The sequence below is a fragment of the Labrus mixtus genome, chromosome 12 (genome assembly GCF_963584025.1).
Source record: "Labrus mixtus chromosome 12, fLabMix1.1, whole genome shotgun sequence".
In the NCBI taxonomy this organism is placed as follows: Eukaryota; Metazoa; Chordata; class Actinopteri; order Labriformes; family Labridae; genus Labrus; species Labrus mixtus.
In genome coordinates this window covers 29,075,168-29,147,256 of record NC_083623.1, presented here as the reverse complement: position 1 = coordinate 29,147,256, position 72,089 = coordinate 29,075,168, and the positions used below count along the sequence as shown (strand labels likewise).

The 72,089-nt window shown below is 36.2% G+C and overlaps 1 pseudogene; it reads left to right on the top strand.

The window, feature by feature from the left end:
- The first annotated feature begins 34,215 nt into the window (after positions 1–34,215).
- On the top strand, positions 34,216–70,940 carry LOC132985416 (NLR family CARD domain-containing protein 3-like; annotated as a pseudogene).
- Positions 70,941–72,089: the final 1,149 nt, after the last annotated feature.

Below are 72,089 nucleotides of genomic sequence, written 5' to 3'. Positions count from 1 at the left end.
TTAAAAAAGTCGAACATTTTCATGAAGTATTTCGGATTCAAAAAATTTGAAAATTTTCATGAAGTATTTCGGATTCAAAAAAGTTGAACATTTTCACGACAGGATTTCTGCGTTAAAAAAGTCGAACATTTTCATGAAGTATTTCAGCTTCAAAAAAGTTGAAAATTTTCATGAAAAGATTTCGGCTTCAAAAAAGTTGAAAATTTTCATGAAAAGATTTCGGCTTCAAAAAAGTTGAAAATTTTCACGACAGGATTTCGGCTTTAAAAAAAGTCGAACATTTTCATGAAGTATTTCGGCTTCAAAAAATTTGAAAATTTTCATGAAGTATTTCGGATTCAAAAAAGTTGAACATTTTCACGACAGGATTTCTGCGTTAAAAAAGTCGAACATTTTCATGAAGTATTTCAGCTTCAAACAAGTTGAAAATTTTCATGAAAAGATTTCGACTTCAAAAAAGTTGAAAATTTTCATGAAAAGATTTCGGCTTCAAAAAAGTTGAAAATTTTCACGACAGGATTTCGGCTTTAAAAAAGTCGAACATTTTCATGGAGTATTTGGGCTTCAAAAAAGTTGAAAATTTTCACGACAGGATTTTGGCTTTAAAAAAGTCGAACATTTTCATGAAGTATTTCGGCTTCAAAAAGGTTGAAAATTTTCACGACAGGATTTCGGCATTAAAAAAGTCGAACATTTTCATGAAGTATTTCGGATTTAAAAAAGTCGAACATTTTCATGAAGTATTTCGGATTCAAAAAATTTGAAAATTTTCATGAAGTATTTCGGATTCAAAAAAGTTGAACATTTTCACGACAGGATTTCTGCGTTAAAAAAGTCGAACATTTTCATGAAGTATTTCAGCTTCAAAAAATTTGAAAATTTTCATGAAAAGATTTCGGCTTCAAAAAAGTTGAAAATTTTCATGAAAAGATTTCGGCTTCAAAAAAGTTGAAAATTTTCATGAAGGATTTCGGCTTCAAAAAAGTTAAATATTTTCATGAAGTATTTGGGCTTCAAAAAAGTTGAACATTTTCATGAAGTATTTCGCCTTCAATAAAGTTGAAAATTTTCATGAAATATTTGGGCTTCAAAAAAGTTGAAAATATTCATGAAGTATTTGGGATTCATAAAAGTTGAATATTTTCATGAAGTATTTGGGCTTCAAAAAAGTTGAAAATTTTCATGAAGAAATTGGGCTTCAAAAAAGTTGAACATTTTCATGAAGGATTTGGACTTCAAAAAAGTTGAAAATTTTCACGACAGGATTTCGGATTTAAAAAAGTCGAACATTTTCATGAAGTATTTCAGCTTCAAAAAAGTTGAAAATTTTCATGAAAAGATTTCGGCTTCAAAAAAGTTAAAAATTTTCATGAAAAGATTTCGGCTTCAAAAAAGTTGAAAATTTTCATGAAAAGATTTCGGCTTCAAAAAAGTTGAAAATTTTCATGAAAAGATTTCGGCTTCAAAAAAGTTGAAAATTTTCACGACAGGATTTCTGCTTTAAAAAAGTCGAACATTTTCATGAAGTATTTCGGCTTCAAAAAAGTTGAAAATTTTCATGAAAAGATTTCGGATTCAAAAAAGTTGAATATTTTCATGAAGTATGTCGGCTTCCAAAAAGTTGAATATTTTCATGAAGTATTTGGTCTTCAAAAAAGTTGAAAATTTTCATGAAGAAATTCGGCTTCAAAAAATTTGAATATATTCATGAAGTATTTCGCCTTCAATAAAGTTGAAAATTTTCATGAAGAAATTCGGCTTCAAAAAAGTTGAAAATTTTCATGAAGTATTTGGGCTTCAAAAAAGTTGAAAATTTTCATGAAGTATTTGGGCTTCAAAAAAGTTGAAAATTTTCACGACAGGATTTCGGCTTTAAAAAAGTCGAACATTTTCATGAAGTATTTCGGCTTCAAAAAGGTTGAAAATTTTCACGACAGGATTTCGGCTTTAAAAAAGTCGAACATTTTCATGAAGTATTTCGGCTTCAAAAAAGTTGAACATTTTCATGAAGTATTTGGGCTTCAAAAAAGTTGAAAATTTTCACTACAGGATTTCGGCTTTAAAAAAGTCGAACATTTTCATGAAGTATTTCAGCTTCAAAAAAGTTGAAAATTTTCATGAAAAGATTTCGGCTTCAAAAAAGTTGAAAATTTTCATGAAAAGATTTCGGCTTCAAAAAAGTTGAAAATTTTCACGACAGGATTTCGGCTTTAAAAAAGTCGAACATTTTCATGAAGTATTTCAGCTTCTAAAAAGTTGAAAATTTTCATGAAAAGATTTCGGCTTCAAAAAAGTTGAAAATTTTCGTGAAAAGATTTCGGCTTCAAAAAAGTTGAAAATTTTCACGACAGGATTTCGGATTTAAAAAAGTCGAACATTTTCATGAAGTATTTCGGATTCAAAAAATTTGAAAATTTTCATGAAGTATTTCGGATTCAAAAAAGTTGAACATTTTCACGACAGGATTTCTGCGTTAAAAAAGTCGAACATTTTCATGAAGTATTTCAGCTTCAAAAAAGTTGAAAATTTTCATGAAAAGATTTCGGCTTCAAAAAAGTTGAAAATTTTCATGAAAAGATTTCGGCTTCAAAAAAGTTGAAAATTTTCACGACAGGATTTCGGCGTTAAAAAAGTCGAACATTTTCATGAAGTATTTCAGCTTCTAAAAAGTTGAAAAATTTCATGAAAAGATTTCGGCTTCAAAAAAGTTGAAAATTTTCACGACAGGATTTCGGCTTTAAAAAAAGTCGAACATTTTCATGAAGTATTTCGGCTTCAAAAAATTTGAAAATTTTCATGAAGTATTTCGGATTCAAAAAAGTTGAACATTTTCACGACAGGATTTCTGCGTTAAAAAAGTCGAACATTTTCATGAAGTATTTCAGCTTCAAACAAGTTGAAAATTTTCATGAAAAGATTTCGACTTCAAAAAAGTTGAAAATTTTCATGAAAAGATTTCGGCTTCAAAAAAGTTGAAAATTTTCACGACAGGATTTCGGCTTTAAAAAAGTCGAACATTTTCATGGAGTATTTGGGCTTCAAAAAAGTTGAAAATTTTCACGACAGGATTTTGGCTTTAAAAAAGTCGAACATTTTCATGAAGTATTTCGGCTTCAAAAAGGTTGAAAATTTTCACGACAGGATTTCGGCATTAAAAAAGTCGAACATTTTCATGAAGTATTTCGGTTTTAAAAAAGTCGAACATTTTCATGAAGTATTTCGGATTCAAAAAATTTGAAAATTTTCATGAAGTATTTCGGATTCAAAAAAGTTGAACATTTTCACGACAGGATTTCTGCGTTAAAAAAGTCGAACATTTTCATGAAGTATTTCAGCTTCAAAAAATTTGAAAATTTTCATGAAAAGATTTCGGCTTCAAAAAAGTTGAAAATTTTCATGAAAAGATTTCGGCTTCAAAAAAGTTGAAAATTTTCATGAAAAGATTTCGGCTTCAAAAAAGTTGAAAATTTTCACGACAGGATTTCGGCTTTAAAAAAGTCGAACATTTTCATAAAGTATTTCAGCTTCAAACAAGTTGAAAATTTTCATGAAAAGATTTCGACTTCAAAAAAGTTGAAAATTTTCATGAAAAGATTTCGGCTTCAAAAAAGTTGAAAATTTTCACGACAGCATTTCGGCTTTAAAAAAGTCGAACATTTTCATGAAGTATTTCGGCTTCAAAAAAGTTGAACATTTTCATGAAGTATTTGGGCTTCAAAAAAGTTGAAAATTTTCACTACAGGATTTCGGCTTTAAAAAAGTCGAACATTTTCATGAAGTATTTCAGCTTCAAAAAAGTTGAAAATTTTCATGAAAAGATTTCGGCTTCAAAAAAGTTGAACATTTTCACGACAGGATTTCTGCGTTAAAAAAGTCGAACATTTTCATGAAGTATTTCAGCTTCAAAAAAGTTGAAAATTTTCATGAAAAGATTTCGGCTTCAAAAAAGTTGAAAATTTTCATGAAAAGATTTCGGCTTCAAAAAAGTTGAAAATTTTCACGACAGGATTTCGGCGTTAAAAAAGTCGAACATTTTCATGAAGTATTTCAGCTTCTAAAAAGTTGAAAATTTTCATGAAAAGATTTCGGCTTCAAAAAAGTTGAAAATTTTCACGACAGGATTTCGGCTTTAAAAAAGTCGAACATTTTCATGAAGTATTTCGGCTTCAAAAAATTTGAAAATTTTCATGAAGTATTTCGGATTCAAAAAAGTTGAACATTTTCACGACAGGATTTCTGCGTTAAAAAAGTCGAACATTTTCATGAAGTATTTCAGCTTCAAACAAGTTGAAAATTTTCATGAAAAGATTTCGACTTCAAAAAAGTTGAAAATTTTCATGAAAGGATTTCGGCTTCAAAAAAGTTGAAAATTTTCACGACAGGATTTCGGCTTTAAAAAAGTCGAACATTTTCATGGAGTATTTGGGCTTCAAGAAAGTTGAAAATTTTCACGACAGGATTTCGGCTTTAAAAAAGTCGAACATTTTCATGAAGTATTTCGGCTTCAAAAAGGTTGAAAATTTTCACGACAGGATTTCGGCATTAAAAAAGTCGAACATTTTCATGAAGTATTTCGAATTTAAAAAAGTCGAACATTTTCATGAAGTATTTCGGATTCAAAAAATTTGAAAATTTTCATGAAGTATTTCGGTTTCAAAAAAGTTGAACATTGTCACGACAGGATTTCTGCGTTAAAAAAGTCGAACATTTTCATGAAGTATTTCAGCTTCAAAAAAGTTGAAAATTTTCATGAAAAGATTTCGGCTTCAAAAAAGTTGAAAATTTTCATGAAAAGATTTCGGCTTCAAAAAAGTTGAAAATTTTCACGACAGGATTTCGGCGTTAAAAAAGTCGAACATTTTCATGAAGTATTTCAGCTTCAAAAAAGTTGAAAATTTTCATGAAAAGATTTCGGCTTCAAAAAAGTTGAAAATTTTCATGAAAAGATTTCGGCTTCAAAAAAGTTGAAAATTTTCACGACAGGATTTCGGCTTTAAAAAAGTCGAACATTTTCATGAAGTATTTCAGCTTCTAAAAAGTTGAAAATTTTCATGAAAAGATTTCGGCTTCAAAAAAGTTGAAAATTTTCACGACAGGATTTCGGCTTTAAAAAAGTCGAACATTTTCATGAAGTATTTCGGCTTCAAAAAAGTTGAAAATTTTCATGAAGTATTTCGGATTCAAAAAAGTTGAACATTTTCACGACAGGATTTCTGCGTTAAAAAAGTCGAACATTTTCATGAAGTATTTCAGCTTCAAAAAATTTGAAAATTTTCATGAAAAGATTTCGGCTTCAAAAAAGTTGAAAATTTTCACGACAGGATTTCGGCTTTAAAAAAGTCGAACATTTTCATGAAGTATTTCAGCTTCAAACAAGTTGAAAATTTTCATGAAAAGATTTCGACTTCAAAAAAGTTGAAAATTTTCATGAAAAGATTTCGGCTTCAAAAAAGTTGAAAATTTTCATGAAAAGATTTCGGCTTCAAAAAAGTTGAAAATTTTCACGACAGGATTTCTGCTTTAAAAAAGTCGAACATTTTCATGGAGTATTTGGGCTTCAAAAAAGTTGAAAATTTTCACGACAGGATTTCGGCTTTAAAAAAGTCGAACATTTTCGTGAAGTATTTCGGCTTCAAAAAGGTTGAAAATTTTCACTACAGGATTTCGGATTTAAAAAAGTCGAACATTTTCATGAAGTATTTCGGCTTCAAAAAAGTTGAACATTTTCATGAAGTATTTGGGATTCAAAAAAGTTGAAAATTTTCATGAAAAGATTTCGGCTTCAAAAAAGTTGAAAATTTTCATGAAAAGATTTCGGCTTCAAAAAAGTTGAAAATTTTCACGACAGGATTTCAGCGTTAAAAAAGTAGAACATTTTCATGAAGTATTTGGGCTTCAAAAAAGTTGAAAATTTTCATGAAAAGATTTCGGCTTCAAAAAAGTTGAAAATTTTCACGACAGGATTTCTGCGTTAAAAAAGTCGAACATTTTCATGAAGTATTTCAGCTTCAAAAAATTTGAAAATTTTCATGAAAAGATTTCGGCTTCAAAAAAGTTGAAAATTTTCATGAAAAGATTTCGGCTTCAAAAAAGTTGAAAATTTTCACGACAGGATTTCGGCTTTAAAAAAGTCGAACATTTTCATAAAGTATTTCAGCTTCAAACAAGTTGAAAATTTTCATGAAAAGATTTCGACTTCAAAAAAGTTGAAAATTTTCATGAAAAGATTTCGGCTCCAAAAAAGTTGAAAATTTTCATGAAAAGATTTCGGCTTCAAAAAAGTTGAAAATTTTCACGACAGGATTTCTGCTTTAAAAAAGTCGAACATTTTCATGGAGTATTTGGGCTTCAAAAAAGTTGAAAATTTTCACGACAGGATTTCGGCTTTAAAAAAGTCGAACATTTTCGTGAAGTATTTCGGCTTCAAAAAGGTTGAAAATTTTCACTACAGGATTTCGGATTTAAAAAAGTCGAACATTTTCATGAAGTATTTCGGCTTCAAAAAAGTTGAACATTTTCATGAAGTATTTGGGATTCAAAAAAGTTGAAAATTTTCATGAAAAGATTTCGGCTTCAAAAAAGTTGAAAATTTTCATGAAAAGATTTCGGCTTCAAAAAAGTTGAAAATTTTCACGACAGGATTTCGGCGTTAAAAAAGTAGAACATTTTCATGAAGTATTTGGGCTTCAAAAAAGTTGAAAATTTTCATGAAAAGATTTCGGCTTCAAAAAAGTTGAAAATTTTCACGACAGGATTTCGGCTTTAAAAAAGTCGAACATTTCCATGAAGTATTTCGGCTTCAAAAAATTTGAAAATTTTCACGACAGGATTTCAGCTTTAAAAAAGTCGAACATTTTCATGAAGTATTTCGGCTTCAAAAAAGTTGAACATTTTCATGAAGTATTTGGGCTTCCAAAAAGTTGAAAATATTCACGACAGGATTTCTGCTTTAAAAAAGTCAAACATTTTCATGAAGTATTTGGGCTTCAAAAAAGTTGAAAATTTTCACTACAGGATTTCGGCTTTAAAAAGGTCGAACATTTTCATGAAGTATTTCGGCTTCAAAAAGGTTGAAAATTTTCACGACAGGATTTCGGCTTTAAAAAAGTTGAACATTTTCATGAAGTATTTCTGCTTCAAAAAAGTTGATCATTTTCATGAAGTATTTGGGCTTCAAAAAAGTTGAACATTTTCATGAAGTATTTGGGCTTCAAAAAAGTTGAAAATTTTCACTACAGGATTTCGGCTTTAAAAAAGTTGAACATTTTCATGAAGTATTTCAGCTTCAAAAAAGTTGAAAATTTTCATGAAAAGATTTCGGCTACAAAAAAGTTGAAAATTTTCATGAGAAGATTTCGGCTTCAAAAGAGTTGAAAATTTTCACGACAGGATTTCGACTTTAAAAAAGTCAAACATTTTCATGAAGTATTTCGGCTTCAAAAAAGTTGAACATTTTCATGAAAAGATTTCGGCTTCAAAAAAGTTGAAAATTTTCACGACAGGATTTCGGCTTTAAAAAAGTAGAACATTTTCATGAAGTATTTGGGCTTCAAAAAAGTTGAAAATTTTCATGAAAAGATTTCGGCTTCAAAAAAGTTGAAAATTTTCACGACAGGATTTCGGCTTTAAAAAAGTCGAACATTTCCATGAAGTATTTCGGCTTCAAAAAATTTGAAAATTTTCATGAAGTATTTCGGATTCAAAAAAGTTGAAAATTTTCACGACAGGATTTCAGCTTTAAAAAAGTCGAACATTTTCATGAAGTATTTCGGCTTCAAAAAAGTTGAACATTTTCATGAAGTATTTGGGCTTCCAAAAAGTTGAAAATATTCACGACAGGATTTCTGCTTTAAAAAAGTCAAACATTTTCATGAAGTATTTGGGCTTCAAAAAAGTTGAAAATTTTCACTACAGGATTTCGGCTTTAAAAAGGTCGAACATTTTCATGAAGTATTTCGGCTTCAAAAAGGTTGAAAATTTTCACGACAGGATTTCGGCTTTAAAAAAGTTGAACATTTTCATGAAGTATTTCTGCTTCAAAAAAGTTGATCATTTTCATGAAGTATTTGGGCTTCAAAAAAGTTGAACATTTTCATGAAGTATTTGGGCTTCAAAAAAGTTGAAAATTTTCACTACAGGATTTCGGCTTTAAAAAAGTCGAACATTTTCATGAAGTATTTCAGCTTCAAAAAAGTTGAAAATTTTCATGAAAAGATTTCGGCTTCAAAAAAGTTGAAAATTTTCATGAAGTATTTGGGCTTCAAAAAAGTTGAAAAATTTTCACGACAGGATTTCGGCTTTAAAAAAGTCGAACATTTTCATGAAGTATTTCGGCTTCAAAAGAGTTGAACATTTTCATGAAGTATTTGGGCTTCAAAAAAGTTCAACATTTTCATGAAGTATTTGGGCTTCAAAAAAGTTGAAAATTTTCACTACAGGATTTCGGCTTTAAAAAAGTCGAACATTTTCATGAAGTATTTCAGCTTAAAAAAAGTATAAAAAATTTTCATGAAAAGATTGCGTCTTCAAAAAAGTTGAAAATTTTCATGAAAAGATTTCGGCTTCAAAAAAGTTGAAAATTTTCACGACAGGATTTCGGCTTTAAAAAAGTCGAACATTTTCATGAAGTATTTGGGCTTCAAAAAAGTTGAAAATTTTCACGACAGGTTTTCGGCTTTAAAAAAGTCGAACATTTTCATGAAGTATTTCGGCTTCAAAAAAGTTGAACATTTTCATGAAGTATTTGGGCTTCAAAAAAGTTGAAAATTTTCATGAAAAGATTTCGGCTTCAAAAATGATGAAAATTTTCATGAAAAGATTTCGGCTTCAAAAAAGTTGAAAATTTTCACGACAGGATTTCGGCTTTAAAAAAGTCGAACATTTTCATGAAGTATTTCAGCTTCAAAAAAGTTGAAAATTTTCATGAAAAGATTTTGGCTTCAAAAAAGTTGAATATATTCATGAAGTATTTCGCCTTCAATAAAGTTGAAAATTTTCATGAAGAAATTCGGCTTCAAAAAAGTTGAAAATTTTCATGAAGTATTTGGGATTCAAAAAAGTTGAAAATTTTCATGAAGGATTTCGGCTTCAAAAAAGTTAAATATTTTCATGAAGTATTTGGGCTTCAAAAAAGTTGAACATTTTCATGAAGTATTTCGCCTTCAATAAAGTTGAAAATTTTCATGAAGTATTTGGGCTTCAAAAAAGTTGAAAATATTCATGAAGTATTTGGGATTCATAAAAGTTGAATATTTTCATGAAGTATTTGGGCTTCAAAAAAGTTGAAAATTTTCATGAAGAAATTGGGCTTCAAAAAAGTTGAACATTTTCATGAAGGATTTGGGCTTCAAAAAAGTTGAAAATTTTCATGCTGTATTTGGGCTTCAAAAAAGTTGAATATTTTCATGAAGTATTTGGGCTTCAAAAAATTTGAAAATGTTCATGAAGAAATTGGGCTTCAAAAAAGTTCAACATTTTCATGAAGGATTTGGGCTTCAAAAAAGTTGAAAATTTTCACGACAGGATTTCGGATTTAAAAAAGTCGAACATTTTCATGAAGTATTTCAGCTTCAAAAAAGTTGAAAATTTTCATGAAAAGATTTCGGCTTCAAAAAAGTTAAAAATTTTCATGAAAAGATTTCGGCTTCAAAAAAGTTGAAAATTTTCATGAAAAGATTTCGGCTTCAAAAAAGTTGAAAATTTTCATGAAAAGATTTCGGCTTCAAAAAAGTTGAAAATTTTCACGACAGGATTTCGGCTTTAAAAAAGTAGAACATTTTCATGAAGTATTTCGGCTTCAAAAAAATTGAAAATTTTCATGAAAAGATTTCGGATTCAAAAAAGTTGAATATTTTCATGAAGTATTTCGGCTTCCAAAAAGTTGAATATTTTCATGAAGTATTTGGTCTTCAAAAAAGTTGAAAATTTTCATGAAGAAATTCGGCTTCAAAAAATTTGAATATATTCATGAAGTATTTCGCCTTCAATAAAGTTGAAAATTTTCATGAAGAAATTCGGCTTCAAAAAAGTTGAAAATTTTCATGAAGAAATTCGGCTTCAAAAAAGTTGAAAATTTTCACTACAGGATTTCGGCTTTAAAAAAGTCGAACATTTTCATGAAGTATTTCAGCTTAAAAAAAGTATAAAAAATTTTCATGAAAAGATTTCGGCTTAAAAAGTTGAAAATTTTCATGAAAAGATTTCGGCTTCAAAAAAGTTGAAAATTTTCACGACAGGATTTCGGCTTTAAAAAAGTCGAACATTTTCATGAAGTATTTGGGCTTCAAAAAAGTTGAAAATTTTCACGACAGGTTTTCGGCTTTAAAAAAGTCGAACATTTCCATGAAGTATTTCGGCTTCAAAAAGGTTGAAAATTTTCACGACAGGATTTCGGCTTTAAAAAAGTCGAACATTTTCATGAAGTATTTCGGCTTCAAAAAAGTTGAACATCTTCATGAAGTATTTGGGCTTCAAAAAAGTTGAAAATTTTCATGAAAAGATTTCGGCTTCAAAAATGATGAAAATTTTCATGAAAAGATTTCGGCTTCAAAAAAGTTGAAAATTTTCACGACAGGATTTCGGCTTTAAAAAAGTCGAACATTTTCAAGAAGTATTTCAGCTTCAAAAAAGTTGAAAATTTTCATGAAAAGATTTTGGCTTCAAAAAAGTTGAATATATTCATGAAGTATTTCGCCTTCAATAAAGTTGAAAATTTTCATGAAGAAATTCGGCTTCAAAAAAGTTGAAAATTTTCATGAAGTATTTGGGCTTCAAAAAAGTTGAAAATTTTCATGAAGGATTTCGGCTTCAAAAAAGTTAAGTATTTTCATGAAGTATTTGGGCTTCAAAAAAGTTGAAAATTTTCATGAAGTATTTCGCCTTCAATAAAGTTGAAAATTTTCATGAAGTATTTGGGCTTCAAAAAAGTTGAATATATTCATGAAGTATTTGGGCTTCAAAAAAGTTGAAAATTTTCATTAAGGATTTGGGCTTTTAAAAAGTTGAAAATATTCATGAAGTATTTGGGATTCATAAAAGTTGAATATTTTCATGAAGTATTTGGGCTTCAAAAAAGTTGAAAATTTTCATGAAGAAATTGGGCTTCAAAAAAGTTGAACATTTTCATGAAGGATTTGGGCTTCAAAAAAGTTGAAAATTTTCATGAAGTATTTGGGCTTCAAAAAAGTTGAATATTTTCATGAAGTATTTGGGCTTCAAAAAATTTGAAAATGTTCATGAAGAAATTGGGCTTCAAAAAAGTTGAACATTTTCATGAAGGATTTGGGCTTCAAAAAAGTTGAAAATTTTCACGAGAGGATTTCGGATTTAAAAAAGTCGAACATTTTCATGAAGTATTTCAGCTTCAAAAAAGTTGAAAATTTTCATGAAAAGATTTCGGCTTCAAAAAAGTTGAAAATTTTCATGAAAAGATTTCGGCTTCAATAAAGTTAAAAATTTTCATGAAAAGATTTCGGCTTCAAAAAAGTTGAAAATTTTCATGAAAAGATTTCGGCTTCAAAAAAGTCGAACATTTTCATGAAGTATTTCGGCTTCAAAAAAGTTGAAAATTTTCATGAAGAAATTCGGCTTCAAAAAAGTTGAATATATTCATGAAGTATTTCGCCTTCAATAAACTTGAAAATTTTCATGAAGAAATTCGGCTTCAAAAAAGTTGAACATTTTCATGAAGTATTTGGGCTTCAAAAAAGTTGAAAATTTTCATGAAGTATTTGGGATTCAAAAAAGTTGAAAATTTTCATGAAGTATTTGGGCTTCAAAAAAGTTCAACATTTTCATGAAGTATTTGGGCTTCAAAAACGTTGAAAATTTTCACTACAGGATTTCGGCTTTAAAAAAGTCGAACATTTTCATGAAGTATTTCAGCTTAAAAAAAGTATAAAAAATTTTCATGAAAATATTTCGGCTTCAAAAAAGTTGAAAATTTTCATGAAAAGATTTCGGCTTCAAAAAGGTTGAAAATTTTCACGACAGGATTTCGGCTTTAAAAAAGTCGAACATTTTCATGAAGTATTTGGGCTTCAAAAAAGTTGAAAATTTTCATGAAGGATTTGGGCTTCAAAAAAGTTGAAAATATTCATGAAGTATTTGGGCTCCAAAAAAGTTGAAAATTTTCATGAAGGATTTGGGATTCAAAAAAGTTGAAAATATTCATGAAGAAATTCAGCTTCAAAAAAGTTGAAAATTTTCATGAAGAAATTTGGCTTCAAAAAAGTTGAAAATTTTCATGAAGTATTTGGGCTTCAAAATTTTTTAAATTTTTCATGAAGAAATTCGGCTTCAAAAAAGTTGAAAATTTTCATGAAGTATTTGGGCTTCAAAAAAGTTTAAAATATTCATGAAGAAATTCAGCTTCAAAAAAGTTGAAAATTTTCATGAAGAAATTCGGCTTCAAAGAAGTTGAAAATTTTCTTGAAGTATTTGGGCTTCAAAAAAGTTGAAAATTTTCATGAAGGATTTGGGCTTCAAAAAAGTTGAAAATATTCATGAAGTATTTGGGCTCCAAAAAAGTTGAAAATTTTCATGAAGGATTTGGGATTCAAAAAAGTTGAAAATATTCATGAAGAAATTCAGCTTCAAAAAAGTTGAAAATTTTCATGAAGAAATTTGGCTTCAAAAAAGTTGAAAATTTTCATGAAGTATTTGGGCTTCAAAATTTTTTAAATTTTTCATGATGAAATTCGGCTTCAAAAAAGTTGAAAATTTTCATGAAGTATTCGGGCTTCAAAAAAGTTTAAAATATTCATGAAGAAATTCAGCTTCAAAAAAGTTGAAAATTTTCATGAAGAAATTCGGATTCAAAAAAGTTGAAAAATTTTCATGAGGAAATTCGGCTTAAAAAAAGTTGTCGCAAGGGGGGGTGTTTCGTCTTTTTTCAACTTTTTCGTAAGGGGGGGGTGTTTCGTCTTTTTTCAACTTTTTCGTAAGGGGGGGTGGGTCAATTGAACATATTCATGAAGAAATTCGGCTTCAAAAAAGTTGAAAATTTTCATGAAGTATTTGGGCTTCAGAAAAGTTTAAAATTATCATGAAGAAATTCAGCTTCAAAAAAGTTGAAAATTTTCATGAAGAAATTCGGCTTCAAAAAAGTTGAAAATTTTCATGAAGTCTTTGGGCTTCAAAAAAGTTGAAAATTTTCATTAAGAAATTCAGCTTCAAAAAAGTTTTCGCAAGGGGGGGTGTTTCGTCTTTTTTCAACTTTTTGGTGAGGGGGGGTGGGTCAATTGAAAATATTCATGAAGAAATTCGGCTTCAAAAAAGTTGAAAATTTTCATGAGGAAATTCGGCTTCAAAAAAGTTGAAAATTTTCATGATGTATTTGGGCTTCAAAAAAGTTGAAAATTTTCATGAAGAAATTCGGCTTCAAAAAAGTTGAAAATTTTCATGAAGTATTTCGGCTTCAAAAAAGTTGAAAATTTTCATGAAGTATTTGGGCTTCAAAAAAGTTGAAAATTTTTATGAAGAAATTCGGCTTCAAAAAAGTTTTCGCAAGGGGGGGTGTTTCGTCTTTTTTCAACATTTTCATAAGGGGGGGTGCTTCGTCTTTTTTCAATTTTTTCGTAAGGGGGGGTGTTTCGTCTTTTTTCAACTTTTTCGTGAGGGGGGGGTTTCGTCTTTTTTCGACTTTTTCGTAAGGGGGGGGTGTTTCATCTTTTTTCAACTTTTTCGTAAGGGGGGAGTGTTTCTTCTTTTTTCAAAATTTTCGTGAGGGGGGGGTGTATCGTCTTTTTTCAACTTTTTCGTGAGGGTAGTTGGGTCAATTAAAAATGTTCATGAAGAAATTCGGCCTCAAAAAAGTTGAAAATTTTCAAGAAGAAATTCGGCTTCAACAAAAGTTTTCGCAAGGGGGGGGTGTTTCGTCTTTTTTCAACTTTTTCGTAAGGGGGGGGTGTTTCGTCTTTTTTCAACTTTTTCGCAAGGGGGGGTGTTTAGTCTTTTTTAAACTTTGTCGTAAGGGGGGGTGGGTCAATTGAAAATATTCATGAGGAAATTCGGCTTCAAAAAAGTTGAAAATTTTCATGAAGTATTTGGGCTTCAAAAAAGTTGAACATTTTCCTGAAGTATTTGGGCTTCAAAAAAGTTGAACATTTTCCTGAAGTATTTGGGCTTCAAAAAAGTTGAAAATTTTCAAGAAGAAATTCGGCTTCAACAAAAGTTTTCGCAAGGGGGGGGTGTTTCGTCTTTTTTCAACTTTTTCGCAAGGGGGGGTGTTTAGTCTTTTTTAAACTTTGTCGTAAGGGGGGGTGGGTCAATTGAAAATATTCATGAGGAAATTCGGCTTCAAAAAAGTTGAAAATTTTCATGAAGTATTTGGGCTTCAAAAAAGTTGAAAATTTTCATGAAGAAATTCGGCTTCAAAAAAGTTTTCGCAAGGGGGGGTGTTTCGTCTTTTTTCAACTTTTTCGTAAGGGGGGGTGTTTCGTCTTTTTTCAACTTTTTCGTACGGGGGGAGTGTTTCTTCTTTTTTCAACTTTTTCGTAAGGGGGGGTGGGTCAATTGAAAATATTCATGAAGAAATTCGGCTTCAAAAAAGTTGAAAATTTTCATGATGTATTTGGGCTTCAAAAAAGTTGAAAATTTTCATGAAGATTTCGGATTCAAAAAAGTTGAAAATTTTCATCAGGAAATTCGGCTTCAAAAAAGTTGTCGCAAGGGGGGGGTGTTTCGTCTTTTTTCAATTTTTTCGTAAGGGGGGGTGTTTCGTCTTTTTTCAACTTTTTCGTAAGGGAGGGGGTGTTTCGTCTTTTTTCAACTTTTTCGTAAGGGGGGGTGTGTCAATTGAAAATATTCATGAAGAAATTCGGCTTCAAAAAAGTTGAAAATTTTCATGAAGTATTTCGGCTTCAAAAAAGTTGAAAATTTTCATGAAGTATTTGGGCTTCAAAAAAGTTGAAAATTTTTATGAAGAAATTCGGCTTCAAAAAAGTTTTCGCAAGGGGGGGTGTTTCGTCTTTTTTCAACATTTTCATAAGGGGGGGTGCTTCGTCTTTTTTCAATTTTTTCGTAAGGGGGGGTGTTTCGTCTTTTTTCAACTTTTTCGTGAGGGGGGGTATCGTCTTTTTTCGACTTTTTCGTAAGGGGGGGGTGTTTCATCTTTTTTCAACTTTTTCGTAAGGGGGGAGTGTTTCTTCTTTTTTCAACTTTTTCGTGAGGGGGGGTGGGTCAATTGAAAATATTCATGAAGAAATTCGGCTTCAAAAAAGTTGAAAATTTTCATGATGTATTTGGGCTTCAAAAAAGTTGAACATTTTCCTGAAGTATTTGGGCTTCAAAAAAGTTGAAAATTTTCATGAACAAATTCGGTTTCAAAAAAGTTGAACATTTTCATGAAGTATTTGGGCTTCAAAAACGTTGAAAATTTTCACTACAGGATTTCGGCTTTAAAAAAGTCGAACATTTTCATGAAGTATTTCAGCTTAAAAAAAGTATAAAAAATTTTCATGAAAATATTTCGGCTTCAAAAAAGTTGAAAATTTTCATGAAAAGATTTCGGCTTCAAAAAGGTTGAAAATTTTCACGACAGGATTTCGGCTTTAAAAAAGTCGAACATTTTCATGAAGTATTTGGGCTTCAAAAAAGTTGAAAATTTTCATGAAGGATTTGGGCTTCAAAAAAGTTGAAAATATTCATGAAGTATTTGGGCTCCAAAAAAGTTGAAAATTTTCATGAAGGATTTGGGATTCAAAAAAGTTGAAAATATTCATGAAGAAATTCAGCTTCAAAAAAGTTGAAAATTTTCATGAAGAAATTTGGCTTCAAAAAAGTTGAAAATTTTCATGAAGTATTTGGGCTTCAAAATTTTTTAAATTTTTCATGAAGAAATTCGGCTTCAAAAAAGTTGAAAATTTTCATGAAGTATTTGGGCTTCAAAAAAGTTTAAAATATTCATGAAGAAATTCAGCTTCAAAAAAGTTGAAAATTTTCATGAAGAAATTCGGCTTCAAAAAAGTTGAAAATTTTCTTGAAGTATTTGGGCTTCAAAAAAGTTGAAAATTTTCATGAAGGATTTGGGCTTCAAAAAAGTTGAAAATATTCATGAAGTATTTGGGCTCCAAAAAAGTTGAAAATTTTCATGAAGGATTTGGGATTCAAAAAAGTTGAAAATATTCATGAAGAAATTCAGCTTCAAAAAAGTTGAAAATTTTCATGAAGAAATTTGGCTTCAAAAAAGTTGAAAATTTTCATGAAGTATTTGGGCTTCAAAATTTTTTAAATTTTTCATGATGAAATTCGGCTTCAAAAAAGTTGAAAATTTTCATGAAGTATTCGGGCTTCAAAAAAGTTTAAAATATTCATGAAGAAATTCAGCTTCAAAAAAGTTGAAAATTTTCATGAAGAAATTCGGATTCAAAAAAGTTGAAAAATTTTCATGAGGAAATTCGGCTTAAAAAAAGTTGTCGCAAGGGGGGGTGTTTCGTCTTTTTTCAACTTTTTCGTAAGGGGGGGGTGTTTCGTCTTTTTTCAACTTTTTCGTAAGGGGGGGTGGGTCAATTGAACATATTCATGAAGAAATTCGGCTTCAAAAAAGTTGAAAATTTTCATGAAGTATTTGGGCTTCAGAAAAGTTTAAAATTATCATGAAGAAATTCAGCTTCAAAAAAGTTGAAAATTTTCATGAAGAAATTCGGCTTCAAAAAAGTTGAAAATTTTCATGAAGTCTTTGGGCTTCAAAAAAGTTGAAAATTTTCATTAAGAAATTCAGCTTCAAAAAAGTTTTCGCAAGGGGGGGTGTTTCGTCTTTTTTCAACTTTTTGGTGAGGGGGGGTGGGTCAATTGAAAATATTCATGAAGAAATTCGGCTTCAAAAAAGTTGAAAATTTTCATGAGGAAATTCGGCTTCAAAAAAGTTGAAAATTTTCATGATGTATTTGGGCTTCAAAAAAGTTGAAAATTTTCATGAAGAAATTCGGCTTCAAAAAAGTTGAAAATTTTCATGAAGTATTTCGGCTTCAAAAAAGTTGAAAATTTTCATGAAGTATTTGGGCTTCAAAAAAGTTGAAAATTTTTATGAAGAAATTCGGCTTCAAAAAAGTTTTCGCAAGGGGGGGTGTTTCGTCTTTTTTCAACATTTTCATAAGGGGGGGTGCTTCGTCTTTTTTCAATTTTTTCGTAAGGGGGGGTGTTTCGTCTTTTTTCAACTTTTTCGTGAGGGGGGGGTTTCGTCTTTTTTCGACTTTTTCGTAAGGGGGGGGTGTTTCATCTTTTTTCAACTTTTTCGTAAGGGGGGAGTGTTTCTTCTTTTTTCAAAATTTTCGTGAGGGGGGGGTGTATCGTCTTTTTTCAACTTTTTCGTGAGGGTAGTTGGGTCAATTAAAAATGTTCATGAAGAAATTCGGCCTCAAAAAAGTTGAAAATTTTCAAGAAGAAATTCGGCTTCAACAAAAGTTTTCGCAAGGGGGGGGTGTTTCGTCTTTTTTCAACTTTTTCGTAAGGGGGGGGTGTTTCGTCTTTTTTCAACTTTTTCGCAAGGGGGGGTGTTTAGTCTTTTTTAAACTTTGTCGTAAGGGGGGGTGGGTCAATTGAAAATATTCATGAGGAAATTCGGCTTCAAAAAAGTTGAAAATTTTCATGAAGTATTTGGGCTTCAAAAAAGTTGAACATTTTCCTGAAGTATTTGGGCTTCAAAAAAGTTGAACATTTTCCTGAAGTATTTGGGCTTCAAAAAAGTTGAAAATTTTCAAGAAGAAATTCGGCTTCAACAAAAGTTTTCGCAAGGGGGGGGTGTTTCGTCTTTTTTCAACTTTTTCGCAAGGGGGGGTGTTTAGTCTTTTTTAAACTTTGTCGTAAGGGGGGGTGGGTCAATTGAAAATATTCATGAGGAAATTCGGCTTCAAAAAAGTTGAAAATTTTCATGAAGTATTTGGGCTTCAAAAAAGTTGAAAATTTTCATGAAGAAATTCGGCTTCAAAAAAGTTTTCGCAAGGGGGGGTGTTTCGTCTTTTTTCAACTTTTTCGTAAGGGGGGGTGTTTCGTCTTTTTTCAACTTTTTCGTACGGGGGGAGTGTTTCTTCTTTTTTCAACTTTTTCGTAAGGGGGGGTGGGTCAATTGAAAATATTCATGAAGAAATTCGGCTTCAAAAAAGTTGAAAATTTTCATGATGTATTTGGGCTTCAAAAAAGTTGAAAATTTTCATGAAGATTTCGGATTCAAAAAAGTTGAAAATTTTCATCAGGAAATTCGGCTTCAAAAAAGTTGTCGCAAGGGGGGGGTGTTTCGTCTTTTTTCAATTTTTTCGTAAGGGGGGGTGTTTCGTCTTTTTTCAACTTTTTCGTAAGGGAGGGGGTGTTTCGTCTTTTTTCAACTTTTTCGTAAGGGGGGGTGTGTCAATTGAAAATATTCATGAAGAAATTCGGCTTCAAAAAAGTTGAAAATTTTCATGAAGTATTTCGGCTTCAAAAAAGTTGAAAATTTTCATGAAGTATTTGGGCTTCAAAAAAGTTGAAAATTTTTATGAAGAAATTCGGCTTCAAAAAAGTTTTCGCAAGGGGGGGTGTTTCGTCTTTTTTCAACATTTTCATAAGGGGGGGTGCTTCGTCTTTTTTCAATTTTTTCGTAAGGGGGGGTGTTTCGTCTTTTTTCAACTTTTTCGTGAGGGGGGGTATCGTCTTTTTTCGACTTTTTCGTAAGGGGGGGGTGTTTCATCTTTTTTCAACTTTTTCGTAAGGGGGGAGTGTTTCTTCTTTTTTCAACTTTTTCGTGAGGGGGGGTGGGTCAATTGAAAATATTCATGAAGAAATTCGGCTTCAAAAAAGTTGAAAATTTTCATGATGTATTTGGGCTTCAAAAAAGTTGAACATTTTCCTGAAGTATTTGGGCTTCAAAAAAGTTGAAAATTTTCATGAACAAATTCGGTTTCAAAAAAGTTTTCGCAAGGGGGGGTGTTTCGTCTTTTTTCAACTTATTCGTAAGGGGGGGGTGTTTCGTCTTTTTTCAACATTTTCGTAAGGGGGGGGTGTTTCGTCTTTTTTCAACTTTTTCGTGAGGGGGGGGTGTTTCGTCTTTTTTCAACATTTTCGTAAGGGGGTGTTTTTTTTTTTTCAAAATTTTCGTGAGGGGGGGGTGTATCGTCTTTTTTCAACTTTTTCGTGAGGGTAGTTGGGTCAATTAAAAATGTTCATGAAGAAATTCGGCCTCAAAAAAGTTGAAAATTTTCAAGAAGAAATTCGGCTTCAACAAAAGTTTTCGCAAGGGGGGGGTGTTTCGTCTTTTTTCAACTTTTTCGTAAGGGGGGGGTGTTTCGTCTTTTTTCAACTTTTTCGCAAGGGGCGGTGTTTAGTCTTTTTTAAACTTTGTCGTAAGGGGGGGTGGGTCAATTGAAAATATTCATGAGGAAATTCGGCTTCAAAAAAGTTGAAAATTTTCATGAAGTATTTGGGCTTCAAAAAAGTTGAAAATTTTCATGAAGAAATTCGGCTTCAAAAAAGTTGAAAATTTTCATGAAGAAATTCGGCTTCAAAAAAGTTGAACATTTTCATAAAGAAATTCGGCTTCAAAAAAGTTGAAAATTTTCATGAAGAAATTCGGCTTCAAAAAAGTTTTCGCAAGGGGGGGTGTTTCGTCTTTTTTCAACTTTTTCGTAAGGGGGGGTGTTTCGTCTTTTTTCAACTTTTTCGTAAGGGAGGGGGTGTTTCGTCTTTTTTCAACTTTTTCGTAAGGGGGGGTGTGTCAATTGAAAATATTCATGAAGAAATTCGGCTTCAAAAAAGTTGAAAATTTTCATGAAGTATTTCGGCTTCAAAAAAGTTGAAAATTTTCATGAAGTATTTGGGCTTCAAAAAAGTTGAAAATTTTTATGAAGAAATTCGGCTTCAAAAAAGTTTTCGCAAGGGGGGGTGTTTCGTCTTTTTTCAACATTTTCATAAGGGGGGGTGCTTCGTCTTTTTTCAATTTTTTCGTAAGGGGGGGTGTTTCGTCTTTTTTCAACTTTTTCGTGAGGGGGGGTTTCGTCTTTTTTCGACTTTTTCGTAAGGGGGGGGTGTTTCATCTTTTTTCAACTTTTTCGTAAGGGGGGAGTGTTTCTTCTTTTTTCAACTTTTTCGTGAGGGGGGGTGGGTCAATTGAAAATATTCATGAAGAAATTCGGCTTCAAAAAAGTTGAAAATTTTCATGATGTATTTGGGCTTCAAAAAAGTTGAACATTTTCCTGAAGTATTTGGGCTTCAAAAAAGTTGAAAATTTTCATGAACAAATTCGGTTTCAAAAAAGTTTTCGCAAGGGGGGGTGTTTCGTCTTTTTTCAACTTTTTCGTAAGGGGGGGGTGTTTCGTCTTTTTTCAACATTTTCGTAAGGGGGGGGTGTTTCGTCTTTTTTCAACTTTTTCGTGAGGGGGGGGTGTTTCGTCTTTTTTCAACATTTTCGTAAGGGGGTGTTTTTTTTTTTTCAAAATTTTCGTGAGGGGGGGGGTGTATCGTCTTTTTTCAACTTTTTCGTGAGGGTAGTTGGGTCAATTAAAAATGTTCATGAAGAAATTCGGCCTCAAAAAAGTTGAAAATTTTCAAGAAGAAATTCGGCTTCAACAAAAGTTTTCGCAAGGGGGGGGTGTTTCGTCTTTTTTCAACTTTTTCGTAAGGGGGGGGTGTTTCGTCTTTTTTCAACTTTTTCGCAAGGGGGGGTGTTTAGTCTTTTTTAAACTTTGTCGTAAGGGGGGGTGGGTCAATTGAAAATATTCATGAGGAAATTCGGCTTCAAAAAAGTTGAAAATTTTCATGAAGTATTTGGGCTTCAAAAAAGTTGAAAATTTTCATGAAGAAATTCGGCTTCAAAAAAGTTGAAAATTTTCATGAAGAAATTCGGCTTCAAAAAAGTTGAACATTTTCATAAAGAAATTCGGCTTCAAAAAAGTTGAAAATTTTCATGAAGAAATTCGGCTTCAAAAAAGTTTTCGCAAGGGGGGGTGTTTCGTCTTTTTTCAACTTTTTCGTAAGGGGGGGTGTTTCGTCTTTTTTCAACTTTTTCGTAAGGGGGGGTGGGTCAATTGAAAATATTCATGAAGAAATTCGGCTACAAAAAAGTTGAAGATTTTCATGATGTATTTGGGCTTCAAAAAAGTTGAAAATTTTCATGAAGATTTCGGATTCAAAAAAGTTGAAAATTTTCATGAGGAAATTCGGCTTCAAAAAAGTTGTCGCAAGGGGGGGGTGTTTCGTCTTTTTTCAATTTTTTCGTAAGGGGGGGTGTTTCGTCTTTTTTCAACTTTTTCGTAAGGGGGGGGTGTTTCGTCTTTTTTCAACTTTTTCGTAAGGGGGGGTGTGTCAATTGAAAATATTCATGAAGAAATTCGGCTTCAAAAAAGTTGAAAATTTTTATGAATAAATTCGGCTTCAAAAAAGTTGAAAATATTCATGAAGTATTTGGGCTTCAAAAAAGTTGAAAATTTTCATGAAGAAATTCGGCTTCAAAAAAGTTTTCGTAAGGGGGGGTGTTTCGTCTTTTTTCAACTTTTTCGTAAGGGGGGGGTGTTTCGTCTTTTTTCAACTTTTTCGTAAGGGGGGTGTTTCGTCTTTTTTCAACTTTTTCTTAAGGGGGGAGTGTTTCGTCTTTTTTCAACTCTTTCGTAAGAGGGGGTGGGTCAATTGAAAATATTCATGAAGAAATTCGGCTTCAAAAAAGTTGAAAATTTTCATGAAGTATTTGGGCTTCAGAAAAGTTTAAAATTATCATGAAGAAATTCGGCTTCAAAAAAGTTGTAAATTTTCATGAAGAAATTCGGCTTCAAAAAAGTTTTCGGAAGGGGGGGTGTTTCGTCTTTTTTCAACTTTTTCGTAAGGGGGGGGTGTTTCGTCGTTTTTCAACTTTTTCGTGAGGGGGGGTGTTTCATCTTTTTTCAACTTTTTCGTGAGGGGGGGTGGGTCAATTGAAAAAATTCATGAAGACATTCGGCTTCAAAAAAGTTGAAAATTTTCATGAAGAAATTCGGCTTCAAAAAACTTTTCGCAAGGGGGGGTGTTTCGTCTTTTTTCAACTTTTTCGTAAGGGGGGGGTGTTTCGTCTTTTTTCAACTTTTTCTTAAGGGGGGAGTGTTTCGTCTTTTTTCAAATCTTTCGTAAGGGGGGGTGGGTCAATTGAAAATATTCATGAAGAAATTCGGCTTCAAAAAAGTTGAAAATTTTCATGATGTATTTGGGCTTCAAAAAAGTTGAAAATTGTCATCAGGAAATTCGGCTTCAAAAAAGTTGTCGCAAGTGAGGGGTGTTTCGTCTTTTTTCAACTTTTTCGTAAGGGGGGGGTGTTTCGTCTTTTTTCAACTTTTTCGTAAGGGGGGGTGGGTCAATTGAAAATATTCATGAAGAAATTCGGCTTCAAAAAAGTTGAAAATTTTCATGAAGTATTTGGGCTTCAGAAAAGTTTAAAATTATCATGAAGAAATTCAGTTTCAAAAAAGTTGAAAATTTTCATGAAGAAATTCGGCTTCAAAAAAGTTGAAAATTTTCATGAAGTCTTTGGGCTTCAAAAAAGTTGAAAATTTTCATTAAGAAATTCAGCTTCAAAAAAGTTTTCGCAAGGGGGGGTGTTTCGTCTTTTTTCAACTTTTTCGTGAGGGGGGGTGGGTCAATTGAAAATATTCATGAAGAAATTTGGCTTCAAAAAAGTTGAAAATTTTCATGAGGAAATTCGGCTTCAAAAAAGTTGTCGCAAGGGGGGGGTGTTTCGTCTTTTTTCAACTTTTTCGTGAGGGGGGGGTGTTTCGTCTTTTTTCAACATTTTCGTAAGGGGGGGGTGTTTCATCATTTTTCAAATTTTTCGTAAGGGGGGAGGGTTTCTTATTTTTTCAACTTTTTCGTGAGGGGGGGTGGGTCAATTGAAAATATTCATGAAGAAATTCGGCTTCAAAAAAGTTGAAAATTTTCATGATGTATTTCGGATTCAAAAAAGTTGAACATTTTCATGAAGAAATTCGGCTTCAAAAAAGTTGAAAATTTTCATGAAGAAATTCGGCTTCAAAAAAGTTGAACATTTTCATGAAGTATTTCGGCTTCCAAAAAGTTTTCGCAAGGGGGGGTGTTTCGTCTTTTTTCAACATTTTCATAAGGGGGGGTGCTTCGTCTTTTTTCAATTTTTTCGTCAGGGGGGGTGTTTCGTCTTTTTTCAACTTTTTCGTGAGGGGGGGGTTTCGTCTTTTTTCGACTTTTTCGTAAGGGGGGGGTGTTTCATCTTTTTTCAACTTTTTCGTAAGGGGGGAGTGTTTCTTCTTTTTTCAACTTTTTCGTGAGGGGGGGTTGGTCAATTGAAAATATTCATGAAGAAATTCGGCTTCAAAAAAGTTGAAAATTTTCATGATGTATTTGGGCTTCAAAAAAGTTGAACATTTTCCTGAAGTATTTGGGCTTCAAAAAAGTTGAAAATTTTCATGAAGAAATTCGGTTTCAAAAAAGTTTTCGCAAGGGGGGGTGTTTCGTCTTTTTTCAACATTTTCGTAAGGGGGTGTTTTTTTTTTTTCAAAATTTTCGAGAGGGGGGGGTGTATCGTCTTTTTTCAACTTTTTCGTGAGGGTAGTTGGGTCAATTAAAAATGTTCATGAAGAAATTCGGCCTCAAAAAAGTTGAAAATTTTCATGAAGAAATTCGGATTCAAAAAAGTTTTCGCAAGGGGGGGGTGTTTCGTCTTTTTTCAACTTTTTCGTAAGGGGGGGTGTTTCGTCTTTTTTCAACTTTTTCTTAAGGGGGGAGTGTTTCGTCTTTTTTCAACTCTTTCGTGAGGGGGGGTGGGTCAATTGAAAATATTCATGAAGAAATTCGGCTTCAAAAAAGTTGAAAATTTTCATGAAGTATTTGGGCTTCAGAAAAGTTTAAAATTATCATGAAGAAATTCAGCTTCAAAAAAGTTGAAAATTTTCATGAAGAAATTCGGCTTCAAAAAAGTTTTCGCAAGGGGGGGTGTTTCGTCTTTTTTCAACTTTTTCGTAAGGGGGGGTGTTTCGTCTTTTTTCAACTTTTTCGTAAGGGGGGGTGGGTCAATTGAAAATATTCATGAAGAAATTCGGCTACAAAAAAGTTGAAGATTTTCATGATGTATTTGGGCTTCAAAAAAGTTGAAAATTTTCATGAAGATTTCGGATTCAAAAAAGTTGAAAATTTTCATGAGGAAATTCGGCTTCAAAAAAGTTGTCGCAAGGGGGGGGTGTTTCGTCTTTTTTCAATTTTTTCGTAAGGGGGGGTGTTTCGTCTTTTTTCAACTTTTTCGTAAGGGGGGGGTGTTTCGTCTTTTTTCAACTTTTTCGTAAGGGGGGGTGTGTCAATTGAAAATATTCATGAAGAAATTCGGCTTCAAAAAAGTTGAAAATTTTTATGAATAAATTCGGCTTCAAAAAAGTTGAAAATATTCATGAAGTATTTGGGCTTCAAAAAAGTTGAAAATTTTCATGAAGAAATTCGGCTTCAAAAAAGTTTTCGTAAGGGGGGGTGTTTCGTCTTTTTTCAACTTTTTCGTAAGGGGGGGGTGTTTCGTCTTTTTTCAACTTTTTCGTAAGGGGGGTGTTTCGTCTTTTTTCAACTTTTTCTTAAGGGGGGAGTGTTTCGTCTTTTTTCAACTCTTTCGTAAGAGGGGGTGGGTCAATTGAAAATATTCATGAAGAAATTCGGCTTCAAAAAAGTTGAAAATTTTCATGAAGTATTTGGGCTTCAGAAAAGTTTAAAATTATCATGAAGAAATTCGGCTTCAAAAAAGTTGTAAATTTTCATGAAGAAATTCGGCTTCAAAAAAGTTTTCGGAAGGGGGGGTGTTTCGTCTTTTTTCAACTTTTTCGTAAGGGGGGGGGTGTTTCGTCGTTTTTCAACTTTTTCGTGAGGGGGGGGTGTTTCATCTTTTTTCAACTTTTTCGTGAGGGGGGGTGGGTCAATTGAAAATATTCATGAAGAAATTCGGCTTCAAAAAAGTTGAAAATTTTCATGAAGAAATTCGGCTTCAAAAAACTTTTCGCAAGGGGGGGTGTTTCGTCTTTTTTCAACTTTTTCGTAAGGGGGGGGTGTTTCGTCTTTTTTCAACTTTTTCTTAAGGGGGGAGTGTTTCGTCTTTTTTCAAATCTTTCGTAAGGGGGGGTGGGTCAATTGAAAATATTCATGAAGAAATTCGGCTTCAAAAAAGTTGAAAATTTTCATGATGTATTTGGGCTTCAAAAAAGTTGAAAATTTTCATCAGGAAATTCGGCTTCAAAAAAGTTGTCGCAAGTGAGGGGTGTTTCGTCTTTTTTCAACTTTTTCGTAAGGGGGGGGTGTTTCGTCTTTTTTCAACTTTTTCGTAAGGGGGGGTGGGTCAATTGAAAATATTCATGAAGAAATTCGGCTTCAAAAAAGTTGAAAATTTTCATGAAGTATTTGGGCTTCAGAAAAGTTTAAAATTATCATGAAGAAATTCAGTTTCAAAAAAGTTGAAAATTTTCATGAAGAAATTCGGCTTCAAAAAAGTTGAAAATTTTCATGAAGTCTTTGGGCTTCAAAAAAGTTGAAAATTTTCATTAAGAAATTCAGCTTCAAAAAAGTTTTCGCAAGGGGGGGTGTTTCGTCTTTTTTCAACTTTTTCGTGAGGGGGGGTGGGTCAATTGAAAATATTCATGAAGAAATTTGGCTTCAAAAAAGTTGAAAATTTTCATGAGGAAATTCGGCTTCAAAAAAGTTGTCGCAAGGGGGGGGTGTTTCGTCTTTTTTCAACTTTTTCGTGAGGGGGGGGTGTTTCGTCTTTTTTCAACATTTTCGTAAGGGGGGGGTGTTTCATCATTTTTCAAATTTTTCGTAAGGGGGGAGGGTTTCTTATTTTTTCAACTTTTTCGTGAGGGGGGGTGGGTCAATTGAAAATATTCATGAAGAAATTCGGCTTCAAAAAAGTTGAAAATTTTCATGATGTATTTCGGATTCAAAAAAGTTGAAAATTTTCATGAAGAAATTCGGCTTCAAAAAAGTTGAAAATTTTCATGAAGAAACTCGGCTTCAAAAAAGTTGAAAATTTTCATGAAGTATTTGGGCTTCAAAAAAGTTGAAAATTTTTATGAAGAAATTCGGCTTCAAAAAAGTTTTCGCAAGGGGGGTGTTTCGTCTTTTTTCAACATTTTCATAAGGGGGGGTGCTTCGTTTTTTTTCAATTTTTTCGTAAGGGGGGGTGTTTCGTCTTTTTTCAACTTTTTCGTGAGGGGGGGTTTCGTCTTTTTTCGACTTTTTCGTAAGGGGGGGGTGTTTCATCTTTTTTCAACTTTTTCGTAAGGGGGGAGTGTTTCTTCTTTTTTCAACTTTTTCGTGAGGGGGGGTGGGTCAATTGAAAATATTCATGAAGAAATTCGGCTTCAAAAAAGTTGAAAATTTTCATGATGTATTTGGGCTTCAAAAAAGTTGAACATTTTCCTGAAGTATTTGGGCTTCAAAAAAGTTGAAAATTTTCATGAAGAAATTCGGTTTCAAAAAAGTTTTCGCAAGGGGGGGTGTTTCGTCTTTTTTCAACATTTTCGTAAGGGGGTGTTTTTTTTTTTTCAAAATTTTCGAGAGGGGGGGGTGTATCGTCTTTTTTCAACTTTTTCGTGAGGGTAGTTGGGTCAATTAAAAATGTTCATGAAGAAATTCGGCCTCAAAAAAGTTGAAAATTTTCATGAAGAAATTCGGATTCAAAAAAGTTTTCGCAAGGGGGGGGTGTTTCGTCTTTTTTCAACTTTTTCGTAAGGGGGGGTGTTTCGTCTTTTTTCAACTTTTTCTTAAGGGGGGAGTGTTTCGTCTTTTTTCAACTCTTTCGTGAGGGGGGGTGGGTCAATTGAAAATATTCATGAAGAAATTCGGCTTCAAAAAAGTTGAAAATTTTCATGAAGTATTTGGGCTTCAGAAAAGTTTAAAATTATCATGAAGAAATTCAGCTTCAAAAAAGTTGAAAATTTTCATGAAGAAATTCGGCTTCAAAAAAGTTGAAAATTTTCATGAAGTCCTTGGGCTTCAAAAAAGTTGAAAATTTTCATTAAGAAATTCGGCTTCAAAAAAGTTTTCGCAAGGGGGGGTGTTTTGTCTTTTTTCAACTTTTTCGTGAGGGGGGGTGGGTCAATTGAAAATTGTCCTGAAGTATTTCGGATTCAAAAAAGTTGAAAATTTTCATGAAGAAATTCGGCTTCAAAAAAGTTGAAAATTTTCATGAAGAAATTCGGCTTCAAAAAAGTTGAAAATTTTCATGAAGTATTTCGGCTTCAAAAAAAGTTGAAAATTTTCATGAAGTATTTGGGCTTCAAAAAAGTTGAAAATTTTTATGAAGAAATTCGGCTTCAAAAAAGTTTTCGCAAGGGGGGTGTTTCGTCTTTTTTCAACATTTTCATAAGGGGGGGTGCTTCGTCTTTTTTCAATTTTTTCGTAAGGGGGGGTGTTTCGTCTTTTTTCAACTTTTTCGTGAGGGGGGGGTTTCGTCTTTTTTCGACTTTTTCGTAAGGGGGGGGTGTTTCATCTTTTTTCAACTTTTTCGTAAGGGGGGGAGTGTTTCTTCTTTTTTCAACTTTTTCGTGAGGGGGGGTGGGTCAATTGAAAATATTCATGAAGAAATTCGGCTTCAAAAAAGTTGAAAATTTTCATGATGTATTTGGGCTTCAAAAAAGTTGAAAATTTTCCTGAAGTATTTCGGATTCAAAAAAGTTGAAAATTTTCATGAAGAAATTCGGCTTCAAAAAAGTTGAAAATTTTCATGAAGAAACTCGGCTTCAAAAAAGTTGAAAATTTTCATGAAGTATTTCGGCTTCAAAAAAGTTGAAAATTTTCATGAAGTATTTGGGCTTCAAAAAAGTTGAAAATTTTTATGAAGAAATTCGGCTTCAAAAAAGTTTTCGCAAGGGGGGTGTTTCGTCTTTTTTCAACATTTTCATAAGGGGGGGTGCTTCGTTTTTTTTCAATTTTTTCGTAAGGGGGGGTGTTTCGTCTTTTTTCAACTTTTTCGTGAGGGGGGGTTTCGTCTTTTTTCGACTTTTTCGTAAGGGGGGGGTGTTTCATCTTTTTTCAACTTTTTCGTAAGGGGGGAGTGTTTCTTCTTTTTTCAACTTTTTCGTGAGGGGGGGTGGGTCAATTGAAAATATTCATGAAGAAATTCGGCTTCAAAAAAGTTGAAAATTTTCATGATGTATTTGGACTTCAAAAAAGTTGAACATTTTCCTGAAGTATTTGGGCTTCAAAAAAGTTGAAAATTTTCATGAAGTATTTGGGCTTCAAAAAAGTTGAAAATTTTTATGAAGAAATTCGGCTTCAAAAAAGTTTTCGCAAGGGGGGTGTTTCGTCTTTTTTCAACATTTTCATAAGGGGGGGTGCTTCGTCTTTTTTCAATTTTTTCGTAAGGGGGGGTGTTTCGTCTTTTTTCAACTTTTTCGTGAGGGGGGGGTTTCGTCTTTTTTCGACTTTTTCGTAAGGGGGGGGTGTTTCATCTTTTTTCAACTTTTTCGTAAGGGGGGGAGTGTTTCTTCTTTTTTCAACTTTTTCGTGAGGGGGGGTGGGTCAATTGAAAATATTCATGAAGAAATTCGGCTTCAAAAAAGTTGAAAATTTTCATGAGGAAATTCGGCTTCAAAAAAGTTGTCGCAAGGGGGGGTGTTTCGTCTTTTTTCAACTTTTTCGTGAGGGGGGGTGTTTCGTCTTTTTTCAACTTTTTCGTGAGGGGGTGTGGGTCAATTGAAAATATAATTGAAGAAATTCGGCTTCAAAAAAGTTGAAAATTTTCATGATGTATTTGGGCTTCAAAAAAGTTGAAAATTTTCCTGAAGTATTTCGGATTCAAAAAAGTTGAAAATTTTCATGAAGAAATTCGGCTTCAAAAAAGTTGAAAATTTTCATGAAGAAATTCGGCTTCAAAAAAGTTGAAAATTTTCATGAAGTATTTCGGCTTCAAAAAAGTTGAAAATTTTCATGAAGTATTTGGGCTTCAAAAAAGTTGAAAATTTTTATGAAGAAATTCGGCTTCAAAAAAGTTTTCGCAAGGGGGGGTGTTTCGTCTTTTTTCAACATTTTCGTAAGGGGGGGTGTTTCGTCTTTTTTCAATTTTTTCGTAAGGGGGGGTGTTTCGTCTTTTTTCAACTTTTTCGTGAGGGGGGGGTTTCGTCTTTTTTCGACTTTTTCGTAAGGGGGGGTGTTTCATCTTTTTTCAACTTTTTCGTAAGGGGGGAGTGTTTCTTCTTTTTTCAACTTTTTCGTGAGGGGGGGTGGGTCAATTGAAAATATTCATGAAGAAATTCGGCTTCAAAAAAGTTGAACATTTTCATGATGTATTTGGGCTTCAAAAAAGTTGAAATTTTCCTGAAGTATTTCGGATTCAAAAAAGTTGAAAATTTTCATGAAGAAATTCGGCTTCAAAAAAGTTGAAAATTTTCATGAAAACATTCGGCTTCAAAAAAGTTGAAAATTTTCATGAAGTATTTCGGCTTCAAAAAAGTTGAAAATTTTCATGAAGTATTTGGGCTTCAAAAAAGTTGAAAATTTTTATGAAGAAATTCGGCTTCAAAAAAGTTTTCGCAAGGGGGGGTGTTTCGTCTTTTTTCAACATTGTCGTAAGGGGGGTGTTTCGTCTTTTTTCAATTTTTTCGTAAGGGGGGGTGTTTCGTCTTTTTTCAACTTTTTCGTAAGGGGGGGGGTGTTTCGTCTTTTTTAACCTTTTTCGTAAGGGGGGGTGTTTCGTCTTTTTTAAACTTTTTCGTAAGGGGGGGTGTTTCGTCTTTTTTAAACTTTGTCGTAATGGGGGAGTGTTTCTTCTTTTTTCAACTTTTTCGTGAGGGGGGGTGGGTCAATTGAAAATATTCATGAAGAAATTCGGCTTCAAAAAAGTTGAAAATTTTCATGAGGAAATTCAGCTTCTAAAAAGTTGAACATTTTCATGAAGTATTTGGGCTTCAAAAAAGTTGAACATTTTCACGACAAGATTTCGGCTTTAAAAAAGTTGAAAATTTGCATGAAATATTTGGGCTTCAAAAAAGTTGAAAATTTTCATGAAGAAATTCGGCTTCAAAAAAATTGAAAATTTTCATGAAGTATTTGGGCTTCAAAAAAGTAGAAAATTTTCATGAAGAAATTCGGCTTCAAAAAAGTTGAAAATTTTCATGAAGAAATTCAGCTTCAAAAAAGTAGAAAATTTTCATGAAGAAATTCGGCTTCAAAAAAGTTGAAAATTTTCATGAAGAAATTCGGCTTCAAAAAAGTTGAAAATTTTCATGAGGAAATTCAGCTTCTAAAAAGTTGAACATTTTCATGAAGTATTTGGGCTTCAAAAAAGTTGAACATTTTCACGACAAGATTTCGGCTTTAAAAAAGTCGAACATTTTCATGAAGTATTCCAGCTTCAAAAAAGTTGAACATTTTCATGAAGTATTTCGGCTTCAAAAAAGTTGAAAATTTTCATGAAGTATTTCGGATTCAAAAAAGTTGAAAATTTTCACGACAAGATTTCGGCTTTAAAAAAGTTGAAAATTTGCATGAAATATTTGGGCTTCAAAAAAGTTGAAAATTTTCATGAAGAAATTCGGCTTCAAAAAAGTTGAAAATTTTCATGAAGTATTTGGGCTTCAAAAAAGTAGAACATTTTCATGAAGAAATTCGGCTTCAAAAAAGTTGAAAATTTTCATGAAGAAATTCAGCTTCAAAAAAGTTGAAAATTTTCATGAAGTATTTGGGCTTCAAAAAAGTAGAACATTTTCACGACAAGAATTCGGCTTTAAAAAAGTCGAACATTTTCATGAAGTATTCCACCTTCAAAAAAGTTGAAAATTTGCATGAAATATTTGGGCTTCAAAAAAGTTGAAAATATTCATGAAGAAATTCGGCTTCAAAAAAGTTGAAAATTTTCATGAAAAGATTTCGGCTTCAAAAAAGTTGAACATTTTAAATGAAAAGATTAGGGATTCAAAAAAGTTGAAAATGTTCATGAAGTATTTCGGCTTCAAAAAAGCTGAAAATTTTCACGACAGGATTTCGGCTTTAAAAAAGTCGAACATTTTCATGAAGTATTTCAGCTTCAAAAAAGTTGAACATTTTCATGAAGTATTTCAGCTTCAAAAAAGTTGAAAATTTTCATGAAAAGATTTCGGCTTCAAAAAAGATGAAAATTTTCACGACAGGATTTCGGCTTTAAAAAAGTCGAACATTTTCATGAAGTATTTCGGCATCAAAACAATTGAAAATTTTCATGAAGTATTTCGGCATCAAAAAAGTTGAAAATTTTCATGAAGTATTTCGGCCTCAAAAAAGTTGAACATTTTCACGACAAGATTTCAGCTTTAAAAAAGTTGAAAATTTGCATGAAATATTTGGGCTTCAAAAAAGTTGAAAATATTCATGAAGTATTTCGGCATCAAAAAAGTTGAAAATGTTCATGAAGTATTTTGGATTCAAAAAAGTTGAAAATTTTCACGACAGGATTTCAGCTCCAAAAAAGTTGAATATTTTCATGAAAAGATTTCGGCTTCAAAAAAGTTAAACATTTTCATGACAGGATTTCGGCTTTAAAAAAGATCAAAATTTTCATGAAAAGATTTCGGCATCAATAAAGTTGAAAATTTTCATTACAGGATTTCGGCTTTAAAAAAGTCGAACATTTTCCATGACAGGATTTCGGCTTAAAAAAGTCGAACATTTTCATGAAGTATTTCAGCTTCAAAAAAGTTGAACATTTTCATGAAAAGATTTCGGCTTCAAAAAAGTTGAAAATTTTCATGAAGTATTTCGGATTCAAAAAAGTTGAAAATTTTCATGAAAAGATTTCGGCTTCAAAAAAGTTGAACATTTTAAATGAAAAGATTTCGGCTTCAAAAAAGTTGAAAATGTTCATGAAGTATTTCGGCTTCAAAAAAGCTGAAAATTTTCACGACAGGATTTCGGCTTTAAAAAAGTAGAACATTTTCATGAAGTATTTCGGCTTCAAAAAAGTTGAACATTTTCATGAAAAGATTTCGGCTTCAAAAAAGTTGAAAATTTTCATGAAGTATTTCGAATTCAAAAAAGTTGAAAATTTTCATGAAGTATTTTAGCTTCAAAAAATTTGAACATTTTCATGACAGGATTTCGGCTTCAAAAAAGTTGAAAATTTTCACGACAGGATTTCGGCTTTAAAAAAGTCGAACATTTTCATGACAGGATTTCGGCTTCAAAAAAGTTGAAAATTTTCATGACAGGATTTCGGCTTCAAAAAAGTTGAACATTTTCATGAAAAGATTTCGGCTTTAAAAATGTTGAAAATTTTCATGAAGTATTTCCGATTCAAAAAAGTTCAAATTTTTCATGAAAAGATTTCGGCATCAAAAAAATTTAAAATTTTCATGACAGGATTTCGGCTTTAAAAAAGTCGAACATTTTCATCAAAAGATTTTGGCTTCAAAAAAGTTTAATATTTTCACGAAAAAAATCGGCATCAAAAAAGTTGAAAATTATCATGAAAAAAAAGTCGGATTCAAAACAGTGTAAAGTTTTCGCAAAAAAATTTTGATTTAAAAAAAGTTGAAAATTTTCATGAAAAGATTTCGGCTTCAAAAAAGTTGAAAATTTTCATGACAGGATTTCGGCTTCAAAAAAGTTGAAAATTTTCATGACAGGATTTCGGTTTTAAAAAAGTTCAAAATTTTCATGAAAAGATTTCAGCATAAAAAAAGTTCAAAATTTCCATGACAGGATTTCGGTTTTAAAAAAATTCAAAATTTTCATGAAAAGATTTCGGCTTCAAAAAAGTTGAAAATTTTCATGACAGGATTTCGGCTTTAAAAAAGTCGAACATTTTCATGAAGTATTTCGGATTCAAAAAAGTTGAAAATTTTCATGAAAAGATTTCGGCTTCAAAAAAGTTGAACATTTTAAATGAAAAGATTTTTTCAACTTTTTCAACTTTCTCCTAAGGGGGGGGGTGTTTCGTCTTTTTTCAACATTTTCGTAAGAGGGGGTGGGTCGTCTTTTTTCAACTTTTTCAACTTTTTCGCAAGGGGGGGGTGTTTCGTCTTTTTTCAACATTTTCGTAAGGGAGGTTTGTCGTCTTTTTTCAACTTTTTCGTAATGGGGTGGGTCGTCTTTTTTCAACTTTTTCGTAATGGGGGGGTGGCTCAATTGAAAATTTTCATGAAGTATTTGGGCTTCAAAAAAGTTGATTATTTTCATGAAGAAATTCGGCTTCAAAGAAGTTGAAAATTTTCATGAAGTATTTGGGCTTCAAAAAAGTTCAAAATTTTCATGAAGAAATTCGGCTTCAAAAAAGTTCAAAATTTTCATTTTCATGATGTGAGCATTATTGTTGCCATAGTAACAAAGGGATCAAACCCAAAAACAAAGCAGCATAGGGGCTAAGTTATCAGATTAAAATTCATAAGAGCAGTCGAACGTCACTTCCGGCTCGCCAGAGTGACCACGCCCCTGTTTGGGTGAAAACAAGTCCTGAGAATGTATCGGCGGTAGATTAGAAAACACTGGTAGCAGTGCGATTAAACGCGATTGCGAAGCTTTTTGTACTTCAAACTATTTTAAAAACACAATTTAGTATCGGGTTTTCATTCATTTACAAATGATAAAGGAAGGTAAAAGAAGAGCTCTGTGTGTTTGGACTGAAACTAGAGAGGATTAAAGTGGTAAATTGTGGGACCGCTGTCATGTTCCTACTATAGCTTTAAGGCAGCGATTGCTCCGTGACAGAAGAGAAGTCTTAACAGATTCTTCACACATTCATTCACTAATGTATTATTTAAAAATAAAGATCCCTCTCGGGTAACACGGTTAATAATTACTCATCAGGTGTTTAAAGTCAGTTTCCTCTGATGACTCGTTTGAGCAGTTTGACGGAGAGAGATTGAACAGACACTCACGTACATGGTTAATTTTATACCATTATGATGCCGATCTCTGTTCAGAAATGTCATATTTTAAATGTTTACATCACTGGTCATCAGATTTAGGCTCATACTTGCCGTTTTAAAGTATGGTTTTCATTTTTTAAGACTTTAAATCGGTAATGACCCCAACTGGTCCATTAACCGCCATTCATTCAGATGGAATGATTTCACCCAGAAAGGGGCGGGGCCGGCATCGTTTGGGCAAAGTACCCGGATGGGTTGCTCTCACGAATAGGTAAAAGAAGGACATTGATTGTTATTAAGATTGTTATTAACTAAGTCTAACGGTCTGAAAACCACAACTATTGCTGAAGATGATCCCAGCTCACTTTGTTTAGTTTGCTTGGATTAATGCTTTTTACTTTGATTCCAGCAGAGGGGATCACCAAGAAACCTGAACTAACAAAAGTCATCACTGGGTTACCAAGAAACCAAAGTGAAAGTGTTCTATGAGTCAGAGCTTAGGCTCCATTTTGAGTCGACAGAGCAGAAGGACAAACACGTCTGAGACAGGGTGAGTTTAATTCAACATTATTATGACTTTACTGTTTAAACCTCTGGAAGCAGGTTCATGCTGAGTAATACTTTAAAACTGATCAGATTCAGTGCAGGATCAGCTCTGTGAATGTGGAGTACTTCCTCTTTTCAAAATACATTTTGTGTACACACACACACACACACACACACACACACACACACACACACACACATACTGCAACCTAGTAAAATGTTGTGACTGAATGAGGTCTGTTTTATGACAAGGTTTTAACGCTACAGGCATGAAGGACTTTGTTTTATACCACGGTTGGTGATTAACTTTTTCGCCTACGTGCCCCTGTGACTGGTGGATTCAAAAATCTACCAGTCTTACACTTTTTAGGCAGTAGGGAGGATCATCCCTTCACCAACCCTGGGAGAAAAAAATTGCTGCATACTGCTGAATGATGTCAATCAATAAATGGTGTGAATCAGAGGGAAGTGAGGATACCCTATGTCGACTGAAAAATAAGTGGGTATACCTATACACTTGACCTGCGTATACCCTCAACTACACCACTGGAAATTAACTTGCCAAATGGAAAATCTACCCGCATTTGGTGCTTGGCGGGTACCAGTCTTACATTTCTTACTTGCCACTTTATTTTAACTGGCAGCACAATGTAATGGCGTGTAACATAATAATCAAGGCTTATAGTATTCAAGAAATAGGCTATCAACTATTAAATAAAATACTGACATGCTGTTTGTCTCACTCATAAACAGAAAAACGTTTGTTTTAGTTCATTATTTTTGGGCTATGTCCTCAAAGGCTGATGAAGCTGAAATGAAACCTCGACTGAGAGGTAAGATAATGGATATATTGTTTTAAAAGAATATGAGCTTTTATGAGGAGAGTCATCACAGTCATAAAGGTTTCTGCTGGAAACTGAGTTTCATTTAGAAAGATATTTTTAAGTCACTGTTTGTTTTCTTCTCAGGACGTTGTAGCTTCTAACTGAATCTGTCAGGTTCCTTTCCTCTGCGTTTGTATTTCAAACTTCTGAGTTACAGTAATTTGCTTCTGTTGAAAAATAGCCCATTTTCTAATGTAGCTGCTTCACAATAAAAGCAATGCTATTTGAATCAGGAACTTTTAGTGTGAAGAGCTTGAAATAGAATGCGTGTTATATCATGTTCACAACCTTTATTTCAGAGCGCTTCTCACCAGCGCTCCTTGTTGCTAGATTACAAAAGTTAACTTCTGCTTCCCTCTGTAGTGTCCGTAAGGTGTGTTTTAGCTCCATGTATTTAATATTATCTTTAAATCAAATAAATATCACCAAGAACACATGAGGACGATGTAAAGGAGTCATGTCCTGATGTCAGCAGCAGCTCTACACCTGCAAACTGTTCCCTCCAAAAGACGAGTCAGACCAGCGTCTCCTCCGCCATCGCTTTGTTATTGACAAATCTGATATCAGAAGTCCCGCCCCTTCTTGAGTTTGATAGGTCAGTGAGGGAGAAGTGACATTGATCAGCGTGGCGCTGTTCTCAAAGTTGAACGTCTTTCAACTGATAGCGTTTGAGTGCAGTGACTAAAAACAGCTGACACCGAGGGCGTGTTAGCGCCCAGGAAGCTGAACTACATTAGTTTTGTAGTTCAGCTGGATGTCAGCGTGGTACTGTAATCTCTGTTCAGTTTAAATCTAAGCCTGCTGTACGGGTTGTGCCTGTTAGTATTTATTTTCACATAATCATTCACTTTAATCATTTTGTGGATATATCATTTTAAATCTGTCGACCATCTAAGGGTCATTGGTTTAGGTCTGTGTGGATGTAACAGTTTGTGTAAGACTCTCATAGCAGCAGATCTATTTTTGGAGAGGAGCAGAGTGTATGTTGTGAGCTTAAATGACTTAAATGTAGATATCTGACAGTTTCAAGTGAAGGTAATGTCACCTTTCTAGCCTTTTAGAAGTGTACCCAAATTGTAAAATAATTTGTAGGCTGTACCAGCTAACAGAATATAACAGGACCGTTATCATGAAAAGTTTGTCAGCCATTTGTGTTCTGTTGCTGTTGTCTGACCTTGGCCGAATAAATTCTAAGATAACCCACTGTCTGTTTCACCGTTTCATCACTGGACATTTACAGCAGAAACATCATGGCGTCATGATGTTCTTACATGCTTTTATATTTTGATATATTTTTCTCTATATGGGTAATGTGCAATATATGTTGTGTTTTATACATGGGTCTCTACTTTTCTGTTGACATGTCGATGTGTTTTTCTATTGTTTTTATGGATTCTACTGTGAGGACGCTGAATGTGTGCAGCACTTAGAACCCAAGACAAATGTCGAAAGTTCTAGTATTTACAGCTGCTCCTTTGACCCCAAATCAACGCCACAGTGCGCTTCTTTTTATCATCTTGGACTTGAGACAGCGAGGCGTCAGTTTAAACACACCTGAAGCTGGTTGACCCGCTGTTAAAGAGATGCTAGTCTGTGCTCTGTTAATCATGTTACACCAAGCAAAGCCATTCCAGCATATAGAGCACCATTGTGACCCTCGCTCTGCCACTGTGGTCGGTAGGTTGAGCAAATTCACCCGCCACTGCAAAAAGACACCCGTATGTGACAAGTGCTGATTTCCAACCCTGTTTTATACAGTTCTAGTTGTACAAATGTCCTAAAGGTCATGGTTGCTGTTAAATACTAACATGTCAGTTTAATGTTTAAAGTTTAAGACTCAATGTCTTGTTATTGGCACTATTCAGGGCAGATCAGACGGACAAATCATGTTAGGATCAAAACAAACTGCACTGAGGTGCTGCATCAGGTACTTAGGCAGACAGGAAGGAAGAGAAAATCTAATTAAGGATCACATCAGGTAATGAGATGTAGAGACCTGACCAGCTCCGTCTTTCACATTTTTCCTGCTTGTATCTCACCTGTTTGTTATTTTTTCCTCAGGTTGTTTTACCTGCATGAACATCATTTATTGTCTTCTGATCAATCTGGAGATCAGAAGATGAGTGATCGAGGGGGCAAAGAGGAGGACAGAGCAGAGTCTCCTCTGTCCAGCTGTCTCTCTATGAAGAGTGACCGGTCTAAAGATCCTCCTCCAGTCTTCAGTAATGAACCAGGACCCTCAGATCCACAGTAAGAGAACTTTTTTTAATCACCAAACTACTTAACAAACAAACTACTCTTTGTCAAGCTAAAAAAAAGAGTCCTGAACACCATAATGTGTTGATTTTCTTGTTTTTATTCATCAACCTGCACACAGTGATCATACAGAGAAAGTCACTGAACTCATAACAACATACTAAGGATTATATATATGTATTATATGTTTATAGATAAGATAATATGATTTCAGTATTGACTCTTTGGTTGTGTATCTAGTCATCTTCTCTGTGATTCTGCAGGAAGAAGTCTTTTAAACTGATCCTGAAGTTTAGTGAGATCTGCTGTGACCGTTTTCTTTGAATAATTTTTTCTGTTGTGTCCACTCTTTGTTTGTCTTTTTTAACTTTTTTAACATGACTACACAAAGAGATCTTTTTTTTTTTACTGAAGTACCGTAAAATCCGGTTGTAAGATGCACTTTTAATACCTGTTTTTTTTTTCCATCTTAAAAGTTGGCTGGGTCTTATACAAAGGTGCAACTAATATACCAGTATAAAATGATGACACCATGAGCCATCATTACCGCGGGTGCAGAAGCTACCACCACTGCATGCGACCAGACGCGATTAAAAAACGATCCCCATTCATTGGGCCTGATTTACTAAAGGTTTGCGTGTCTTAAAACGTGTGCAGACTTGATACCACCAGCAAAAAAAGTGCTATCTGATTTACTAACGGAGCGGAGTGAGGATTGAATCTTTCATATGAGCAAAACAACACGCATTGACCATTTGGTAAGTTTAACTTAATGAATATTGAATATGGGGCGTTTCTGCCCTAGAAAGGATAAAATGCAAATAAGTTAAGTTAGTACACACATTGTGATTTACCAAGCCTGACAAAAACTGCGGTGATTGTGACAGTGTCTGAATTAAAAACCTTTGAAAAGAACGTGCTAACCCAGGAGACCAGTGTTACACACAACAGACTGCTGTTATTGAAGTTAGGAGGAGACATAGGCACAATCAAAGAAGGCATACAGATCACGTTATTCCCCACACATGTTAATATGTTTAGAATGACAGCAGGAAACACCATGATTAAACTATATTGTTGCCTATTTAAACAAAACTGAAAATTCACAGCCTCTGCATTCTAAAGAATTTCAACATTGACATTTATTTCTTCCTATTTCCCTCTTCTCACCAACATTTTATTTTAAACTTGGGATTTCCTTTTTCTTGGGCTGCGCGTCTCTCCCCCAGCTTGTGCGCTTCTCTCCATAGTGCACTCGTCGCCTCCCTCTACAGCCCGCTGCTGCTATGCTTGGATGGGGGGACCTCACCACTTCTTGTACCCCCGTCTTCGATACCTCTTAGGAAGAGCATTTATGTCCGATCAGACACAGCGCTGGCCAGCTGTCTTGTGTGCAACAATGTGCCGAGTGTCGCGCCACAGAGGACACAGCTTGCACCTCCTGCACAATGTATGACAATTCATCTTCAAAAGATGGAGGGAAGAAAAGAGAGGCCCTGTTTAATGCCGAGGTTTTCTTATAAGCCAAATTTTCTTTTTGTAATATTCAGTTTTATCTGCTATAACTGGAAAATACTATATGTTCATTTGCCTCTTCCACTGATACCTATTTTGCACTTGCAGTCATCCTGCTTTCCGTCCAAACTCTCCATGACGTAACCCAGTAGAACATGCAGTAGAATATGCAAAAGCCTAACTTAAATAGTACCGCCTGCACAAGGTTTGCAACTGGTGTCATTCACGCAAATTTTCTTAGTCGATCACCCGAAAAACGCACAGTCACCAAACGTGCAATGTTTTGGAGTGAACACACAATTTAGTACTCTTTAATTGGGACCTTAGTATATCAGGCCCTCAGTGTATTAAGAGCTGATTGCACGCTGTTCTGGGAAAGACAGCGACACAGACCAGTCTGGCTGGTTAAAGAGTTAAAGAGAAAACAAACGGAGTCGGGCATAGAGCTCGCAAGCTAGGGTCTCTGCTTCACAACTTTCCCTGCAGGCTGAGAGCTCGACTACCGTACTGTAGCTGATAGGAGAGAAGACTCCACAAAGAGAAAACAGACTAAAAGGGTGACAGAGCTGAACAGTAACTGCAGGTTTTGGACTTCTCTGAACACAATAAAAACTGTCATGCAGGAAGACAGTGTAAACTTTATTTTCTCTCTGAGAGACCTTCAAAAACACAGCGCATCTTATACCAGTGCAACTTATATTTCGGATTTTACGGTGCTTGTTTTTTTAACTCATGACACAGCTCCTGCACATGCTCAGTGTGCAGGTCACGACCAAGGGGCAACCTCCGGTCTCGAAAAAATGCAGCCAATGCGGAAGTACAAAAAACTGCAGTTCCTCGAGGTTCCGCTTGAGGCTGGCTGCAGAAGCGTCGGAAGTGCCATAAGCCCACAGCCAAAATAAAAAACAGTTTTCACCACATATTAAGTAAAATGGCTATGCCCATATAAGGGTTGTGGCAGATTTGATTGACAGCTCTGCCCGTTGCATCTGTCTGTCAGTTCAGCAGCAGGTCAGGAGGCTATGTAGCAGCTTGGTCCATCTGATTTCTCCTCTTTTTTTACTTCGTTTGGAGAGTTTGTTTAACACATATCTGACAACATACATCGCTTGCTGTGCGGTTAACAGACCATCCAACAAGTTGATGCTTCAGTTTTTTTCGGTAAGTGATATAGTAGTGTTATATTTACTGCTTACTCATGTGTCGGTATTTATATTTACGGACCTAGCTTGTTCAACGATAATGGTAAATGGACTTCAGCTTATATAGCGCTTTTCTAGTCTTCCAACTACTCAAAGCGCTTTTACACCACATGTCACACCCACCCATTCACACTCTTTCACACACTGATGGTAGTGATGATCGCTATGTAGTATCATCCATCAGAAGTAACTAATCCCATTCATACACCACCACTGAAGCAGCGGGAGCAATTTGGGGTTAAGTGTCTTGCCCAAGGACACATTGGACATTTGGCCAGCTGGGGATCGAACCCTCGACCTTCTGGTTGAGAAGTGATGACTCTACCAATTGAGCCACTGCCGCCTTGTAAACCAGTCGGCTAACTGTACTCAGTGTAGCCCATTATTTACGGTCAATGGTTTAGAAATGTTTGTTGTTAAGATGTTGTTGTTGAAAACAATGAGTTTGTAAGTCCACCATAGCACTGAGACTGCACTAGTTACAAACGATCTACTTCTAGCTTCAGACAGGGGACTTCTCTCTGTGCTTGTCTTGTTAGATCTTAGTGCTGCTTTTGACACTACTGACCATCAGATCCTGTTGTACAGACTGGAACATTTACTTGGAATTACAGGGACTGCTTTAAGTTGGGTTGAATCCTACTTATCAGACCGATCTCAGTTTGTACATGTTAATGATAAGTCCTCTATGCACACCAAAGTTAGCCATGGAGTGTTGTCTGGGTAGTACACTGTTGAATTTATAAATGTACTGTATGTAACAGACGGGTCAGGGTTTATCCAGTGATATTTACAGTCTATGGTCACGACACAGCTCCTGCACATGCTCAGTATGCAGCTCTCTATAAAGCAGCACCTGAGCAGAGCAGCGAGCAGCACCTGAGCAGAGCAGCGAGCAGCACCTGAGCAGAGCAGCGAGCAGCACCTGAGCAGAGCAGCGAGCAGCACCTGAGCAGAGCAGCGTACTACGGTGAGCGTATTGCATAATTGCTTGTTCTGTTCTCCTCTGCACTGTGTTACTGTGTACCTACTCTTAGCTTAGCCTAGCAGTTAGCTTTACAATGGCTTCTTTTTCTGTCTCTCCCTCTCCTGCTCTCTCCTGCTCTACGTGTCAGATGTTAAGTTATTCCTCGTCCTCCTTTAGTGATAATGATACTTGTAAGAAATGTAGTATATTTTTAGCTTTGGAGGCGAGGGTGTCTGAGTTAGAGAGACGGCTCCGCACCATTGAGTCGGAGTCATCGTATGCAGCAGTAGTTAGCCAGCCACCTGTAGCCGGTGCGGGCCGACATAGCTTGGCTTCCCCCCCGGTAACTCCCGAGCAGCCGGGAGGCAGTGGCTGGGTTACTGTCCGAGGGAAGCATAGTCGAAAATCGAAGCACACGGTTCCCCACCAACCACTTCACGTTTCAAACAAATTTTCCCCACTCAGCGACACACCCGCTGAGAATAAAACTCTGATTATTGGAGACTCCATAGTCCGAAACGTGAAGCTAGCGAAGTCAGCGGGCATAGTTAGGTGTATACCCGGGGCCAGAGCGGGCGACATCGCATCTCATTTAAAGTTGCTGACAAAGACTAAAGGTAAATTTGATACAATCGTAATTCATGTCGGCACAAATGACTCCCGACTACGCCAGTCGGAAGTCACTAAGGTTAATGTGGAGTCGGTGTGTACTTTTGCTAAGACGATGTCGGACTCCGTAGTGTTCTCTGGACCCCTCCCAAATCAGACCAGTGATGACATGTATAGCCGCATGTCATCACTCAACCGCTGGCTGTCGAGGTGGTGTCCAGCACACGATGTGGGCTTCATAGATAACTGGCAGTCTTTTTGGGGAAAACCTGGTCTGCTAGCTAGAGACGGCATCCATCCCACTTTGGACGGTGCAGCTCTATTATCTAGAAACATAGCAGAGGTTATTAGTCCAAAACCCTGACAACAACTCAGAGTTCAGACCAGGAGGCAGAGCTGCAGTCTTACACACTTCTCTGCGCCTCCCTTAGATCTGTCTCCCAGTCACTATAGCTGTAATTCTGAATCGAACTGTAGTTATACTATAGGTACTGTGTCTGTCCCCCGGCCCAAACGCGTTTTTATAAGTCATCCAAACGGCGTGAATCATCAGAATCTGATTAGAATCAAAACTACGAATACGATTTTGCTACAAGATCGGAGGATTCACTGCGGACTTTTGAACATTAGGTCCTTAGCATCCAAGTCTCTTTTAGTGAATGATCTGATATCAGATCAGCACATTGATTTACTTTTTTTGACTGAAACCTGGCTGTGTCGAGATGAATATGTTAGTTTGAATGAATCCACTCCTCCCAGTCATTTTAATACTCATATACCTCGAGACACCGGACGAGGTGGTGGAGTAGCAGCTATTTTTAATTCCAGTCTTTTAGTTAACCCTCGACCAAAGCTGAATTTTTCTTCTTTTGAAAGCCTTGTTCTTAGTCTTCCACATCCAGTCTCAAGAACCTTTCAGCCAGTTCTAGTTGCTGTAGTTTACCGCCCTCCTGGCCCATATTCTGAGTTTTTATCTGAGTTTGCAGAATTTTTATCAGACTTAGTCCTTAGCAGTGATAGAATAATTGTTGTAGGTGACTTCAATATCCATGTGGATGTTGAAAATGATAGCCTGAGCACAGCTTTCATGTCACTATTAGACTCTATTGGTTTCACCCAGGGTGTAAACGAACCTACTCATCATTTTAACCACACCCTGGATCTTGTTTTAGCTTATGGAATTGAAATCCATAACCTTACAGTTTTCCTAGAAAATCCTCTGCTATCAGACCATTTTTTTATTACATTTGATTTTGTCCTACTAGAATTACCTCTGCCTGGAAGAGGTGTGCTTTCTAGAAGTTTGTCGGATAGTGCTGTGGCTAGATTTAAGGAAGCTATTTCAGCTGTTTTTGATTCAGTACCGTGTTTCAACCCAGTTGGAAACTCTTACGATAGCTTTAGTCCCTCTCAGCTAGATCAGTTTGTTGATAGTGCAGTGGATTCGCTGAGAGTTACTCTGGATTCGATTGCTCCCCTGAAACAGAAGGTTGTCAAGCGGCGGAGAGTGGCTCCATGGTTCAACTCAGAAACCCGTACTCTGAAACAATCATCACGGAATTTTGAAAGAATATGGCGTTCGACCAAAACGGTAGAATCTCGTTTTTTCTGGCAGGATAGTCATAGAAGATATATGAAGGCTCTACGTCACGCCCGAGCTGCCTACTACTCCTCTCTAATCGAGGAAAACAAAGGCAATCCTAGATACCTTTTCAGCACTGTAGCCAGGCTGACAGAGAGTCATGGCTCCATCGAGCCTTGTATTCCTCTAGCCCTCAGCAGTAATGATTTCCTTAGCTTTTTCAACAACAAAGTTCTAGACATCAGAGACAAAATTGGTAACCTCCTGCCCTTACCTGGTGCAGATACGTCTGTTACGGCAGAGACAGTTCCAGGACCAGATATTAGTCTCGACTGTTTTTCTCCAATCGACCTTTCAGAGCTACATTCCATTTTTTCTGCATCGAAACCGTCAACCTGTATTTTGGACCCAATCCCAACCAAGCTGTTTAAGGAAGTCTTTCCCTTAGTTAGCAACTCCATATTAGATATGATCAATATGTCTTTACTGGCAGGCTATGTACCACAGACATTTAAAGTAGCGGTAATCAAACCTCTACTTAAAAAGCCTACTCTGGACTCAGGAACTCTGGCTAACTACAGACCTATATCCAACCTTCCTTTTATCTCGAAGATCCTGGAGAAGGTGGTAGCTAAACAGCTGTGTGACTTTCTCCATGACAACAGTTTATTTGAAGAGTTCCAGTCAGGATTTAGAGTCCACCATAGCACTGAGACTGCACTAGTTAGAGTTACAAACGATCTACTTCTAGCCTCAGACAGGGGACTTCTGTCTGTGCTCGTCTTGTTAGATCTTAGTGCTGCTTTTGACACCATTGACCATCGGATCCTGTTGTACAGACTGGAGCATTTGCTTGGAATTACAGGGACTGCTTTAAGTTGGTTTGAATCCTACTTATCAGACCGATCTCAGTTTGTACATGTTAATGATGAGTCCTCTATGCACACTAAAGTTTGCCATGGAGTCCCACAAGGTTCAGTGCTTGGACCAATTCTTTTTACATTATATATGCTTCCTCTGGGAAATATTATGAGGAAACACTCCATACAGTTTCATTGTTATGCAGATGATACTCAGCTTTATGTATCAATGAAGCCCGATGGTACCAGTCAGTTATGTCAGCTAGAAACATGCATTAAGGACGTTAGGACCTGGATGACCAGAAATTTTTTGCTACTTAACTCAGACAAGACTGAAGTTATTGTGCTAGGCCCTAAGAACCTCAGAGAGACTTTTTCTAGTGATGTGACTGTCCTTAATGACATCAGCCTGGCATCTAGCACCACTGTTAGGAATCTAGGAGTTATTTTTGATCAAGATATGTCTTTTAGCTCTCACATCAGTCAAGTTTCAAGAACAGCCTACTTTCACCTTCGTAATATATCCAAGATCAGGAATATCCTGTCGCAAAGTGATGCAGAAAAACTAGTTCATGCATTTGTTACCTCCAGACTGGATTATTGTAACTCTCTTTTGTCAGGGTGCTCTGGCAAATCTCTAAAGACTCTTCAACGGGTCCAGAATGCTGCAGCTCGTGTACTGACCAGAACCAGGAAATGGGACCACATTACTCCTGTCCTGGCTTCTCTGCACTGGCTCCCTATACAGTCTAGAATAGAATTCAAGATCCTTCTTCTCACCTACAAAGCTCTAAATGGCCAGGCACCATCTTATCTTAAGGAGCTACTAGTGCCGTACTGTCCCTTGAGAGCGTTGCGGTCCCGGAGTGCAGGCCTGCTGGTGGTACCTACAATCAATCAATCAATCAACTTTTATTTGTATAGCGTCAACTCATAACAAGTGTTATCTCGAGACACTTTACAAGAAGCAGGTAAAATACCTTACTCATTGTCTGTTAACATTACAAAAGAGCAGGTAAAAGACCTTACTCAGACCTACAGTCTCCAAGTGTACTATGGGGGGTAAAGCCTTCAGTTATCGGGCTCCTCTCCTCTGGAACCGCCTTCCAGCCGGGGTCCGGGAGGCAGACACAGTCTGTATTTTTAAGATTAGACTTAAAACTTTCCTTTTTGATAAATCTTATAGTTAGGGCTGGTGCTGGTGTAGACCAGCTCTTAGTTATGCTGCTATAGGCTTAGACTACCGGGGGAACTGGCACCTTGAGCTCCTCTCTCTCTCTATCGCTCTCTCTCTCTCTCTGCATATACAGTACATCATATTACTGCATGTATCTATCTATAAATCTCAGTTACTAACCACCTACTTTCCTGGGAGCTCTTGAGCTCCCCTAGGCTCCTCAAGATCATCGGTTGACGGCTTGCCAGAACAACCCCCACCCCACCACTACCCCCTCCCCACCGGATCGTGGGTTGGCGGCCTGCCAGAACAACCCCCCACACCCCCTCCCCTCCCCACCGGATTGCTGATGGACGGTCTACCTCCCCCCACCCCCTTGCTCTCTATCCCTCTTCCTGCATCTTATCCCATCTCTCCCCCTATCCCTTTCCAAGCCCGGCGCAGTCTAGGCCTGTGAAGACTGTTTCGTCATGAGCCGGGGATCCGGCCGAAGATTTCTGCCTTTTAATAAGGCAGTTTTTTCTTACCACTGTAACTTTTGCTGCTTTGCTAAAGTGCTCATGATGGATAGGCCGGATCTTTGTAACATAGCAATAAGTAAGGTCCTTTACCTGCTTTTTGTAACATAACAATGAGTAAGGTCTTTTACCTGCTCTTTTGTAATGTTAACAGACAATGAGTAAGGTATTTTACCTGCTTCTTGTAAAGTGTCTCGAGATAACACTTGTTATGAGTTGACGCTATACAAATAAAAGTTGATGATAAAGTTGATGATATAAAGCTGATTAATAACTTTTCAAAGGTCTCAGGTCTCAACCTAAATATTAAACATTTGGCTTTTAAAGATTGTAATGTTCCCCATATTTGTAATATTCCAGTGAATCACCAGGTCACATACCTGGGAGTAGTTATGACCAAGGAGCAAAATATAAGGTGCACCTTAAATTTGAATCGCATCTTTGATAAAACTCTTGTTTACAAAGAGATTTATCTGAGACCTTGCTCTCAAAAGATATTACATCTGGAATAATAAGGACATTCTCTCCAAAAATGAATCCCTGTTTTTTGAAAACTGTTTGAAAATAACATCACACTGGTAAGTCAGTTATTGGACTCAGATGGTAGACTCTATGGTTACACAGACAGACTTCTGCACATGCTCACTGCGGAGGACATGGCACACCTTTTTAAAACACTGCTTTTTGTGGCTTTATTTGATTTAGTCCACCACTGGTTTCTAAATGTCAGTCTCAGTTTTCACAGCTTTATGATTTCCCTTATCTCCACAGAATAACAAAGGGGTCTGTTTCTGTGGAGGAGCAGCTGTCCAGTGGTACTTTGTGTCAGGATGTCCTAAGAGATCCAGTTTCTACCAGCTGTGGACACTGGTTCTGTAGACAGTGCCTCACCTCATACTGGGACCAGTCTACTTCCTGTCAAGTAAAACTGTGCACCCCGTGGCTGGAGTCCTCCTGTCCCCAGTGTGGAAAACGATCTAAAATAAGACGAGGACTGCAGATAGCCAGTAAGTCCAGCACTGTAATAAGTAAGACTGAAGTCATTGTGCCTAAAAACAAGACAAAGCAGTTAGTATTTTCATTGATATATAGTTAAATGAAACATTTACATATTATCTGATTCTTGCTGTCAGTTTATATTCATTTTATTTCTCTTGTAGCAGCACACATTTATTGCACAGATGTTTTTGTGTCATGCAGTTTGCTTAATGTGTAATAATGAAAATTGTGTATTTGATCATTTTATAAATCCAGTCTCAGGATATGTTTCTGCTCTTTCAGTAGATAGAGGTCTGCAGGAGGTTACAGATGAACTTAAGATCAGTCTGAGGAGGAGATGTGAACATGTGACTGAAGGAAGTGATGAAACAGGAAGTAGAACCCTCCTCAACAGGATCTATACTGAGCTCTACATCACAGAGGGACAGAGTGAAGAAGTGAACACCCAACATGAGGTGAGACAGATTGAGACAGACTCTAAAAAGAAGACCCTCCATGAGACTCCAATCAAGTGTCAGGACATCTTTAAAGTCTTACCCGACCAACAGAACCAAAAGACAGAAGCTCAACCCGACCAACAGAAACAAAAGACAGAAGCTCAACCCAACCAACAGAAACCCATCAGAGTGGTTCTGACAAACGACGTCGCTGGTGTTGGAAAAACCCTCTCAGTGCAGAAGTTCACTCTGGACTGGGCAGAGGGCTCAGAGAACCAAGACGTCAGTCTGGTGATCCTGCTTTCATTCAGGGAGCTGAACTTGATCAGAGAGAAGCAGTACAGTCTTCTTGAGCTGCTCTGTGTTTTCCATCCAACATTACAGAAGGTCACAGCAGAGACACTGGCTGTCTGTAAAGTTCTTTTCATCTTTGACGGCCTGGATGAAAGCAGACTGTCATTGGACTTGAAAAACACTGAGGATGTGTCTGATGTCATACAGAATTCATCGTTAAACACACTGTTCACAAACCTCATCAAGGGTAATCTGCTTCCCTCAGCTCTCATTTGGATAACTTCTCGACCTGCAGCAGCCAATCAGATCCCTCCTTCATGTGTTGACAGGTTAACAGAAGTACGAGGCTTCACAGACGCCCAGAAGGAAGAATACTTCAGGAGGAGGTTCAGTGATGATGAAGATCTGTCCAGCAGAATCATCTCACACATCAAGACATCCAGGAGCCTCCACATAATGTGTCTGATCCCGGTCTTCTGCTGGATCACTGCCACAGTTCTGGAGCACATGATGAGCACAGAGCAGAGAGGAGAGCTGCTCAAGACCCTGACTGACCTGTTCTCACACTTCCTGCTGGTTCAGACAAAGAGGAAGAAACACAAGTATGATGAAGGACGTGAGATGAGTCCACATGAGCTGATGGAGGCCAACGGGGAAGTTCTTCTGAAGCTGGGTAGGCTGGCGTTTGAACATCTGGAGGATGGAAACATCATGTTCTACAAAGAAGACCTGGAGCTGTGTGGTCTGGATGTCACAGAGGCCTCGGTGTACTCAAGAGTTTGTACAGAGATCTTCAAAAGAGAGTGTGTGATCTTCCAGAGAACAGTCTACTGCTTTGTTCATCTGAGCGTTCAGGAGTTCCTGGCTGCAGTCTACATGTTCCACTGTTTGACAAACAGGAAGAGAGGTGTAGTGAAGGCTTTCCTTAAAGACATCAAACTCAGGGACTCTTCTGGAAATACTTTATTAGAATTATTAAAGAAGATTTCAAAAAATTTTCAAACTCCTGAAAGTGATGACTTATCCCTGGATGTCTTCCTGAGGAGTGCCATGGAGAAATCCCTGAAAAGTAAAAATGGTCACATGGACCTGTTTGTTCGCTTCCTCTCCTCTGCCTCTCTCTGGAGTCCAATCAGAGACTCTTAGGAGGCCTGCTGGGTCGGAGAGACAACAGTCCAGAAATGATCCAGAGAGTCATCAACAACCTGAAGAAGATGATATCTCTCCTGACAGAAGCATCAACATCTTCCACTGTCTGATGGAGATGAACGACCTCTCAGTCCATCAGGAGATCCAAGAGTTCCTGAAGTCAGAGAACAGATTCGAGAGACTCTCTGATATCCACTGCTCTGCTCTGGCTTACATGCTGCAGATGTCCGAGGAGGTTCTGGATGAGTTGTACCTGTATAAGTACAAGACATCAGACCAGGGACGACTGAGATTGATTCCAGCTGTGAGGAACTGCAGGAAGGCATGGTAAGTCCAGATTTGATTAAATATGAGTAAAAATAAGCCGTTTAGTTCTTCAAATATATACTATACAATATTTAGGTTTTTGAAAACAGTGTTTATCTAAAATATTAACAAACTGCTCAGTCACTTGTATTTTGTTATAGGTTTTCTTGAGCTGCTTTAAATGCTGAGTGAAATATGTATTTTTTTAGATCTAGTGTTTACCAACTTCAAGGTCACAGGTCATTTGTTTCATAATAATCCCTACATTTACTATTTTTCTTTTATCATCCTATTAGTGTCAATAATAACAATAGTGATTATTGTTACAATAAATATTATTATCATTTAGTGCTGGGCGATATACCGTGAAGCTCGATTCGATCGATATTTAATTAATGCTTGATATGGAAAAGGGAACATTGATTTTATTTTTTAAACTACTTCAAAGTTTTCTCGTGATATTTGGTTGCTCCACAAGAATTGGTTGCTCCGTGAGCGGCAGCGCTTGTTGCGCGGAGAAGAAAGGGCGGAGGAGACTCCACTCCTGCCGCTGAGTAGCCTAGCTCTTGTAAGCGACCAACACGGAGGAGAAAGAGAAAGATGCGAGCGAGGCCGAATTTCTTCCAAAAAAAAGGGCACATAACGCAGGGCTCGACATTATAACTGGCCCGCTGGCCCGGATGAGTGATTGACAGAGTCTGGGCCGGCTTCACTGCGGACACTTCCGCAAGCGTGCTCGCTACTCTCAAATTGTACACTCGCACACAGATTTTAGTTCTACAACAACAAAAGTTTTCTCTACTAAAACACACGTTTGGTAAAACGGTTTTAAAACCATCAGATCTCGACAAAAGTCAAGCTAAAATCAGCATTCAAATTTTAAAAAAATCACCGGAAGAGTCGAGAGTGACAGCAGGGCATGATGAAAACAGAACGGAGAAAAGTTTCAGCCACAGTGACAGACAGCTGGAGGAGCTGGAACACGTTAAAGTTAAAGACTAGATCATGGTAAAGATAAAAGTTATTCACAAAGCATCTTAGCCCTTAAGAGAGCTCCTAAAGTAAAGATCTAAGGATGAAGAGTTTCTCACAGAGAAGAAAGAAGGAGAGATTCCAGATCTATCACAGCCTCATATTAATATCAGATTAAGTAGACTCTTACAGTTACCAGCTTGGTGAATAAACATGAGCACATAAATATATAAAAAATACAAAATATTTTTATAATTAGAGCTCAATTGATTTAATACAAGTTGTAATTGACTTTTGCATCAGAATGGTTCAAGAGTAAATTGGTGACTATTATTCTTCGAATCAAAAGTAATGTTCCTTGATATTTTTTTTTATACAGTGGCGTTTCAGTTTTATAGGCTACATTTATAAACTTTAATACGATAAATATCGAGTCATATCGAATATCGACATTGGGCAAAAAAATATTGTGATATCAAATTTAGGCCATATCGCCCAGCGCTATTATCATTACAACTAGGGCTGTCTCGGTAACCGCAAAAATGAATAATCGTGGTTAAAACCAAGATCTCAGCAGTGACCGCACATTGAGTCACTTCACTCCACATAATGTTCAGATGGACTCATAGGAAACTGCACTGGTACCTAAACCCAATGCAACTTTGCCCCTTTGTTAGCATTTCGGCTTTCAGTCAAATGAAAAAGGAGAATCAGCTGATTTAGATGATACAATTTATCAAATCTAGCAAAAAAATCTGTGTGAAATGAGGAAACATCTCATTTTAGCTCTCACCTCGCAAATATGTCTAGTATCAATCAATCAATTTTTATTTGTATAGTGCCAGATCATAACAAGTGTCATCTCAAGATGCTTTACAAAAAGCAGGTAAAAAGACCATACTTATTTCAATATTACAGACCTAAAGATCCATCATGAGCACTTTAGCAAAGCAGCTAAATTTACAGTGGTAAGAAAAAACTTCCATTTAACAGTCAGAAATCTTCGGCAGGATCCCAGGCTCATGATGAAACAGCCCTCGTGCCAAGACTGGACCTGGCTTGAAAAAAGGAAAGGGGGAGATGGGATAAGATGCAGGAAGAGGGATAGGGAACGGGGGGGACCTCAGAGAGCTCAGCAGTTCCCAGGAAATGATGTTGTTAGTAACTGAGATTTACAGATAGCTTCACTTCAGCACCAGGCGCTGTCTGTCTGCAGCGCTGCTCTGTTCCGTGGCGGGAGGGTTTGTCTCTCTTATTATCACAGCGTTATGTTAAGAAAATTATCAAATAAGTAAAAGTCACAATCTAAATAACATTGTGGGCCATATGTACGGTGGCCCTGAAGTGCAAAACACAACAACAAATAAGAAAACACAACGACAAATCAAAAAACACAACCACAACTCACAAAACACAACAACAAATAAGAAAACACAACAACAAATCAAAAAACACAACCACAAATCACAAAACACAACAACAAATAAGAAAACACAACAACAAATCAAAAAACACAACCACAAATCACAAAACACAACCACAAATCAAAAAACACAACAACATTAACTTTAACCGGAAAAGGTAGGTACTTGCAGTCGACAAGGATCGTCGCTGATTGGACGAACGCAATGTCCGTCTTTTTAACCGGAAGCATGCTGCTTCCGCGAGTTGATTTGAAAACATAAGCGACAATTATATTAATTGTGCAAAAAGTGTTGGTGTGATCCCAATGAGATTAAGAACTGACCTCGGAACAGAAAATGGGACAATGGCAGCAATACAATGTGCCCTCCGCCATGCATTTACGGACTACTATGGAGGCTCGTCAAGCCACAGTTACAGCTCATCAACAGGGAATCAGCGTATCGAGTCATGGTGGTCCTTTTTCAGAAGAGGAAGGTATGTAACTATGTAACTATGTATCTTGCCTAGTGATCAGATCAAACTGAGAAGTGGTGACTATTATGAATTATTGTTTTCAGACCACTCTTTAAAATGCTGATAACATTCCTCATCTCAGCCCTCTAGATTATTCAATCAATTAAACATTTCTCCTCGTGTGTAAAAAAAAAAAAAAACACCAACTTTGCATTTAATGTATTCCTAGGTCTCAGTTTTGGATGGACCTGTTTGGAGACCTAAGAGACTCTGGACACTTCAACAGTTGCCATGAACACCAGTGCTTACTGAGATTCTGCTTCAGTAATGTTCTGCAGAAAGACCTGCATGAATGTACGGACCTCTGGAACAAGCACAGGATTCGACCATCCAGACTTCCAAACAAACTCTTTTTGGTGCCTTACAGGTAATCCACATCAACTCAGAGTTAAATGATCATAAATTGAATATTATATTGTAATAAATTGCACTGCACTCGTTATGGTAACTATATTTGGATTATTGTATATTTTTGTATGGATAGTTGTCCTGCCTTTGTTTACTTTCACATTTCTGTAGATCAACAAGCAAATACATCTTATTTACAATGGCCATTTCAAATTACATTTCTAAAATCTTGGTAAAAACCCTTTCATAATTCTATAATTCTCTGAATTTGCAGGTTTGGTTTAAGGGACTGTGGATTTGCTGTTGAAGACAGGGAACTAAATGCGTTTCCGGAGGCCAGGCAAACAACTGATTCATGCGGTGACCCAGACATTCAGGTTTATCTACAACAGGCTATGGAACAAAATGGATTACAGCAGCCACAAGATTGGAAGTCAGCTTCAGAACTGTACATTACTCTAAAGGAAATAGCTGGGCTATAGATATGGACTATACTGAAGCCCTTACCACATGTATGTGGAAAAAATGTTTCTGCTTTAGCAGGAGATGGCTTTAGGGCCATACATTACTGATTGGACTGTAAGTGCTTATATTTTGGGAAATGCTAGAGTCTTAATTGTGAACTGACATATATTGTGAACTGACATATAAAGTGGCATAAAGGGTTTTAATTGTTAATAAAAGGACGATCTACCAAAATTCTCAAATGTGGTACTTTCAATTTTCAGGTTTGGTAACTGGAATTCTTGCAAGCACAAAATATTTTAGTCCGTGTGAACTGATATCACTATTTACACTATGCCTACATGTAGAACATCTAGTAGACAGTTTCCTTGTATAGTATGCCATGTTAACAGCAGATTTAAATAATTCACAACAAATTACAAATTGTCATCTGTACACACCAGTATTTTACCCTCATAACGGTATTTGTTTTATTTATTGAAAAATTGAATTTTCAGGGAACTTTGGCCACTATGAGCATCTTATATTGTGATGAATAATCAAGAAAAGCATAATAGGTCCCCTTTGAACAAACTAGGCAAAAATGAAAATGAAGCTGGATCTGTATGCCAAAGTCCATGTTGGTCATGAAGACATTGTATGACTCCAAGAGCGGAAGCTTTAGTGTATTTGCACAGGTGTTTGCCATTGGGAACAGTGAATCCATTTAAAACTGGATGCATGGCGGAGGTTCTCTTCCCGCAGGTGGAAGTGATGTTAATCCTGTTGCAAACATCAACACCTCCTGGAGGGACACAGATGTCACTTTTTCTGAAAGGAGAAAATCAACATTGTGTTGCATTTCTTTTGACTCTGCATTAACTTAAAATACATTAAGTGAAGCATTCTCTCCTATTTTAGAGTTAAAGACAAATACAAGATTTACAAACAATACTACATTATTTACAAATATCTTACAAAACAGCCATGACAAACCTTCACAATCGAGAAGACAGTCTGCCCAAAATCCAAGTGTTTGGCTTTCTTTCTGCCGCCTGTTGCTTCCTGCTGGACTGAGGTCTGGTCTGAACATGCTTTCCATGTCTGCAGCAGTCAGGGTCTTGGCAGAGTGGTACAGGACAGGGGCCAGCACACTAGAATGCTGCTGCAATGCATCCAGAACCTGCAGACTTGCAAGTCCATCTTTGAATCTATCAAGAACAATGATTGTGTCACAAATAATTTATCAGTTCATAAAGAAGAAATTAACTATCAACTGTTAACACTTTTAGCGCAATGTATGCTCCTACAGACAAGGTACCTATGCCTCTTCTTTGGATATGTTTGTTATAACAAGAAACAAACTCAACTAAAGATAAGCAGGGTGGTATTAGAGTAAGTTGGTCAACCTGAGCATAAACTTGAATTCTGAGTTGATGAACCCTGATGAGAAACTTAGTTTTTGGCTCCAGATCAGCTGATCGCTGTCAGTTATATCATCTCTAGTAATCTTAATTCTGGGTAAACGTTGTTCATAATTTAAAATAAAACATTGGAGCTCAGATAGTATGTTGCCCCCACAGACTGTATTGCATCATGGAAAAAGGTAAATAAAAGACAGATTGTGCATTTGAATTCAGTGGACTTCAAGATATTAATGCATGTGTGCAGATGGTGCACAAGATTAAAAATATTAAATCTATTAAATAATAATATTATAATTTGTGTCTTGACTCAACAGCATTCAGTGATGCTACTCAATCCTGCTGCTTCAGAAATATCTGATGTCAATGTCACACAATCCTGTCTGTAGCAGCTGTGATTAACATTTGACAAATTACGCTGAATAATAGGCTGAAAAATGTTTGATTAGTTGTTAAACACGAAATTAGGCCGTTATTTGAAAAATAATGGAAAAAAAGGAGTCTTAACAAATATTACCATTGAATGGCACTGTGATTTTTGTCTATAATGAACTATTTAAGGTACTCCTCCACAAGTGTGTGCTTCTCCGAAGTTTTCACAAGTCGGAAACATCCAGCAGTTTGGAACATGGTGCTGTTTTGCAAAATTAGATTTTGCAGAGATTCCTCTGATTCTGCGTTCTGGACCTATTAAAAAAATACTTTAATGTTAAAACCAACCAAAATAATATTCATTTGATTACTTAACTACTTCATGAATACAAATACTTTCCCACCACTCTGCAAACTGGGATCAAATAATTTTTTTTACTTTGCCTCTTGTCAACAGTGGAAAGAAGAAGTTGATATATTTCCCTTTAAAAAAAATTAAACTTCTGGTCTGTTTATTTGAGTATATCTTACTCTGAATCACTAAAATAATCTACATGTGTCCTCTTACTGAATCCAGTCAAGGTCATTTCCTACCTGACGCAGAACTTTCCCTAACTCCTCATCTGTTATATCTTCCACAGTGGCGTTGAAACTTGGCTTCCTTACAATGTGGTTCACAAGGTCCTTTGAGAGGAAATGTGGTGCTGGTCCCCCGTGTACAATTGACACAGCAATCATCTTTCCAGCTAAAAAATACTCATCTTCAGACAGCTGATATGCAGTGTACAGAAGTATCATGGTTAATTAACATCCACATCTGTTTATATTAAACAAAAATAACTTCTCTTTTAAAATATGTAGAAAAACAAATATTGCAATAACTACCTTGGGAAAAAAACCTACCTGTCGAATTGTACACAAGGTAACGGCTTTCTGAAGGGCCATCGAAGATAGGACGATGCTTCAGATGATTCATGAGCGTGAGCAATTCTCGTGTCGGGCCACCTGTATCTAACCCTTCTTCAAAGGAGCCGGCATCGTCAGTAAACTTAACAAACATGTTATTGTTTTCTGAGTATGTGCCACGACAAAATCCTCTGACAGCTCCATCCCATACATTACATCTCGATACATTGAACCTGCTGACACTCTTGTGGTCAATGGCAAGCGCCAAATTTGCAATAATTTCAGAAGCCTGTACACTTGTATGCCTAGAAAAAAAGTGGAAAAAACTCCGTCTCTGTACAATTTACCGGTACTTCTACATAGAACTGGTGCAGGTTATTTCTGTACTAATACTTATATGACTTACACAGGTTCTTCTGGAGACACATCATTTTTTTCTTCAGGAATGAGAACTTCGTCATCATCATCATCGATGACAATAGGCGCAAATAGGTCTGTGTATTTTCTGCAAAATGAAAACAATATGTGCATACAATTTAACAAATATAAACACACATATATGAATATACACGTGGAGGATAAATAAAATAACAAACACCTAATATTGCCCAATTGAATGGCTGCCCAGTCCACATCTGGCATAATCTGTCTTGACTTGTGAGACTCAAGACATATTAAAGAATTCTGCAGTTTTTATAACTGATGCAATTGTAGTTCGGACACTTACTATTTGGCCTCTTTGGAACTCATAAGTAGGCCCATGTTGCTTGGAAAACTAAAATATCGAAGTTCTGTAGCGCCAAAATAGCTTGTTGGTAGGGTGCACACTACCATACTCTTCAGCTGTCCTGTCAAATATAGGCGAAAAATGCCAAAAATAATAATTTTATTAAAATATCTAAGTGCCGATTGTCTCTTGTAGCAATGACCCTAATGACTTACCATTGCAGCTGCAATTGTGATGTAGTCACTTCAAAGAAAACCCCCTTTTCATGTAGTGTTTCCGTTATTTTGTCCATCTCTCTATACATAACTATATATATGATAAGACCAAAAAACACACCTGTAGCAAGAGATCCTGAGGTACTTGGACCATTGCCCTCTTTATCGAAATGTATAACCTGAAAATACAGAAATACAAAAAAGTATTTAATTAAATTATGAAATAATTATATCAGTAACTCAATTGATTACCAGTACTTAATAGAGGCCTGATGATTAACTATAGACACTAAATGTGAGGAGATGAAGAAGTTTGGTGGTAGACTTTTTCCTTCACACACATTTCCCTGTTTACTTATATTGCTGATTTGCTGTTAATTTAACTATGGGCGGCTGTGGCTCAGTTGGTAGAGTCGTCGCCTCTCTACCAAAAGGTTGAGGGTTCAATGTGTCCTTGGGCAAGACATTTAACCCTGCATTGCTCCCGCTGCTACTGTGTATGAATGCGGTGGTATGAATCGTGATGTACGTCACTTTGGATAAAAGTGTCTGCTAAGTGAATTGTAACATTGTAACATAAAATGCGACACATTTGCCTATCTGAAAAACAGCAAGTAAATACATAACAGGGTTAGAATAATGGACAAGAAAGAAATAAAATGATATAAACAGCAACATACTAAATTATTGAGGCAAACTTTTGTTATATTGGCTTCATTCTCTTTTGCTGGCTTTGGAAGATGACTTTTGAAGGGATTATTTGGTGCATCTATGATCATCTAACTCCACATACTCTTTCTATTCCATAAGTGGGGCATCAGTAACAAAAAGGGTTGTATTTATTTGAAAATCCATCTGAAGTATCTTAATAATCCCTCCAATTAAAGGCTATGTTTACATGCACACAGTAGAGCAATTATGACATTACCGTTATTATGACTTTGCTTACTTTGACTTAGGATAACGGCATTAATATAATCAGACTATGGTGTTTACATAGATTCTGCCTTAATCGCATTATTGGTGTGTATGTAAACTAGCTACTGCTTTGTTTCACATCTAAAGTCATATGAGAATTAAATCAACACACAGTGTTGCTGTCTTAACAAATATATTACTCTGATAATAGTTCATTACCTGTTGTACTTCAGTAGTACCAAGTGATGGCACCCCACCACGAATCCTGACAGGGCATGAAGCATAAATTAGTGTCCAATCACAATATATTGCCGACATCGCACAACCTAACAAGCATTTAGATATCATGGGACCAATGCAAGTATGTACTGTACATGTTCCAATAACCACAAATGAGTAAGCTAAGTGTATACCAAATAATAAAATAAGCATGCAAATGCTTAATAAGATGGTCTATGGTTCATTCATATATATACTTACACCGCTTCTGGCTCTTTTTGTAAAGGACTGCTTTCATACTGAGGTTCAAATGGCTGTAGTAAAAACACAGATTTGATATCAAAATACAACAGTTATTTGCTTAGTAAAAGAGGGCTGATGTTGGGTATTTTGACATAACCACTAACCAGCAATGACGATGCCTGCACTTACAAGGGTAATGAACATTGCTAAGTCAAAACCTAAAATGTGGCTGGACCTTGAAAGAAATTTCAGTGCTTCTTTGAAATGGATACAGAAAGTGGCAGCTTCCAGTCAACCAATGATGTAACTTCATCACTCTTTAGCAAATAGAGACATTATGATTTTTATATGTCAAGTTTATTCTTGAAAAGCCCATACCGGTTGACTTCTACTTAATACCAAAAAAAGTATCACCCCAATTTTTTAAATTGCACTTACCAATGTGTCAGCTAGATCAAACTCTGTTGATCTTTTTATCACAATCTCAGAGTCCAAGTCAGCCATGTCTGACAATTTTCCAACTGCAAAACACACAAAAAAATCAAGCTAGTTTTGAATTATAGCTTGTCTGTAGTCAGTCAGTTCCACAGCGCCCCTACAGGCCTGGAGCACTTCCGTTTAAGGCTGAACTTGCAGCGTTTCTGTGTTTGCAGTTGTTTTCTGGTTGTGTGTGTTTTGACTTAAGTTTCGTTTCTGTACTTGCAGCGCGTTTGATGCTTATGCAGTTGTTTTGCCTATTTGCAGCGCATTTGTGTCTTTGCAGCGCGTTTGTGTCTTTGCAGTGCGTTTCAGCCTTTGCATTTGTTCTGGTAGTTTGCATTTGCTTTTGAATGTGCAGCGTTTCTATATATGCTGCGCGTTTTTCTAAATGTATGTCGTTTCATCAGTTGCTGAGTGTTTGACCCCTACCGGCCACCGTACATCTGGATATAGTAGGACGAAGGGTTCTTCATCCAAGTCTTTGTTGAAGTCCCTCATTTTTTTTACAACCTGATCAAGAAGAGTTGGGGCATTGGTGTCTGGGTCTGTTGATAGCGAAATGGTTTTCCCACGTTGTGGCTTAAAACCACCCTTTGTAACGACCATCAAGCCAACATTAATCTGCAAGAGAAAACACAGGGACTGGTAGTAAAAACTGTTTGAGGAGCAATGTTAAATCAAAAATTATTGTTTCTGCTATGAATTGCCTTGTTGCTGAAATGTGTAATATAAACTTGCCTTGCCTATGAGATTTCCAAATGTTATACACAAAATGGACCTTTATTAATTCCAAATGTCACTCAAAGCAGAGTGACCCAAGTTTTCACTTAAAAACCTTGTAAACAGCGGATTTGGAGAGTACTTTTGGAAAACAGAACAATTATTGCTTGATCTGGGACAAATAATTGGTACTACACATATGAAAGTCCACAGTGCACAAATGTTCATGATCAGAAATCAGTCAAAAAATAGCATACACAAACAAAAGCAGGACATGAAGTGTTGTTATATGAGTGATCTGACCATAACACAGATTACTATTAGTATGTGTGTACATACAGTATATATACATGTTGGGGTTGTATCAAGTCAACTTTGGTTATATTCCTTAATAATTATATTAAATTATTAATAATATAAATAAAATATCATTAAACTATGTTTAATCTCGTTTTGGGGCACCACCCTGTACTCAGGGAAATATAACCAAAATATCACTCAAATCAGTCTCGAATCAGTTATTTAATTACTAATATTATTAATAATTAATAACTATATTTGATAAATTGAAGGCGTGAAATCCGTACACAAAGCCTTCGCACCCAGCTTATATCACAATGCAAATACACCAATAATCACAAACAACTGCTCTCTTAAATTATAACAGAATTTATTTAAACAAAGCAACACCAATAAAAATCAATGAACTTAATCAAACCAATAACTATTATAAACTAATCTAAGCAACAAACAATCAAGCAAGGCTTGTGGATGAGGTGTGAATGTGTGTGTGTGTGTGTGTGTGTGTGTGTGTGTCTGTGGATGAAAGAGAGATAGAGAAGGGGAAGAGGGGGTAGATTGCTTCGTCCCACGTGGTCGCCCTTCCGATGGCACACACCTAACAAAGACCTAATGTGGCCTTAATGTCTAAAAGAGACCAAGTTCGGCCCTACACGATCTGTGTCTCTGAGGCGTCTGGATGGCCGCGAGTGTACAGATCTGTGTGTGTGTGTGTGTGTGTGTGTGTGTGTGTGTGTGTGTGTGTGTGTGTGTGTGTGTGTTAGTCAAAGGGGAAGAAAAAATGATAGAAGAGGAGTGTAGAGGTGGAGAGAAATGCGTGCCTGAAGAGGCCGGATCACAGTCCGAATCCTGCGCCACAACTCAGAGTAATTCCCTTCATTCACAGAAACAAACCAATGGCCGAATTCAAGTTAATACGGCTTACACTGGCCTTTCTGATCAGAAGAATAATACTCGGTTATAACGCTGTTACGCTAAACACATATAGGACGCAGCGGTCCGAAATGGGAACAACAAGAGTTTTAAACAGGTAAAACTCAGGACGTGACGGTCCAACAAAGATAAAAATTACAGTTCCTGCTTCAATCAAACAATTGTTAAAAACACTCTCTAAAGCTAATTCTGCCCAGACCTAATTAAGCCTCACTTGTGAATCGCTTTGCCTGTGATCGGTGAAGGAAAAAGGAGGCGATAAAACAGATCTTCTGTCTGTCCTGGTGTAGAGGCGTCTGATGGCGGCGAGGGTCCCTTACGGCAAGAGCGGCTTCGTTGGTTCTCCGTCGAGTGGAAATATGTCCGTTGATGTCCTTTCGTTGCAGGACGGAATAAGACCGTTATCTTTCTGATAATCTGTTATAGTCTGACGCTCTCCGAGAAACTGAGATGTGTTCACTGGACAATCCGAGCTCGGGATTTGGAACACTGCCGGCCGCGGATTACCTGCGCGCCAAAACTTAAAACAAAGGAAGATTGTTGCAAGAAACAGGAGGTGAGCTTGTGTCTCCGAGCACTTGAAGTCAGCACGTGGAAAGAGATTGAACGAGGGGAGTCTCAGAGTTTTGTCACCTGGCCGCCTTCCTGTGGGGTCTCCCTCAGGTTCCGTTCCCCCCTTTACATCACACGTAGGTGTGAAGTACCGCAGGGGATTCTGGGATAAAGAGTCCTTTTAGGCCTCTTTGTGATCTCAGTAAATAACTCAAAGGCACAGAGGTTTGACTGTCCTAAGCCTGCGTGGCCCAACATACACATTATCAACATTTATAGATGTTTAGAGGACAGACATGATGGATGAATGTCGACAGCTGAGTTGAGGGTTAACAGTTGTTCAATCTCACCATAACTAATAACTAACTTACCTGAACTTTCCTTTTCCCCTTTTTCTTCGCCCCCATTTTCCCACAGGAAAACTTTTGCCTCTCCTCTGCCTTTTTCTTTCGGTATTCCAGAAAGTTTGCTAAGGTTGGGGTCCGACTAGATGGAAGATTCTGTGATGCTACAGGGAAGCAAAATAAAAATGTGTTATAAATGTCACAACACGCTGACATGCATGATTGACAGCACTCTGTTTGATATACCTACAATAAGATTTCCATAGCTTTCACATTGACATACAATTTAACAGTTTGCTGGAAATGTAAAACAATGACTGTGATTACGTGGACGTTGTGTTTCCCTGTTTTTACATGCACAAACACTTCAAAAACCCGACCATAACCGGGGTACTCAAATCCATGTAAACGCAATAAATGTGTATTACAGGGATGTGATTGGCATGTGACAAAAAAAGCAACAAACCGACTCATTAACTTGCTCGGTTAGACTGCGGACTCCACAAGCAACAAAAACATTACGTTTGTTAACTTACTTGAAGGTGGTCCGCTGGTGTCTTCAACATCGGGAAATTCTAGTAACCTCTTGCCACAACCACTGCAAAAGTTTGGCCGTACATTTCCTGGGAGCTCTTTGCCACAATTTGGGCAATACATCATGAATTTTAATTTTACTTTACGTGTTTTTTGATTTGTTGTTGTGTTTTGTGATTTGTGGTTGTGTTTTGTGTGACAGGGGGGGTTAGGGGTAAATAAAAGTAATGTAACAGAGTAATTTGTGACAACAAACAACATAAATTAAGTTCCCGGTTGCTGTTTGTTCTGCTCTGACTCTATGAGCAGATTGCAGCTAAATGAGTTAGCCTACATGGCTACAATGAAAACTCGTTCCAGCCTCAAAATAATAAACTTAAAGATCTAAAATAAACTTTTTTCTCTCTTAAAAAGCGAGACAAAGAGCATGTCAGTATTTTCTTTGAAATTGAAACATTTCCTGTCATTAATAGCCTATTACTTGAATATTATAATACTTGATTTGATATTATGTATGATGTAATGACGTATACGCAGGGTCTGAAATTAACAACCGCCAAACGCGTGGATTTTCTTTTTGGCGAGTAAATTTCAGAGGGCTATCCGCCACAGGGCGGGTGAATGTTTTACCCATCATTCCTGTATAACTATGCTATACTTTATTTAAAACTAGGCTATAAGTATTAAGCACATTTGATGTAGCTGCAGCTACTTTTCCTTGCTCCTCTCTCTGCTGTCTTCATGACGGAGAATCGCGGGGGCACGCTGAGACACACCAACCTACATTGCTGCAGAAACGCACACACACACACACACACACACACACACAGACTCCAGCCACTGGGTGCACATTTTTACTTTTATTGCAACAGAACACAGTGGATCCTTGATCCATATGGCCGTGTGTTGGGAACAAACGTGATCTAGCCACTTTTTCCGTTCACTGTCACCGTGTCTGCAGCTAACTTAACGATAGCGACGTCATCTCACAGCCTGCTGTAGTCTGTGAACATCTCAGCACAGACTCTGTTAAACTGCGTTGCGTTATACACACTGATGATATAGTTCACGCTAAATGCACGCTCCACTTCTCAATTCCATCACGGAGACCAGGAGCAGTCAGACACACACACACACACGTTTACAATCAATCAATCAATCAATCAATTTTCATTTGTATAGCGTCAACTCATAACAAGTGTTATCTCGAGACACTTTACAAAAAGCAGGTAAAAGACCTTACTTATTGTTATGTTACAAAAAGCAGGTCAAAGACCTTACTTATTGTTATGTTACAAAAAGCAGGTAAAAGACCTTACTTATTGCTATATTACAAAGACCCGGCCTATCCATCATGAGCACTTTAGCAAAGCAGCAAAAGTTACAGTTAAAAAGTGATGGAAATGTTTGTTAACAAACGTGAGTTCAGATCAGCTGAACCTCTGATGTGAAAAACACAATTTGTCAAAATATTAAGACATAAGACTTTAAATAACATATTATGTACCATTAATGTCATGACAGGTTTTCGAACTGTGGACTGTCAGAGACTCACTGTGAAGTCGTGAAGTTGATGTTTAAGATGGAAAAGTCACTGTATGGACTGAACAATCAGGCAGAAATTGGAACAAGACACTACATGAGTATTTGAGTGAAAACAATTTTGTCCAAAATCCTGCTGATCATTGTGTTTACACAAAAGAAACTGAAAATGAGAAGGTAATCATTTTAATATGGGTGGATGATTTAATCATTGCTGCAAGTGATGAAAATGTTCTTAGAGATGTGAAGGACATGGTCACAGCCAGATTTAAGATAAAGGACTTGGGTAAACTGAAACATTTTCTTGGTATTGATTTTGAACAGAGTGACAAATGTGTGAAAATGTCCCAGAAGAAATATGTGAAAAAGATACTTGAAAGGTTTGACATGCAAGACTGTAAACCCAGAGAGACACCTTGTGAACAAAAACTCAGCTACACTGATGATGCAGAAATGATGAGTGATGTCAAGAAATACAGAGAGGCCGTAGGGAGCCTTATTTATCTGACTACATGTACAAGACCAGATTTGAGTTTTGTAGTAAGTAAACTGTCTCAACATTTTACAGAACCAACAGAAGAACAATGGACTACTGTAAAACATGTACTAAGATACTTGAAAAGCACAAGTGAGAAAGAGCTGTGTTACAGACAATGTGAAAATGAGAAGCCTTCAGTGATGCAGACTTGGCAGCTGATAGTACAACAGGTTACTGTGAGTCTAAACGAAAATGGTCCTATGATTTCATGGAAAACTAAAAAGCAACCTACTGTTGCATTATCCACTTGTGAGGCAGAGTATATGGCGTTAGCTGCAACTACACAAGAATGTTTGTATCTTATACAACTATTACAGGGACTTGATGGACATCAGTATGTACTTCCTAAGGTTTATGAGGATAACCAAGGAACAATAGCATTGGCTAAGAATCCTGTAAACAGACAGAGATGTAAACATGTTGACATAAAGTATCATTTTGTAAGGTCAACTGTTAATGATGGAAAAAGAAGTTTGAACTATTGCCCAATAGAACAGATGGTGGCAGATGTAATGACCAAACCAGCTACAAAGTTTAAGCTGAGAAAGTTTGTCAAGATTTTGTTTGGAGATTAACCATGTGAAAACACACGATGTAAGGTGGAAAACCCTGTTCATTTTTGTTGTTTATTATAACAATGTGAGATCAAGTGGGGGTGTTGACATAAAGGGAAATATGTATGCTCTCAATTGTAAGAAGGTTGTTCTATGTGGTGTTAATGACAGCAGCCAATGACATGCGCTCATATTCATAGTTGAAGTGCGCATGTATGTCAATAACGTTTTTTTCTCCCTCCTGAGAGAGTGTGAGATCCAGTTCACGTAGAACCTATGCCCCACAGTGTGTTTATTCCTCCGTATATATTTCGGTCTAGTTTTGGGTATGCACGCCAGGATCGTTGTGCAAACTGACTCTGCTAACACCAAGTTTATTGTAAACTCCTCTCGAAGCCACTTTTCCACGAACCTTTCAACCGAGTCGCTGTTTTGCTCAGCATCCTCCGGTATGCCTTAAATCTGAAGATTATTCCTTCTAGACCTTGACTCCAAATCGTCCAGTTTATCCATCATCTGTCTTTGCTCTTTTATTACATGCTGCAGTGCATCTGCTTCACTGCTCCATGACTCAAATTCTTCCGTGTCAAAGCGGCTTCTAACTTCTCGTTTTGTGACCCTATTTCCATATTTATTCTTGCAAATTTCTGGTCAATGTCCTCCTTGAGCTCTGTCACCTCGTTTCTCATTTGGGACGTAATTTCGTCTTTAAAGGTTTTTAGGTCCGTTTTCAGCTCGTTTTGCATGTTTTGGATCTGTTTGCTAACGCAAACAGACTGCAGACTGCTTTGAAATGCGGCCATGCTATCGCTAGCTTCAGGTGCTAGCATTTTCTTCTCCGTAGTCGGGCACTTTTTCTCTTTACCTGGAATTTCAGGTTTTTTTTTACTTTTTTTGTTAGACCTCCACTCATATTCAAAGGTCTTAGGTCCCTATGTGTTTATTTCTCAAGTGTTGGCGGAGTTTATCTGGTTGGCTTAGAGAAGCTCATGACTTAAGCGTCCATGCTGTTGAGTTATAGTGATGTCTGCAAAATTAGTCCCGCCCACTTGAGGTCTCATTTGAACAAATCCGGCCCCCGACCCAATAGGACTTTGACACCCCTGTCTTATGGTTTATTTTAATATTAGGTTTGTATTTATATCAAATGTGTTTTTCCCTCTAAATTAATTTTGTTTTTTGCAACAAACTACTTTAATCAGTTCACTTTATCCACGCACAAACACCAGGAGTACGCCTCACATTTTGAAAAGTTCCTCTTGATATTCTGTTATTTATAGGAGTTCAGAATCAGCAGCAAGCAGCTGTATATTAACATTTTTTTAAACAAAGCCATGCTTTGCCATGCCATGCCATGTAGCTCCAGCTACGATGGATTTCCGTCAATTTCAAAATTGTAATATTTTTAGTCAGTGTCAGACAAAATGGTCGAGCAGAATGTGCAAAATGCTGTTTTTAATGTCAGGCATTTATCTGAATCCTGTAACACAAGTGTAGTTTTGCATCTGTGTGGCATTTCAATGTAGGCTACAGTCAGAACTTTTATCTGCTACATGAAGTCCGCTCGGTGTATAGGAGGCTTTTATTGTGGTAGCGAACATCATTGTGCACTGTCCGTCATATCCGGACTTTTTTTTAGTCTCCGGTGCGCAATTTATTTACCAGACCAAAGAAAAAAAATACCAGGGAATAACAATCCGTAACATGACGGAGTTTACCGTTAAAGTTTTATTACGTGCAGGCAGAGCAGACAGTCGCTGAGTGCTCCGCTACCGGACACACTCCTTTAGGAACGTGCGTCATGACAACAGGTGACACAACCATAGACTGTAAATATTACTGGTCCACACCCTGACCCGTCTGTTACATAGGCAGCAAATGAGTCCAATCGAGGGCCGCATCCATATTGGATTTGCAGTCTCAACCTGACTTCGGATCAACCTAGCTACAGCAGTAAGGCGGGACCAGCGGGACTTAACTCCACCCATTCAGCTCGACGTTAGCAGTCCACTTCTGCTATCATCCCCTATTCCTGCTCGTCCTGAGTTATCTCTATAAACAGTAAGTTAACATTTAACTTTTCTACAACACAGTTAAAACAAATTATATTCAACCCAAATATTTAATTAAAGTCTTAAAACTACACTTTTTTAAATATACAATTATGGTTATTAGTTATTAGTCAAAGAAGTTAGACTTTGTCAGGGTTAGCAGAGCAATACATTAGCAAAGTTTTATCCATAGACTGTAAATAAATATGAGACATCCAGAAGAAATCAATATTACAAAGCATACAGTTCATGTTACTGTTCTGACAAAAAGAGGAATGTCTGTGTTTTATATTTACTGATGTCAACAGTGATGTGGGTGAACATGACAATTGAAAAATAATTATTTAGTATTTATTATAAGACATTTGTTTTCTATAGAACCCCGTAAAGTCATGGAGTCTGTGGACAGTGTCAGCTTCACACCAAAAACTTTAAGTGTTAGAAAAAATAGTGTTTAAGACTGGCATCTATTATTATGAGTTGCAGCTACCTTGTTCAATATTATTCCTGCAGATGTGACTAATAACAAAAAAACAGCCTGAGCTGTCACATGTAGTTAACTGTACATTTTGTCTTGTCTGAGGCATTAATTGAACACTTTTGTATTTCTCCTATAGACACAGTGTGGATTATTGGTGACTTGTCCGTCGAGGTGCCCAGAGAGCTGCAGAGACAGAGGAAGAAACCTGAGCCTCAACAACATCTGTATTTGTTGGTTCTTCTGGGGTGGACTTCGGTTGTTTCTCTTCAACAGCTCGCTGCGAGGGAGGTCTCACCCGGATGGCCTGAGTGATGTCACCCACAGGCTGAGAGCTGAGGCTGAGGCGTGTTTTAAACCTCTTGACAAACCGTTACACCGCACCCGCCTGTCAAGCTGGTCAGCTACACGCCTTATTGTGAATAACTCTTATCCTTCATCAAATCAAACGACCCCCATACAGTGTGTGTCGATCGAGACATGAGCTAATCACACCTATTTGTTTGTTTTGTACCAAGCTGTAAACATGTTAATCTCTGCTGTAAAAACAGACTTTTTAGAATGTGGTTTTTCACATTAAATAAATATTTCTATATAAATGCACTCCTTAATGTCTACTTATGAGTATACATTTCAGATTTGAAATGACAAGACTAAAATGTGCATTAATGCTCAACTCAATAGCTTAGGGAAGGAAGTCTACTTTTACACAACTTTGTCTTCTTTTGACATTTTTTTTACCAAATACTAATGTAGTTCAAAATGTGTCCTTAAACACAGCCCCATTCTTAAATCAAGATACATGGAGAGTAAATAAGATCAATAACTTGTGAATAAAAACACAGTTAAAAATGATTTAGAAATGTAGTCTTCCCAGATCAATATCACATAATATCAACTTCTCCCATCTAAACTGGACAAAGGGTTTTAAAATGTGAAGAAAATGGTTTGATTGCAAGTTGTTTGGAGGAGATCTATTTTTATTTGAACAGCTGAAGCATGAATACAGACTTCCAAGGTGCAAACCCTCCTCCTCCTCCTGAAGCTCGTTGATGTACTGCCGTCTTATCTGCTGGCCATCTTCTCTCACAAGAACTTTGACTGTTGAAAAGTCATTCTGAAGAAGCTCGAGCATGTGACATGGATCCAGGAGAACATGGACTTTTAGTGAGGGGTCTTCAGGATGACAAAGAAAGAGAGAAAATATCAGTTATTCATTAAATCATTTTTTTGTTCTCATCTATTTTTCTGTATTCATCTGTGTGTAAGAGAACATTTATAAATTCAACAGTGTACTACCCAGACAACAAAGGTACAGTATTCAGGTAATCAACATCTATTTAAAGTTAAGAAGATAAACCTTATTGTAATCATGATATTTTCAGCTCTCTCACTCACTTGCACAATGATATTCTACATCAAATTGTCTCAGATTTTGTGTGAGGAAAGATTAAGCAATTTATTGTGGATAGTATTTCATCTTAACATGAAACAAATACTACCTGAATTATTTAAATCATTAACAGTCTCTGTGCTTTAGTACAGAACATACAGTAACTCATTTATTATTAACATGAGCTCAGTACATGGCTGTATTCTTCAAACTATTGTACTAATTGCTTTATATCTTATTTTCATTCTATATGTTATTTATATTTTATATTTCTACTGCTATATTCTTTATAAGAACATCTGTAATGATTAAGAACTATATTAATAACCAGATTAAAATTACCTGAACTCGTAAAAAGTGTTTTTTTTTTAAATTGGTAACAGTTTGCATTAACCATGTAACGTTAATGTCATCCTCTATAACCTACACAACATATTAGGTTCAGTTGAGTTAAGTTTATGTTACTGACGGATAATTACTACACAAAGTTTGTTTTTTAATGTCCACATTTACGTGGAGTATAACATTCATCATAACGTCAGATAACCATATTTACAGTCTGCGGTTAACCACTGAGGTGAACCTTTAGCTTCTAACATCACACAAACTCATTATTTATCTTAACAACAAACATTTCTAAACCATTGATCCATTAAATAATGGGCTACACTGTTTACAGTTAGCCGACTGGTTTACAAGCTAACTCTAAACAAGCTAGATCCATAAATATACCGACATATGAGTATGCAGTAAATATAACACTACTATATCACTTACCAAAAAAAGCTGAAGCATCAACTTGTTGGATGGTCTGTTAACCGCACAGCAAGCCATGTATGTTGTCAGATATGTGTTAAACAAACTCTCCAAACGAAGTAAAAAAAGAGGAGAAATCAGACGGATCAAGCTGTTAGCCTACTGACCTGCTGAACTGACAGACAGATGCAGCGTGCAGAGCTGTCAATCAAATCTGACACAACCCTTATATGGGCATAGTTGTTTTCCTTAATAGAATAAAATCCCCCCCCCCCCCATTGTACATAACTCAAGTAGGATTAGATCCAACTGTAGCAATGACAACAAAATGAGGAACACATTAATGCATTAAAAAAAAAATATATATAAATAATATTCTGTAAAAGGTACATTTTTGCAAAGTAACTATTTTTCATTTGTTACTCCAGACTAAAGTCTGATGTGTTTTAACTTCTGTAACTTGTTTGAGGGTATTTCTGTGTTGTTACTACTTTAGAGTGCTTAAGGTTAAAAACAGAGTCGGCTTCTTAATTAGTATCAAAACAATCAGAATCAGATTTATTGTCCAGGTATGCTTACACACACAAGGAATTTAACTTGGGTGAACTGTGCTCTCTTATGTACAGGTACAACATTAAATATCAACAATAAACATAAAAAGAAAAGATTAATATTTACATGAATAAATATGAAACAGTGCAGTGGTGAATAGTGCAAAAGATGCTGAAGTAACATAATAATAAGTAAAATGCAGTTATGTGACAGATGAGTCAATTAAGATGTCAATTCCAGTATTTACATAAATAAGTGTGTGTATATTGATAATTTAAATTAAATAATATATATACATACATGTATATTCACAGTGACGGTTGGTTTAGAGTCATTTCACTGTAACAGGTCTGACACTCTGTGACTGTTTAGCGTTCATCAGAGTGACAGCCTGGGGGAAGAAACTGTTCTTATGACGGGTCCTCATGTATCATGATCTAATCTCAAAATGCTCCAAAAAGCCTAATTTGAATGTTAGAATAGCTAGATTTTTCCTCTGGCGGAGAATCCCCCCATACCCCCCTAACTTGATTTATTTTTCAGAGTTTCACTTCTTTAAAGTTTTGTATGGAACACCTGCTGCACCTGTTAATTTATATAGACATACAATTCACCTGGCTGTCAGGAAAATTTGTTAAAAAGAAGCAAGCTGTTTTATACATTGAGAATTTTCAGTAAAATATTTTTTTTTCTGCTTTAATCCCATACACACACACACACACACACACACACACACACACACACACACACACAGACACTCTCTCTCTCTTACACACACACTCACACACACACACACACAAACAGACAGACACATACACACACACACTCACTCACTCACACACACACACACTCACACACACACACACACACACACACACACACACACTCACTCACTCTCACACACACACATACACACACACACACACACACACACACACACACATACGCACACGCACACACACACACAGACACACTCCCATGTGTGTAAAGCTCAGTAGAGTATTGGTTGTGTAATCTTGACTGAGGTCAGTAACATGTTGGTGTCTTTATTGACATGAACAGCTGTATGAATGTTTGGATGATGTCTGTAGAAAGCTGACATTTGAATGATCCACAATAACAGAAGGACAAAGTCTCTCTACTTATTTTAGGGACACACTCACTTATTGGACCTAGTTATGTTCTTATGTTATCATCTGATTGATCATTCTTTTTATTCACATCTTTTATTCTTTATTCAGATTGTGGGGCTGCAGTGTGTCAGAGATCAGCTGTTCTTTTCTGGCCTCAGCTCTGAAGTCCAACCGCTCCCATCTGAGAGATCTGGACCTGAGAGACAACAAGCTTCAGGATTCAGGAGTGAAGCTGCTGTGTGACCTTCAGAAGAATCCAGACTACAGACTGAAGACTCTGCAGTGAGTACAGGGTTGGGTTTAGTCCATCCTGGTCTCTACAGGGTTTCACTAAACACAGTTCAGGATTCGTACAGTCATTAAAAACCTTGAAATGTTTTGGAATTTGAAAATACAATATTTCCAGTCAAAAAGTAAATTATTTTGGTAATTAGTTCCTCTGGTGCTCTTCCGTGCAGGGATCCAATTTAGAAGTTTTTGAAGAAGTCTGAGGCACTCAGAGGGTTCAGCATGAAAAGCCTTTAATTCATCAGGGCTACAGATTCATAAAAACAGGGCAGGTACAAAATGGCAGCCAAGCTACTTCCTTTAACGGTTTACAGCCAGTTACATGATCAGTAGTAGTCACATGGTTTAGTAAAAAGGTTACACATCTAAACAAAGAAAGTTAATCATCAAAATGTAAACATCATACCAAGGCATATGAGAACTACAATTTAGAAGTGACTAAATGTACAAACAAATTACTACAAAAGTGCTGAAAAAAAAAAACAATACACCAAGAGGAAAGGAGAAAAGTCCAGGGGGCTCATCTATCAACAGTGTGTGAGCACGGATCTGTGCGTAATGAGTGTGTAAGAACATTCCCACACAAAGAGTGGAATTTATCAACTTGTTCTTTTACTTAGAAATGTGTGTAAATATACGCACAGCTCTGAGCATGCTTACACACAGAATCTAGAGGTAGAACATTGAAACTACAAATAAAAAGTACCACGAGTGTCACAGCATGCCAGAATCCATCTCAACCTAGATGCATGTTCCCAGTTTTTTAAATTCAAAACACAAAATAAGTGATTTTGTTTGGTTTGAAACAGACTCGTTGCCTAATTGGTCTGAAAACCTTAAAAAGTCCGCTTTGAAATGTTACATCATGGCTGGTTTTGCATTATTAGATGATTTGGTGAAGCGTGCGCTCCGCAGTAAGTCTGTTCAAAAGAGCGCACTGATCCGTTTGGTCCAGCTTGTTCTGCTGGGAGAGAGTCACTGTTTGATTAATCCCCCAGAGAGAGCTGTGCCCCCGACCACGCTGTAAATGTTCAAGGGTGAAATTGTGGAGCAGATATTTCTCGCTTTTGTGCCATGATGCGTTGTTATTTTTTGCACTTAACTTATTATCAAACTTCATCTTCGTGTTTTCTCCTCTGACCTGTCA